Below are 72089 nucleotides of genomic sequence, written 5' to 3'. Positions count from 1 at the left end.
AGTGGAGCCAGCCTCCCCAAAAATATGAAAATGATGCCTTATATAGGATTTACAAAATGGAAATGAAAATGAAATTAAAAACAAATTACAATTAAATGAAATTCTTATTTTATCTATTTCTTGTGCCTTTGAGTGATGATCATTTGGGCCCTTGCTCTTGATGGAATTGGGTTGATAAAGGCCTTGGTTGATTGCTCTTGGAGTTTGAAGAGGAACCGAATTGAACCGGATTGAGTTTGCAAAAGTTGGACCAAAAGTTGGAGCTAAAGTTAGGGGTCTAACTTTGGCTCCAACTTTTCATAGCAGCCCACAAAACTTGCTGGTATGAACGTTGGTGCCAACGTTAGGGGTCTAACTTTGACCCTAACGTTGGCCTCCCTTATGCACATTTATGGCGCCAAATTTGTCCTCTTGTCATGTTGCCAATTTTATGCCCAATATAGACTATCATATATGGTTGGAAAGCTCTGAAGGTCAGCTTTCTAACCCACTTGGAATCACTTCAATTGGACATCTACAACTCAAGTTATGATCATTTGAAGAGGGCATGGTCGCTGGCTTTGGTGTGCAGCGTTTGAGGTAACGTTTGCCTCAAACGTTGGCGAAAACGCCAGTTCTGGAGGCTCAAACGTATTGTCCACCCCATACTATTATACATTGTTGGAAAGCTCTGGATGTCTACTTTCCAATGCCGTTGGGAGCACATTATTTGGAGCTCTACAGCTCGAGTTATACTCCGTTGAAGGTGCAGAGGTCAGTTGGCCTCACTGCAGGTTGCCACCATGTTCGTTTATGCACATTGCGGGGCAGTTTTCTCCCTCAATTTTAGTGTCCACCATGCAGTGCCATATATGCTTGGAAAGCTCTTGATTCTTACTTTCCAATGCTTCTTGAATCACCTCATTTGGAGCTCTGTAGCTCAAGTTATTCTTGTTGGAAGTATACCCCTTCAAGCTGTTGTGGTGTGTGGCGCCAACGTTAGCCTCAAAGTTAGGGGGCTAACGTTGGCGCAAACTTTTGCTCCTCCCCTTGTGAATTTCATGTGCCAACGTTAGCCACCAAGTTAGGGGGCTAACGTTGGCGCAAACTTTTGGTGCCCAGGGAGGTTCTCTTCATGCCAACGTTAGCCTCAAAGTTAGGGGGCTAATGTTGGCGCAAACTTTTGGTGCCCAGGGGTGAATTTCATGTGCCAACGTTAGCCTCCAAGTTAGGGGTCTAACTTTGAGGCTAACTTTTCACCCAAAAGTTTTTGCTTCCTGGTTCAACTTATTCCATTGTCCTCTCTTTACTCCTAGCCATTCCTTCTTGCTTCACCCTTTCTCCAAGCCTTCTTCACCTATCATTAATCAACCAAACACATCAAAGCTATGCTCAAAATCATGAGATATTCATTCTTTCATAATATGTGACAATTTTAGCATAAAACCTCATGAAATAGCATGAATTCATATATGGTTGATTAAATCAAAGGAAGTATGAAAATCTACCCACTTGGCTTGCTTATGGCTCAAGAAAGTGCATAAAACCTATTGAAAACAAAGGAAAAAGGCATAGAAAAACATGACATGATGACATGTCATCACAACACCAAACTTAAACCTTGCTTGTCCCCAAGCAAGAAAAGAATCATGCACTAAAGATTGACAATCCAAGGTAAGATGAATAGCAACTCAATGTTCATGGTAAGCTAGTTTTCTAAGCATGCTACAATCACAAAAGAAATGTAAATGATTGATGCTTCCATCTAGCTCAATTTATGAAATCTTTCTTTTATATTTCTTCCTTGAAACAAGCTTTTGAATTTTTTTTTTTTTTAGCTTCTCCTTTTGGGTGCTTTGCCCCATGAGTTGATAACAAAGCTACGACTTCTAAATGCTTTGTTTTCAAGTATTACCACTTGATACATAAGCACCACAAGCATTTGATTAGAGGACTTCATTAAGCTCATTTTTCTTTTCTTTTCTTAACTCTCTAATCATTGATGCTCAGAGCCTTGAGCTTTGAGGGAGTGCTTTTGCACTTTGAGCCTAGCCTTGACTTCTAAGTGTTTTGTTTTCAAGCATTTGGCTTGATACATAAACACCACAAGTACTTAGCAAATAAATTGCCATTGGTACTCAGAGCCTTCAGCTTTCTCACTCTTTCCCTTTTTCTTTTCTTGCTTTATTTTTGCATTTGCTTTCAAGGTTTTAATGATTTTCAAAAGATTTCACAAAATGTCCTAGATGAAAACTTCAATTAAGTAAAATCCAATGCAATTAAGCAACAATCAAACATACTAGCTTCCCAATACTTTTATGCACATGCTAAAATCTTCTTTAATGCCTTGTTTGTTTATGATCATGATACTTTGTTGCTTTTGAATTCACAAAACTCAAGTTGGTAATCATAATGACATAGCACCATGTTGCAATTTAGAAATCAAACTATGCCTTTTCATACACACATGCATACAGAGAAGGTACAGACAATCATGCAGTTTATGGTGCTTGAAACAAATGAGAGGAAAAGGAACTTTACAACCTTGTAGTTCATCTTCTCTATTGTTGTCATTTTCCTCCCATTCTCTTCCTTCCCATACCAAACTCAGAATGCTTGCTTATCCTCAAGCAACTATTAGAACCGTGGCTATGGGGCTAAGATGGATCATGAATGTCTTACACAAGGAATGTTAGTAGTACAGGTATTTCAAGCAAGCAAAATTAAAGATAATAATCAAGGCACAAGATACAGAGACATTGTGATTGCATACTTAAGAAGGTGAGCATAATACTTTGCATAGAAGATAAGTGGCACACCAAACTTAGTGTGACACTTTCACTTGGAATTAATGCAAGTATCTTGTAAGAATTGGAACTAAATTTTGTTGCATAGCAACACCAAACTTAGAATGCAACCATATGTCAATTTATTTGAACTAAAACTAAACAAAAGAAACTGTTATATGTTAATACAATCACCAATGAAGAGTCTGTTATGAATAAGGATGTCTTGGTGATGTATTAACAAAAACAGTTAATGAAGGAAAGCATTAAAAACAAGTAAATAAATGAAACAAAGAGAAAACAAAAATTATCCAACTAAGAAGAAAAATAACACTGTAAAAGGCAATATGATTATGCAGACAAGTGATGTTGCTGGATTGATTTGCATAGAAAAATAGGTGACACACCAAACTTAGAATCTTGGTGTGTCACTTTCATGTAAAATTGATGCAATCATCCATGAAGATGGAAAACAGTTTGTTGCAGGGCAACACCAAACTTAGAATGTAACCATATGCTAATTTATTGAAATTTAAACAAAGCAAGGAAAAGAAATGTACCTACTGTCTACCTGTTCTTTACTTTCTTCCTCTTCTTCCAATTTGTTAAGAGAAATGACTTCAAAGGAGGAGAAGATTCAGCTATTACCCCTTGTCTTGGTCTCTCCTCAGCAAGCTTTCTTTTGTACATGGCTTGATTGAGCTTGCTTGCTATTGGTCCAGGGGTTGGATTGCTTGTGGTTGACCTCCTCTTGAATGTTGTCCTTGGTAGTTTGGTCACAATCCTCTTCTTGGTGCTTTTGTTAATTGCCTTCACTTCTTTGAATCCATGTTTTGGTGGTTGTGTGATGTTGGAGTTTTGTCTTCATCAAGAGTCTCTTGCAATGGTGGTTCTGTGAATTCTTCCTTCATGTACTTCTTTGCCTCACTTGAGTTTGGAATGACTTCTTCACTTTCTTGCTCCTCCACTTCCTCTTTTACACCCAACATTTGTTTTAATAGCTCTATCATGGGGGAGGTTTGTTTATCTTCCCAACATTTCTTCATCTCCTCGTCATACCTTTCAATCATGGATTCAGATGTTGAGGCATTTTGGTCCAGGGAGGTTTGTGAGAGTTGTGAGTTTTCATGTTCTCTTGTCATCTCAAGTGAAGTTTCAGGTTCAACCACCTCATTCTTCATTGAAAGTTCACTTGATGCAGTGGCCTCCTTATCTTGCTCTTCCACTTTCTCCTTCATATCCATCAATTGGCCTTCATTTTTCTTGCTCAGTGGTTCTAAGTGTTTCCTTATTTTCTCTAAATCTTCATTCATATTTTTTAAGAGACTTTCTTCCCTTTTCCAGGCTTGTTGTTGTTCCTTCATGAATTGTTCTTGTCTTTTCAACAATTCTCTGGATTTTTGAAGTGGATCTTCATTTTGCTCTTCCACCTCCTCTTTTTTTGCAATTTCACTTAACACAGGGACCTTGCATTCTTGTTTTTCCATTTTCTCCTTCCTTGCATTCAACAATTGGCCTGCCATCACTTCCATGTTTTTGAATGAATTCTCTTGCTCGTTCCAAGATCTTTGCACCTCCCTCTCATATTTTTCAAACATGATCTCTAGCTTTGAGAGGCCTAGGTTCGTGGAAGTTTGTGTTGAGGCATATTTAGGTGATGAAGAATTTTCAAATGTAGAAGTGGGCGGTGAGGTTGGACAATCTCTCATGTGAGTTGACTGCTCAGAATTTGCAGTTTCTTGGTAATACTCCCAGCCACCAGTGGAATAATGACTTGAATCATTTTGTGGTGGAGGGAAATGTCCAATATGATTTTCTTTCTCATCTTGTGGTTCTGAAGCATAGCTCCATGAATTGGAGTGCCCAGAATTTGAAATTTCTTGGTGATATCCCCAGCCATCATTAGAGATTGGTGATGGTGGGTGATATCCCATAGAATTTGTTTGATCATAAGATGAGTTGAACTCCATTTGAGTTTTGTAAAATACACAACCAAGGAAAATTGAAATTACTCATATCAGAGATGAGAATTTCTTAGTGAGGCAAAAACTCAAACACCTTGGTTTCACTTTGAAACAGAAAACAAAAATAAAGAAAATGCTTGATCTAGACTTCTCACCCACTTAATCATTGTTGATCTAATCAATCCCCGGCAACGGCGCCAAAAACTTGATGAGTATTTTGGAGGAAAAATGAATTTCTCCCAAAACACACAAATCTAACCGGCAAGTGCACCGGGTCGCATCAAGTAATAATAACTCACGGGAGTGAGGTCGATCCCACAGGGATTGATGGATCAAGCAATTTTAGTGGTGATTAGTTTAGTCAAGCTAACATAGAGTGAATTGTGTGAAATGTAGCCAACAGAAAGTAAATTGCAATGAATCTTAAAGATGCAGAAAGTAAAAATTGCAAGTAAGTTAAAGAACAAGAAAGTAAAATAGCTGAAACTTAAATTGCAAGAAAAGTAAATTGCATGAAAAGTAAAGGGGCTGGGGTGTTAGAAATTAAAAAGAGCAATAGATCACGCAACTGGAAATTTAAATTGCAGGAAGAATAAAGGAAATTGGATGCTGGGAATCAAAACAGAATTGAAATTTTGAAGTGCAGTGAATTAAAAGCAGCAAGAAAAACAAAGAGAAATCTCAGAGGGAGAATGAAACAGAACACCTTCAATTCTCCACCCAAGATTCAAAACAAAGAAAATTAAAGAGAGAGCTCTCAAATTCTAGTGCTCCCTAGTGGAGCCAGCCTCCCCACAAATATGAAAATGATGCCTTATATAGGCTTTACAAAATGGAAATGAAAATGAAATTAAAAACAAATTACAATTAAATAAAATTCCTATTTTATCTATTTCTTGTACCTTTGAGTGATGATCATTTGGGCCCTTGCTCTTGATGGAATTGGGTTGATAAAGGCTTTGGTTGATTGCTCTTGGAGTTTGAAGAAGAACCGAATTGAACCGGGTTGAGTTTGCAAAAGTTGGACCAAAAGTTGGAGCTAAAGTTAGGGGTCTAACTTTGGCTCCAACTTTTCATAGCAGCCCACAAAACTTGCTGGTATGAACGTTGGTGCCAACGTTAGGGGTCTAACTTTGACCCTAACGTTGGCCTCCCTTATGCACATTTATGGCGCCAACTTTGTCCTCTTGTCATGTTGCCAATTTTATGCCCAATATAAACTATCATATATGGTTGGAAAGCTCTGAATGTCAGCTTTCTAACCCACTTGGAATCACTTCAATTGGACATCTACAACTCAAGTTATGATCATTTGAAGAGGGCATGATCGCTGGCTTTGGTGTGCAGCGTTTGAGGTAACGTTTGCCTCAAACGTTGGCGAAAACGCCAGTTCTGGAGGCTCAAACGTATTGTCTACCCCATAATATTATATATTGTTGGAAAGCCCTGGATGTCTACTTTCCAATGCCGTTGGGAGCACATTATTTGGAGCTCTACAGCTCGATTTATACTCCGTTGAAGGTGCAGAGGTCAGTTGGCCTCACTGCAGGTTGCCACCATGTTCGTTTATGCACATTGCGGGGCAGTTTTCTCCCTCAATTTTAGTGTCCACCATGCAGTGCCATATATGCTTGGAAAGCTCTTGATTCCTACTTTCCAATGCTTCTTGAATCACCTCATTTGGAGCTCTGTAGCTCAAGTTATTCTTGTTGGAAGTATACCCCTTCAAGCTGTTGTGGTGTGTGGCGCCAACGTTAGCCTCAAAGTTAGGGGGCTAACGTTGGCACAAACTTTTGCTCCTCCCCTTGTGAATTTCATGTGCCAACGTTAGCCACCAAGTTAGGGGGCTAACGTTGGCGCAAATTTTTGGTGCCCAGGGAGGTTCTCTTCATGCCAACGTTAGCCTCAAAGTTAGGGGGCTAACGTTGGCGCAAACTTTTGGTGCCCAGGGGTGAATTTCATGTGCCAACGTTAGCCTCCAAGTTAGGGGTCTAACTTTGAGGCTAACTTTTCACCCAAAAGTTTTTTCTTCCTGGTTCAACTTATTCCATTGTCCTCTCTTTACTCCTAGCCATTCCTTCTTGCTTCACCCTTTCTCCAAGCCTTCTTCACCTATCATTAATCAACCAAACACATCAAAGCTATGCTCAAAATCATGAGATATTCATTCTTTCATAATATGTGACAATTTTAGCATAAAACCTCATGAAATAGCATGAATTCATACATGGTTGATTAAATCAAAGGAAGCATGAAAATCTACCCACTTGGCTTGCTTATGGCTCAAGAAAGTGCATAAAACCTATTGAAAACAAAGGAAAAAGGCATAGAAAAACATGACATGATGACATGTCATCAGAAACCTGCATGGCCAAGGAACGAACGGACTTCCCTCACAGAAGAGGGGTAAGGTAAACTAGAAATAACATTCACCTTTGCTGGGTGTACAGAAATGCCATTATTAGATACCACATGTCCTAATACAATCCCTTGTTTTACCATAAAGTGGCATTTTTCGAAATTCAATACAAGGTTTGTATTAACACATCTATCTAATACTCTAGATAATCCATCTAAGCAAAGGCTAAAAGAATCACCATAAACGCTAAAATCGTCCATAAAAACTTCCATACAGTCCTCAATAAGATCAGAGAAAAGACTCATCATGCACCTTTGGAAGGTAGCTGGTGCATTGCACAAGCCAAAGGGCATTCTCTTATAAGCATAGGTCCCAAAAGGACATGTAAAAGTAGTCTTTTTCTGATCCTCAGGAGCTATATGAATCTGGAAATAACCTGTGTAACCATCTAAAAAGCAATAATGTGATTTACCTGACAGGCAATTCAGCATTTGATCAATGAATGGAAGTGGGTAGTGATCCTTACGGGTAGCTTGGTTGAGACGCCTGTAATCAATGCAGACTCTCCAAGCATTCTGAACTCTAGTTGCTATGAGCTCTCCATGCTCATTCTTCACTGTAGTGACTCCAGACTTCTTGGGCACCACTTGTACTGGGCTCACCCATTCGCTGTCTGAGATGGGATATATGATACCTGCTTCCAATAGTCTGGTCACTTCCTTTTTAACAACTTCCAAGATGGTGGGATTCAATCTTCTTTGGGGTTGACGGACAGGTCTTGCTCCCTCTTCTAAAAATATTCTGTGCTCGCATACTTGAGGGTTGATTCCAACTATGTCTGCCAAACTCCACCCAATTGCTTTCTTATGCCTCCTCAGTACATCAAGTAACTGCTCTTCTTGTTGAGAAGTCAGTTCCCTTGCAATAATGACCGGAAGCTTCTGCTCATCCTCAAGATAAGCATATTTGAGATGTGGAGGGAGAGGTTTCAATTCTAACTTTTGATCATGGGCGGGCTCTGGATTATCTGGGGCTTGTGAAAATGGCGAAGTGCTCCCATTGTCAGTTAAGAGGGTCCCCACACTTGGACCTTGTCCGGTGTGCCTCTCTTCAAACTCTTCCTTTTGAACTTCAGCCACACTTTCATCTATGACATCACACTGGAAGATGGAACGATCTTCTGGGGGGTTGTCAATGACTCCATTCAGATTGAAGATTACTATGCGGCCATCTATTTCAAAGGAGTATGTTCCTGAAAAAGCATCCAATTTGAATTTTGATGTCTTCAGGAATGGTCTTCCAAGTAGGATTGATGATGGCTTATCTGAATCATTGTGGGGCATCTCCAAGATATAAAAATCAGTGGGAAGTGTGAGCCCTTTAATGTTCACCAAAACATCTTCAACAACTCCAGCCACTGTAATAATACTTTTATCTGCTAACACAAAACGAGCCGCCGACCTTTTTAAGGGAGGGAGCCTCAAAATATCATATATAGACAACGGCATTATACTGACACATGCTCCTAAATCACACATGCAATCATAAATTACTACACCACCAATATTACAACTAACTATGCAAGGTCCTGGATCACTACATTTTTCAGGTAATCCTCCCATTAAAGCAGATATAGAACTACCTAAAGAAATAGTTTCTAATTCATTAATTTTGTCTTTATGGATACATAAGTCTTTTAGAAACTTTGCATATTTAGGTACCTGCTGAATAACATCAAAAAGGGGAACAGTTACCTCAACCTTTTTGAATATCTCTACCATTTTAGGATCGGGGTCCAGCTGCTTCCTGGGCTTCCTTGCAAGTTGTGGAAATGGAATAGGAGTAGTGTTGTCTGTGGTGTCTGCGCCTTTTGGTGCTTCCTTCTGTGGTTGAGTTATCTCTTCTTCAGCTATGTTCTGTATATCCTCTTCCTCTTCAACATCTTCGATTTCTACCACCTCTTCAGCTGAGGCATATTCTGGTGAGCTTGGTTCCTCTTGATTCCTCTCCTGCAGTGCGGTTCCGGACCTCAGGGTGATAGCATTAATGCCTTCCTTTGGATTGGGTAATGGTTGAGAGGGGATTCCAGTGGTGCTTGAAGGTTGGTTACTGGAATTTTGTGCTGATCCAAGCTGTGTCATAAAAGCTTGCAGAGTAGAGGTGAGACCATTCAGACTGGCGTTAATACTATTCATGATGTTACTTTCCATGGTCTGTTGTCTTTTCTCAAAAGATTGTAGTAGATCTTCATTAGAAGATAAAGAAGAATGAGTAAATTGAGAGGTTTGCTGCTGATTGTTCTGTGGTCCTTGGTTTTGCCTTAGGTGAGGTGCTCTGTAAGGTTGATTTTGCTGCCTGTTGTTGTTATTATTCCACCTCTGATTTTCCTGATTATCTCTGCCTCCCCTGTTATTGTTGTCCCTCCAATTCTGGTTTGAATTGTCCTGCTATCCATGGTTATTATTTCCACCTTGATTGTACCCTTGGTTGGGGCGGTCATAGAAGTTGTGAGTGGATGCCACCATGTTGTCTTCTTGTTGGAGCTGCGGGCATTCATCGGTGTAATGGCTATAATCAGCACAGATTCCGCAAATTCTTTGTGGGACTAGTTGTTGGTTTTGCTGTGGTGGAGGAGGTTGAGCTTGCTGAGCTTGTTGATTCAACTGCATTTGCTTCAGCAAGTTGGTCATTTCACAGATGCTTTGAGTTAGAGCAGCAGTCTCTCTGCTAGAAGATACTTCTGCAACAGCTTTTGAACGGCCTTGCTTCTGTCTGTGGTTCCTAGTAGATTCAGCTAAATCACTGATCAATTGCCAAGCTTCATCAGTGGTCTTGTACTTCTTCATAGACCCGTTGCTGGCACTTTCCAATGTGGTATTATCTTGGGGCCTCATACCCTGTGTGATATAGCTGAGTAACACGATCTTGTTAATCATGTGGTGGGGGCATGCTTCCAGAAGATTATTGAAGCGCTCCCAGTATTCAAAGAGAGTCTCATTGTCATCCTGAACAATTGTAGAGATATCCTTCCTCAGTTTATCAGTAACTTCAGATGGAAAGAATTTCTCCAGAAACTCCTTTCTGAGTGTATCCCAGTTGGATACATTTGCTAGAGACTGAGTGTAGTACCACTCTCTTGCTTTTCCCTCAAGAGAAAATGGGAAAGCTTTCAGCAGAATTAAAGTTTCATCAGTGCCATCACGCCTGATAGTAGAACAGGCTGCCTGGAAATCTCTCAAGTGCTTGATAGGCTCTTGAGCAGGTAGGCCATGAAACTTGGGCATCAAATTTAGCAGTGTGGTCTTTATTTCAAAATCTGTAGCTACCGCTGGATGATGCGCTTGAAACGGTTACATTGTAAAATCAGGAGCTCCTTCCTCCTGGATGGAAACTCTCCTAGCTGCCATATTTTCTGCACGTAAAACAACTGAATCAGTAGAACGGGGGCTGGTTTCTTCCTCAGATTCACTTTCAGATCCGCCCTCAGAGCGGGCTAACCGACGCTGTTCTCGCCTTATTCGTGAAATTGTCCTTTCAATTTCAGGATCGAATATTAGCAAGCGCAGATCAGGAAGTGAACGCGTCATTTGACGGAAGAAACATGCAGCTCATAGTAGCAAAATAAAATAAAATGCAAATAAATAAATTCCAATTAATAAATTTAGCACTCTATTGCAACTCCCCGGCAACGGCGCCAAAAATTGATGAGATGCAGAAGCTGGTGAATTAAAAATTATTAAATTGGTTACGTTGCAAGTATAGTTCTTAACTCACCGAAAATCTGCCTATCAATTTAGAAATATGTCACAGAGAGTTAAATTAAAAATTACTGGGAGTTTTAAGTCCCAGGTCGTCTCCCAACGAGTTGCAGAAAAGTGTGCTATCTTATTAATCAGATGTTCCAAGAAGTTGAGCTAAGTAAATTGGAATGTAAATTGAGGAAATTTAAATAATATGAATAAAATCCTTGACTGGGAGTTGATTGGTTAGAATTTCTACTATTGATGGAGTGATTGTAAGATTAATTTATAATTAATGGTTGTTCTGTTTGGTTATCCTTTACTAGGTAAGGGAAAGTCAAACAAGTTGGAATGCCAAATCTGTTCACAAGTTGCAACCCACTTACTAGGATCGAGTTGTTACCCCTTTCGAAACATTACCAATGACGTTGTCTAGAGGATGATCCTTTGAAGTACGCCAGTCCTTTGGAAGTGCATTTATTTGTGCTTGTGATGGTGCAATTTCTTCAACTTGAACATTATCCTTTGTTGTAGAGGCTTTATTTAAATCTTTTTCTTTGTCTTCACCATTCAAATTTAGTGAATCAAAGTTTTCTACATTTTCATCAAAATCTTTTCTAGCATAACAACGGTTAGTTTCATCAAAAGCGATATGAATACTTTCTTCCATAGTCATGATGCGTTTATTATATACTCTAAAAGCTTTGCTAGTTAAAGAGTAGCCTAAGAAGATTCCTTCATCAGCCTTAGCATCAAATTTGCCTAAGTTATCTTTTCCATTATTTAGAATAAAGCATTTACAGCCAAAGACGTGAAGGTGGGAAATATTTGGCTTTCTTCCTTTGTACAATTCGTACGGTGTTTTCTTAAGAATAGGTCGAATGATAATCCTATTCATAACATAACACGCGGTACTAACCGCATCCGCCCAAAAGTACTTAGGAATATTAGCCTCATTGAGCATAGTTCTCGCCATTTCTTCTAAATGACGATTTTTCCTTTCAACCACACCATTTTGTTGTGGTGTTCTAGGAGAGGAAAAATTATGCTCAATGCCATTTTCTTCACAAAAAGTTTCAAAAAGATTGTTTTCAAATTCTCCACCATGATCACTTCTAATAGATGATATATGCAAATTCTTTTCATTTTGAATAACTTTGGCTAATCTTTTGAATGCTCGAAATGCATCACTCTTGTTTGCTAGAAACAAGGTCCATGTAAATCGAGAGTAATCATCAACAATAACTAAAGCATAGTAATTGCCACCAAAGCTCATAGTCCTGGAAGGACCAAATAAATCCATGTGCAAAAGTTGTAATGGCCTTGTTGTCGAAACAATGTTTTTAGATTTAAAAGAGGCCTTTACTTGTTTTCCCTTTTGACATGCGTCGCAAAGGATGTCTTTTTCAAAACGTAGCTTTGGTAAGCCAATTACTAACTCTTTAGAGACCAACTTGCTAAGATGGTCCATGTTAGCATGAGCTACTCTACGATGCCATAACCAAGTTTCATCATTTTTACTAACAAGGCATTTCACATCATTTGAGGAAACTTCATCTAGATTAATCATGTATACATTGTCAACACGGTGTCCAATTAGCACAATTTCATTAGTGTCTTGCCTTTTTATCAAACAACATTTTGAATCAAAGGTGACTAAGTTTCCTTTGTCACAAAGTTGGCTAACACTAATGAGATTATGTTTGAGACCTTTGACAAGTATAACATTATCTATGGAGGTAGAAGAATTTTTACCAACTTTTCCAACGCCGATTACTTTGCCGGTGTTGTTGTCTCCATAGATCACGTTTCCTCCGTTTGTAGGCTCTATTGCGGTGAACTTTGATTCATCGCCGGTCATGTGTTTGGAGCATCCACTATCAACATACCAATTTGTATCCTTAGCTCCAATACGTACCTACAAAACAATTAAAATTGAGATTTAGGTACCCAAGTGAATTTGGGTCCTTGATGGTTAGTATGAGCATAATGCCCATAAGGTGCCCATCTCGTATCTTGACTACGAAAGTTTATATGTTTAATTCTAGTAAAGCATACGGGTGCTATATGACCTACTTTATTGCAATAATGACATATGACATTTGGATTATGCATCCTATGCATGTTTCTAAATGGTTGCCTAGGTTGTTTCCTAAATGCAACATCTTTTGATCTATATGCATTGTGATTATAATTTCTAAATGAAGCATGTTGAGGAGGATGTTTAAAGGCTTCATTCCTTTTAGGCATGCTTGCCTTTTGGGCTTGCGGTTGCCTAATAGGAGTTTTAGTATTTTTAAATTTTCCTTTTTCAAAACCTAAACCTTCCTTATTATGAACATGCTTTTGATTTTTCAACATTTTATCTAAGTTCTTTGAAGATTCATTGAACTTAGCTAAAGTGTTCTTAAGATTTGTAATTTCATTTTCATGCATTTTACAAGATTTGTATGGATCACTACTTGTGCTACACTTATCTTTTCCAAGATTGATATTCTCATTTTTCAACATCTCATTTTGTTTTAAAAGATCCATATTCTTTTTCTTTAAGAGAGAATAATCTTGGGTAAGTTTTGTGTACACCTCAAGTAAGGCATCATATTCATCTTGTAAATTAAAAGAAGTGGAGTTGTCATTACTAACCTTTTCTTCGCTTGCCATTAAGCAAAGATTTGCAACCTCGTCGTCATCGGAGTCGGATTCATCCTCGTTCTCCCATGATATGTATGCTTTCTCCTTCTTCTTAAATTTCTTGTTTTTGTCCTCCTTTTGAAGTTTTGGACAATTGGGTTTAATGTGTCCAACTTCTCCACACTCATAGCATTTTGGTACCTTTGTTTTGCTCTTGAAGTTTTTCTTCATTGCAAACTTATTGAATCTTTTTAATAAGAGTGCAAATTCTTCATCTCCTTCTTCCTCATTATCATCACTCTCTTCTTGTAGTGATGTTGTTTTAAGGGCGAGACTTTTCTTCTTGCTTTCTTCACCTTTTTGTCTATTTAGCATAGTCATTTCATAGGTGAGAAGATTACCTCGTAGTTGATCAAATGTAAGTTGATCATAGAGCCTTCCTTCCACAATGGCGTTCACTTTGGAGTTCCATTTTGGTGTAAGGCTTGTAAGCACCTTGGTCACAATTTGTTTATCATTGTATTTTGTGCCAAGCATGCTTAGGTTGTTGAAGATCTTGGAGAGTCTTTCAAGAGCTTCTTCAATGCTCTCTTCATCTTTCATTTTAAAATTTTCCCATTCATGAACCAACATAAATACCTTTGATTCTTTAACGTGGTCGGTTCCTTCGTAAGTGATTTGGAGTTTATCCCAAATCTCTTTAGCGGTTTCACATGTAGAGATCTTCATATAATCATGCTCGTTAAGTGCACAATGAATGAAGTTGATGGCTTTATCATTCATTGCCACTTTCTTCCAATCATCGTCACTATATTCATTTTCTCCTTTCGGTACTTGCTTTAAGACGGAGACTTCTCCTTCTTTAGCGCTTGTTGTCTTTGTTGGAATGTGATTTCCATTCTCAATCACTTTCCAAATTCTCACATCTTGAGAACGGATCCAAATTCTCATCTTATTTTTCCAATAAGAGTAATTTGTTCCGCTAAAAAGAGGAGGTCTAGCGGTTGAGTTACCTTCACTAGTGTTGTTGTTGTTAAAGCTTGTGCTTGCCATGATCTTTTCCCTTAAACGGTTAAGTCTTTCAAAGGGTTAAGCTCTGATACCACTTGTAGAACCTATGCACAATTACTCAAGAGGGGGGGTGAATTGAGTATTGCAACAACAATGAATCTTTTTGCGAAAGTTAAAGACAATATATAAAAGTGTTATTGTACTAGTATTTTTCCAAGAGCTTAACTCAATTGCTAAGCATTTATAAGGAGCTTTTACTTTCCAATAGACACCAACTCAAATAAATTGATCAAGCTTTTCACCAATCGGACTTAAGCTATTCCTTAAGTACTTACGAAGCTACTTTTCGATCACAATTTATTTGCTCAAAGGTAAAAGACAATAATATAGAAGAGATGAGTTTGGAGAGATGCAAACGCTATTTAGAGTGGTTCGGCACAATCCTTGTCCTACGTCCACTTTCTTTCTCAATCGCTATTGAGAAGTTCCACTATTGCCAAGCTTCAAGGTGCTCGCGCAAAACCTTTTACAATCCGAGTCCTTAGTTTCTAACACCTCACGGTATATGATCACCACTCGTATACTAACCCACTCCACTTAGAGACTCCTTCTCTAAGATTTGCCTTGAGTACTTAGTATACTTCTTTGGTATCCTCACCGACTATAGTGTTTATAACTCTTGACTCAACCTTGGAGATCACACTCCAATTTACAAAGTGTTACAAGAAAACAATTCTCAAAGAATTGTTGAGATGAAATGAGTACTCTCTAGAAGAGTGTATGATTACAAGTTTAGCACTATTGAACCAATTGATATTGCTCTCTCAAATTGTGTATTATAACACCTTAAAAATGTGTAGAATGAAAGAATATGAACAAGATAGTTTGCAAATACTCACTTGTATGAAATAAGGCTTTAATCCATCTATTTATAGACTTCCCAAACCTTAGAAACGTTTGGGAGTTAATGGGATGAAGCCGTTTTGATAAAACTAGCCGTTTTTTATGTTTTTGAATCATTTGCATCGATGCATAACACTTTGCATCGATGCAAATGTGTCTTTGAAGCTGAAATTTGAATTTTCAGCTAGGTTGCATCGATGCAAATATCTTTGCATCGATGCAACAAGTCGTTGCATGCTTTGCATCGATGCAAGATGAGTGTGCATCGATGCAAACCTTAAAGAATGGCTTAAAATCACTTCAAACTACTTAGGATTGATCTCAAACTTGTTGGAGTCAATTCCTATGCTTTTGTACCTTTGAAAACAAGTTTTTAAACCATTTGGCTAGCATCGAATTGCAAGATGTGCATCAAAACATTTTGTGAGTGTGTGTTGAGAGATTTAGCAATTGGTTCTTTAACAAGAAGTTACCTAAGTCCTAAGACACTATACTTGTCTTCAAATGTTGTGGACTTGAGTTTCTTGTTGTTGTTGTGTTGCTTTCAACTCTTCATTCCTCAACGTTGAATGTTGGTTGATCTTTCAATATGCTTGTTCATTCAAGTTGTTTGTTGGTTTGTCTTTCATGTCGTTTGTTGGTTTGTCATTCATCAAAACCTATGAATACAAACTTCGCATACAAGCAACATGATTTACAATTTCCCCCTTTTTGATAATGACAAACCAATTTTGAGGATATGCATTTATAGATGATTTTGAAAGCAACAATAATGCACTTTGTTTTATAGAAAGCTTTGGAGAAGACTTCACAAAAAAATTTTGCAGGAGTTCCCCCTAAATATGTGCATTTGTTCCCTTAATGGGCGTTTATCAAAGAAAACAATTTAGATATCAAAGTTTTTGCTTAGCGGAAGTCTTTTTGAAAACATTGTTTCGCAAACTTATTTCTTCTTTTCAAATCCTTAAACTTCTTCTTTTTCAAAAGTTTAAAATTTCAAATATCCTCAAACTTCTCTTCCCCCTTTTGACATTATCAAAAAGAAAGGAGTTTGAAATGTGTCATAGAAGCATGCATAAAACAATGAATTTTTTTTTTAAGTTCAATTTCTCTATTAATTTCAAGGATGAGATATTCCCCCTTTCAAAAAGAATTTAATTTCCTCTTTTTATATATATATAAAAAGCATGCATAATTCCCCCTAAATAAGTGAAATATATTAAAGCATGCACATTAACTTAAAATAGGGGTACCAAGCCTATTTTGAGTTATTCACCAAATAAGCATACAAGCATTAATCATTAAACAAAATTATGAAGAAAATATTAAAGTATTTAAACCATAAAAGAAATCCTTAGCTTACTAGGAGTTAGTTTAACAATTCATATAATCAAATAAACTTTAATTTGTTGATTCTCCATTGTTTATAATCTTCAAATTCTTCAATCTACCTCAAGATTAATCACTCATTCATCAACTCATAAACCTACAAAACAATGGCTAATTGGATATCTCCAATGCTTAAGTTAGTAAGAGATACAAAAATAGCAATATAAATACAATGAATTCAAACACATCATATTAGATTAGAATCCAAGATACCAAGTTCATTTCGGATGTTAAAAAAACTTTCTTTACATAAAGGTTTAGTGAAGATGTCCGCTAGTTGTTTACTAGTTTCGACAAATTCAATAACCACATCACCCTTTTCAACATGGTCTCTTATGAAGTGATGTCTAATCTCAATATGCTTGGTTCTTGAATGTTGAACCGGATTCTTGGTTAAATTTATTGCACTAGTATTATCACATTTGATAGGAATGTGATCAAGCATGAGTCCATAGTCCACAAGTTGTTGTTTCATCCATAAAATTTGGGCGCAACAACTACCGGCGGCTACATACTCGGCTTCGGCGGTAGATAAGGCTACACTTACTTGTTTCTTGCTATGCCATGAAACAAGAGAGTTTCCTAGCAAGTGACAAGTGCAGCTAGTGCTTTTCCTATCCAATTTGCAACCGGCAAAATCGGAATCGGAATAACCAATCAAATCACAAGTGGATCCTTTCGGATACCACAATCCAACATTTAATGTTCCTAGGAGATACTTCATAATCCTTTTCACCGCACTTAAGTGATATTCCTTAGGATTAGTTTGGTATCTCGCACACATGCATACACTAAACATGATATCTGGCCTACTTGCCGTTAGATAAAGCAATGATCCTATCATGCCTCTATACTTCTTTACATCTATGTTTTTACCTTGTTCATCTTTGTCAAGGTAGCAAGTAGTGCTCATTGGTGTGTCCATTGCCTTAGCATTGTCCATTCCAAATCTTTTGAGCAATTCCTTGCAATATTTGGTTTGGCCAACGAAAGTTTCTTCTTTTCCTTGTTTGATTTGAAGACCAAGGAAGAAGTTGAGTTCGCCCATCATGGACATTTCAAATTCACTTTGCATGAGGTTTGAGAAAAACTTGCAAAGTGATTCGTTAGTTGAACCAAATATTATGTCATCGACGTAAACTTGTACCAAAAGGATATTTTTGTTTTCAATCATGATAAATAAAGTCGTATCAACCTTCCCTCTTCTAAAACCCTTTTCTATTAAAAACTTGCTCAAACGTTCATACCAAGCTCTTGGAGCTTGTTTAAGACCATAAAGAGCTTTCTTGAGTTTAAAAACATGATTAGGATTTTCATAATCCTCAAAACCGGGAGGTTGTTCAACATATACTTCTTCTTGAATGAAACCATTAAGAAAGGCACTCTTAACATCCATTTGATAAAGTTTGAAGTTATAAGAGGATGCAAAAGCAAGTAACATCCTAATAGCTTCTAATCTAGCTACGGGAGCATAAGTTTCGTCATAATCAATGCCTTCCTCTTGATTATAACCTTTAGCTACTAATCTAGCTTTGTTTCTAACAATTGTACCATTTTCATCGAGTTTATTTCTAAAAACCCATTTTGTTCCGACAATTGTTTGATTACTTGGTTTAGGCACCAATTCCCAAACGTCATTTCGTTTGAATTGGTTAAGCTCCTCTTGCATTGCCATAACCCAATGTTCATCATCAATTGCGGACTCAATGGTAGATGGTTCAATTTGAGAAACAAAAGCACTATATGTAAATAAATTTCTAAAAGAGGATCGAGTTGTTACCCCTTTCGAAACATTACCAATGACGTTGTCTAGAGGATGATCCTTTGAAGTACGCCAGTCCTTTGGAAGTGCATTTATTTGTGCTTGTGATGGTGCAATTTCTTCAACTTGAACATTATCCTTTGTTGTAGAGGCTTTATTTAAATCTTTTTCTTTGTCTTCACCATTCAAATTTAGTGAATCAAAGTTTTCTACATTTTCATCAAAATCTTTTCTAGCATAACAACGGTTAGTTTCATCAAAAGCGACATGAATACTTTCTTCCATAGTCATGATGCGTTTATTATATACTCTAAAAGCTTTGCTAGTTAAAGAGTAGCCTAAGAAGATTCCTTCATCAGCCTTAGCATCAAATTTGCCTAAGTTATCTTTTCCATTATTTAGAATAAAGCATTTACAGCCAAAGACGTGAAGGTGGGAAATATTTGGCTTTCTTCCTTTGTACAATTCGTACGGTGTTTTCTTAAGAATAGGTCGAATGATAATCCTATTCATAACATAACACGCGGTACTAACCGCATCCGCCCAAAAGTACTTAGGAATATTAGCCTCATTGAGCATAGTTCTCGCCATTTCTTCTAAATGACGATTTTTCCTTTCAACCACACCATTTTGTTGTGGTGTTCTAGGAGAGGAAAAATTATGCTCAATGCCATTTTCTTCACAAAAAGTTTCAAAAAGATTGTTTTCAAATTCTCCACCATGATCACTTCTAATAGATGATATATGCAAATTCTTTTCATTTTGAATAACTTTGGCTAATCTTTTGAATGCTCGAAATGCATCACTCTTGTTTGCTAGAAACAAGGTCCATGTAAATCGAGAGTAATCATCAACAATAACTAAAGCATAGTAATTGCCACCAAAGCTCATAGTCCTGGAAGGACCAAATAAATCCATGTGCAAAAGTTGTAATGGCCTTGTTGTCGAAACAATGTTTTTAGATTTAAAAGAGGCCTTTACTTGTTTTCCCTTTTGACATGCGTCGCAAAGGATGTCTTTTTCAAAACGTAGCTTTGGTAAGCCAATTACTAACTCTTTAGAGACCAACTTGCTAAGATGGTCCATGTTAGCATGAGCTACTCTACGATGCCATAACCAAGTTTCATCATTTTTACTAACAAGGCATTTCACATCATTTGAGGAAACTTCATCTAGATTAATCATGTATACATTGTCAACACGGTGTCCAATTAGCACAATTTCATTAGTGTCTTGCCTTTTTATCAAACAACATTTTGAATCAAAGGTGACTAAGTTTCCTTTGTCACAAAGTTGGCTAACACTAATGAGATTATGTTTGAGACCTTTGACAAGTATAACATTATCTATGGAGGTAGAAGAATTTTTACCAACTTTTCCAACGCCGATTACTTTGCCGGTGTTGTTGTCTCCATAGATCACGTTTCCTCCGTTTGTAGGCTCTATTGCGGTGAACTTTGATTCATCGCCGGTCATGTGTTTGGAGCATCCACTATCAACATACCAATTTGTATCCTTAGCTCCAATACGTACCTACAAAACAATTAAAATTGAGATTTAGGTACCCAAGTGAATTTGGGTCCTTGATGGTTAGTATGAGCATAATGCCCATAAGGTGCCCATCTCGTATCTTGACTACGAAAGTTTATATGTTTAATTCTAGTAAAGCATACGGGTGCTATATGACCTACTTTATTGCAATAATGACATATGACATTTGGATTATGCATCCTATGCATGTTTCTAAATGGTTGCCTAGGTTGTTTCCTAAATGCAACATCTTTTGATCTATATGCATTGTGATTATAATTTCTAAATGAAGCATGTTGAGGAGGATGTTTAAAGGCTTCATTCCTTTTAGGCATGCTTGCCTTTTGGGCTTGCGGTTGCCTAATAGGAGTTTTAGTATTTTTAAATTTTCCTTTTTCAAAACCTAAACCTTCCTTATTATGAACATGCTTTTGATTTTTCAACATTTTATCTAAGTTCTTTGAAGATTCATTGAACTTAGCTAAAGTGTTCTTAAGATTTGTAATTTCATTTTCATGCATTTTACAAGATTTGTATGGATCACTACTTGTGCTACACTTATCTTTTCCAAGATTGATATTCTCATTTTTCAACATCTCATTTTGTTTTAAAAGATCCATATTCTTTTTCTTTAAGAGAGAATAATCTTGGGTAAGTTTTGTGTACACCTCAAGTAAGGCATCATATTCATCTTGTAAATTAAAAGAAGTGGAGTTGTCATTACTAACCTTTTCTTCGCTTGCCATTAAGCAAAGATTTGCAACCTCGTCGTCATCGGAGTCGGATTCATCCTCGTTCTCCCATGATATGTATGCTTTCTCCTTCTTCTTAAATTTCTTGTTTTTGTCCTCCTTTTGAAGTTTTGGACAATTGGGTTTAATGTGTCCAACTTCTCCACACTCATAGCATTTTGGTACCTTTGTTTTGCTCTTGAAGTTTTTCTTCATTGCAAACTTATTGAATCTTTTTAATAAGAGTGCAAATTCTTCATCTCCTTCTTCCTCATTATCATCACTCTCTTCTTGTAGTGATGTTGTTTTAAGGGCGAGACTTTTCTTCTTGCTTTCTTCACCTTTTTGTCTATTTAGCATAGTCATTTCATAGGTGAGAAGATTACCTCGTAGTTGATCAAATGTAAGTTGATCATAGAGCCTTCCTTCCACAATGGCGTTCACTTTGGAGTTCCATTTTGGTGTAAGGCTTGTAAGCACCTTGGTCACAATTTGTTTATCATTGTATTTTGTGCCAAGCATGCTTAGGTTGTTGAAGATCTTGGAGAGTCTTTCAAGAGCTTCTTCAATGCTCTCTTCATCTTTCATTTTAAAATTTTCCCATTCATGAACCAACATAAATACCTTTGATTCTTTAACGTGGTCGGTTCCTTCGTAAGTGATTTGGAGTTTATCCCAAATCTCTTTAGCGGTTTCACATGTAGAGATCTTCATATAATCATGCTCGTTAAGTGCACAATGAATGAAGTTGATGGCTTTATCATTCATTGCCACTTTCTTCCAATCATCGTCACTATATTCATTTTCTCCTTTCGGTACTTGCTTTAAGACGGAGACTTCTCCTTCTTTAGCGCTTGTTGTCTTTGTTGGAATGTGATTTCCATTCTCAATCACTTTCCAAATTCTCACATCTTGAGAACGGATCCAAATTCTCATCTTATTTTTCCAATAAGAGTAATTTGTTCCGCTAAAAAGAGGAGGTCTAGCGGTTGAGTTACCTTCACTAGTGTTGTTGTTGTTAAAGCTTGTGCTTGCCATGATCTTTTCCCTTAAACGGTTAAGTCTTTCAAAGGGTTAAGCTCTGATACCACTTGTAGAACCTATGCACAATTACTCAAGAGGGGGGGTGAATTGAGTATTGCAACAACAATGAATCTTTTTGCGAAAGTTAAAGACAATATATAAAAGTGTTATTGTACTAGTATTTTTCCAAGAGCTTAACTCAATTGCTAAGCATTTATAAGGAGCTTTTACTTTCCAATAGACACCAACTCAAATAAATTGATCAAGCTTTTCACCAATCGGACTTAAGCTATTCCTTAAGTACTTACGAAGCTACTTTTCGATCACAATTTATTTGCTCAAAGGTAAAAGACAATAATATAGAAGAGATGAGTTTGGAGAGATGCAAACGCTATTTAGAGTGGTTCGGCACAATCCTTGTCCTACGTCCACTTTCTTTCTCAATCGCTATTGAGAAGTTCCACTATTGCCAAGCTTCAAGGTGCTCGCGCAAAACCTTTTACAATCCGAGTCCTTAGTTTCTAACACCTCACGGTATATGATCACCACTCGTATACTAACCCACTCCACTTAGAGACTCCTTCTCTAAGATTTGCCTTGAGTACTTAGTATACTTCTTTGGTATCCTCACCGACTATAGTGTTTATAACTCTTGACTCAACCTTGGAGATCACACTCCAATTTACAAAGTGTTACAAGAAAACAATTCTCAAAGAATTGTTGAGATGAAATGAGTACTCTCTAGAAGAGTGTATGATTACAAGTTTAGCACTATTGAACCAATTGATATTGCTCTCTCAAATTGTGTATTATAACACCTTAAAAATGTGTAGAATGAAAGAATATGAACAAGATAGTTTGCAAATACTCACTTGTATGAAATAAGGCTTTAATCCATCTATTTATAGACTTCCCAAACCTTAGAAACGTTTGGGAGTTAATGGGATGAAGCCGTTTTGATAAAACTAGCCGTTTTTTATGTTTTTGAATCATTTGCATCGATGCATAACACTTTGCATCGATGCAAATGTGTCTTTGAAGCTGAAATTTGAATTTTCAGCTAGGTTGCATCGATGCAAATATCTTTGCATCGATGCAACAAGTCGTTGCATGCTTTGCATCGATGCAAGATGAGTGTGCATCGATGCAAACCTTAAAGAATGGCTTAAAATCACTTCAAACTACTTAGGATTGATCTCAAACTTGTTGGAGTCAATTCCTATGCTTTTGTACCTTTGAAAACAAGTTTTTAAACCATTTGGCTAGCATCGAATTGCAAGATGTGCATCAAAACATTTTGTGAGTGTGTGTTGAGAGATTTAGCAATTGGTTCTTTAACAAGAAGTTACCTAAGTCCTAAGACACTATACTTGTCTTCAAATGTTGTGGACTTGAGTTTCTTGTTGTTGTTGTGTTGCTTTCAACTCTTCATTCCTCAACGTTGAATGTTGGTTGATCTTTCAATATGCTTGTTCATTCAAGTTGTTTGTTGGTTTGTCTTTCATGTCGTTTGTTGGTTTGTCATTCATCAAAACCTATGAATACAAACTTCGCATACAAGCAACATGATTTACATTTGCAAGCTTCTTCAATATCAACCTCTTCCTCTTGGTAGCTTTCTTCCAATTCAATCTCTTCTTCATTGTTCACCAAGGGCATGGGAGGTTGTGCTTCTTCTTCTTTAATTTTCATGTCAAGTCCAATGGGAGAGGATTCAATTATAGATAAGAATTCATCAATGATTGAATCCATCTCTTGATCAACCTCTTCAAAGTCTTCAACCATGATATGCATTGGAGGTTGTACACCCTCCTCAACATCAATTTCAATCGTCCTTGAAGGAGGCTCTATAACTTGACTTTCCCCTGGAGGTTTAGCATCTCCTAAGTCTTCGACCACTTCTTCCTCTTCAATGATTACGGCTTCCTCCAATTGTTCCAATACAAAGTCATGCTCCTTACTGTCCACCGGAGTTTCTAGTGTCTCTTTCATGCTACGTTCTTCATTAGATTGTCCACATGAAGCCATGGGGGTTCCTTGAGTGTCCGAACGTCGAGAAGGTAATCGATTTATCGCTTGATTCAATTGGTGAAGGGTTGCATGAAATTTTTCCACTGTTTCCTTGAGACGCTCCCTTGATTCTTGGGGTGATGGATATGGACATGACGCATAGGAAAATGGTGGTTCTTGGGAGTAATTGGATTGGAATTGGTGTGGATACGTGTTAGGGTCATACGGAGGTGAATGGTGGTAGTTGGCTTGTGAGTGTGGTGGTTCAAAGCTGTGTTGAGGAGGTGGTTCATAGGCATATGATGGGGGTCCACCATATCTATCATCTTGGTATACACCTCGGAATGGCTCTTGACTATAGTAATTTGGTGGGTGTTGGTTGTCACGGAAGGGTCCACCAGTACTATTGTTTTGGCATGCATTCTGGAATGGTCGTCCTCCATGGTACTTTGGAAGGTGTTGTTGCCTAAAGGGTTGATCAGATCCTCGTGGCTCCGTCCAACTCTGATTGTTTTGATCTTGATGCATGTTCCTGTTATAATTTCCGTTCCTTGCACCAGCATTGGAACCAAACTCAAAGCGATGGGGATGAGAACTCATAGTAACTAATAAAAATTAAAAACAAAAATAAATAAACAAGCAAAGGAAAATAAAATAAATAAGAGAGAAGGTTTGAAAAGGATTTGATTTTAAGATTAGAAAAGATAAGATAAGTTAGGTAAGAGAAGATAAGTTTTTAATTTAAAAGATTTTGAAATTTAAATTTTTGAATTTGAAAATAAAATTTGAATTTTAAATTTTGAAATTTGAAGTTTAAAGTTTGCAATTTGAAATTTGAAATTTGAATTTTAAATTTGAAATTTGAATTTTTGAAAAAGTCAACAATATAAGATAAAGATTTGAAAAAGATTTAAATTTTGAAAAGGTTTGATTTTTAAAATTTTAAATTTAAATTTTGAATTTTGGAATTTAAATATTGAAATTTGAAATTTGATTTTTAAAATAAGATAAGATAAGATTTTGAAAAAGATATGATTTTTGAAAAAGATTTGAATTTTGAAATTTAAAACTAAGATAAGATAAGATAGTATTTTTTTAAAATAAAAATCTGAAATATATTTTTTTTTTGTAATTTTCGAACAAACAATTAAAATAAAGAGAAAAGATATTTTTGAATTTAATGAGGAAAGAGAAAAACAATAAAATGACACCAAACTAAAAATTTTTAGATCAAAACGAAGAAAACAACCAAGAACAACTTGAAGGTCAAGATGAACACGAATAACAACTTGAAGATCAAGAAAGAACACCAAGAACAAATTTTTGAAAAACTTTTAATAACTAAATAAAAACCAATAACCTCTTAATTTACGAAAAAGCAAAAATAAAAACAAAAATAAAAACAAATAAACAAGCAAAAAGCAAATATTTAAAATAACCAATAATAAGGTACACGTTTGCAATTCCCCAACAACGGAGCCATTTTGAACGATCGGATTTTCTAATGGTAAAAAAATTTTATAAAAATATAATCACGTTGTAAGTATAGTTTCTAAATCAACAGAGAATCCTTTCGTACAAAAGTTTTGGTTGTCACTTAAGCAAACCCAATAAAATTTATAACCGAAGTATTCAAACCTCGGGTCGTCTTCTCAAGGAATTGTGGGGAGGTATGATTTATTATTGGTTATGTAAAACAATATATTTTTGGGTTTTTGAAATAGGGAACAAGTAATTTAAATAACAAGAAAAATAAATTAATAATTAATAAAATCTCTTGGCAAGGTATGAGAAATTGAAGTCCTATCCTAGTTATCCTTATCAATTGTGATGAGAATTGGATTTTACTCCCACTTTAATTAACTTCAAACTATGAAGGTAAGTTAAGTGGATGAATCAATTTGATTCCTCAGGTCCTAGTCAATTCCTAAGAAAAGACTAGAGTTATTGGAATTCAAATCAATCAGTAAAGAATTCCAATTTTCAATCAACAAGGAGTTTGATAACTCAAGTGTCTCCAATTTATCAATTCATCAATTAAAACCAAGAATATAAAAAGCTAAATAAAAATCATAAATCTGAAATACCTCAAATTGCATTAAATAAAGAAATCAACTCTAACATGAAGTTCATAAGCCAAATTGAAAAGATAAATAACAATTAAAGTAATAGAATAAATAAAAGTAGAAAATAAATTAACGGAACATTGAACCTGTGATTGAAAAGAAGTAGCCTAAACATAATAGAAATCCTAAATCCTAATCCTAAGAGAGAGGAGAGAACCTCTCTCTCTAAAACTACATCTAATCCTAAAATTGTATATTATTAAAGCTTCATTGATGAATGAATGGATTTCCCCACTTTATAGCCTCTAATATGTGTTTTTTGGGCCAAAAACTGGGCCAGAAACAGCCCAGAAATCGCTGGAGGCGAAATCTGCCATGCTGATTTTCGTCACTGCGATGCGTCCGCGTGGAGCACGCGTTCGCGTCGCTTATATGTACGGACACTATAACAAATTATATATCAAATCGAAGCCCCGGACGTTAGCTTTCCAAAGCAACTAAAACCGCATCATTTGAATCTCTGTAGCTCAAGTTATGATTGATTTAGTGCGAGAGGGTCAGGCTGACAGCTTTGCAGTTCCTTCAATTTCTTTTATTCCTTCCTTTTTTGCATGCTTCCTTTCCCTTCTCTGAGTCATTCCTACCCTGTAATCTCTGAAATCACTTAACGCACATATCAAGACATCAAATGGTAATAAGAGAAGATTAATATTAGCAAATATAAGGCCAAAGAAGTATGTTTTCAATCATAGCACAAAATCAGGAAGGAAATTGTAAAGCCATGCATTTTGTATGAATAAGTGTATGAAAGATTGATAAAATCCACTCAATTGAGCACAAGATAAACTATGAAATAGTGGTTTATCAGTCATTCCCCATTCTAGCTCCATTCTGCAGCCTCTAATCTTCATTTTCGGGCTTGAAATTGGGCCAAAAACAGCCCAAAAATTGCCCCCAGCAAATTCTGATATCTGCAGCACGTGACGCTTTGTCATGCGTACGCATCGCTGGACTATGCGCAAGGTCACGTGTACACATCATGTCACACGTACGCGTTGCTTGAAGTATGGTGCAATCACGCGCACGCGTCGTCTACGCGTGCGCGTCGGCATCAGCTTTCCAAATCTTCATTTTCTTGTGTTCCTTCCACTTTTGCATGCTTTCTTTCCATCCTCTAAGCCATTCCTGCCCTATAAAACCTGAAAATACTTAACACATAGATCACGGTGTCAAATGGTAATAAGAGAAGATTAAAAATTAGTAATTTAAGGCCAAAGAAGCATGTTTTCAATCATTGCAAAAATTAGGAAGGAAAATATAAAACATGCAATTTATATGCATAAGTGTGAGAATAATGGATAAAATCCACTCAATTCAATACAAAATAAACCGTAAAATAGTAGTTTATCAATCTCCCCACACTTAAACATTAGCATGTCCTCATGCTAAGCTCAAGAGAAGCTATAAGAGAGTGAAGAGGGATGGTAGAATTTATGAAATGCAACCTATCTATATGAATGCAATTACATGAAAAATGCTTTTTCCTACTTGGTTAAAAGTAAATAAATCTTTCAAGAACAAATATGAACTGGATTCCACTAATTCAAATCATAAAATAGAAGTACAAATAGACTTGCAAGAAGAAAGTAGCTCATGAAAGGCGGGAACAAAGAATCGAGCATCGAACTCTCGCCGGAAGTGTATACACTCTAATCACTCAAGTGTTTAAGGTTCGATTCTCTCAATTCTCTACTAACCTTGCTTTCTAAGGCTTGCTCTTCTTCTACCAATCAAAAAAATTTTAATGCACAAATACACATATCAAGAGGTATTTTAAGGGTTGTAATGGGGTTAAGGTCAAGGTAGGATTGTATTTGGTCAAGTGGACTAAAATCTGAATCCTTAATTAACCTAAACTTCCCACCTAACTTAAGACAGTCCATGTAATCAACATACAAAATCTAACCGCCCATTAACTATGTTTACCACATATTCATGCATCCGAATTTGAGTACAACTCATATGAATTGCTACTACCACTTATTTTGGGGGCATTTTGTCCCCTTTTATTATTTTTTTTTCTTTTTTTTCTTTTTATTTTTTTTTCTTTTGTTTTTCTCAATGCATATGATTAATGTATTGAATGTATGAACATATCCTCAACATTTTTTTTCACATTTTAACGAAATAGTCTAACATACTCAATTTCCAAACCAAATATCTCGAAACCCAACTTTCCCATACTTAAATCATGAGAACTCTCACTAGTCTAAACTAACCAAGGATTCAAATGAAGGACATTATTGTTTTCTGCTTAGAGTTAATGATGAGTTAAAGTAAAGAATAAATGGGGTTAAAAAGGCTCAAAATTAGTTTGCAAAGGATAATAAAAAAGGAAAAGACCATATGGGTATGTAAGTTCAGTGAAACAAAGGTCTCAATCATATAAGTGCATGCATACATCAAACAATGGAAATATAGAATTAAGCAAGGCAACGATCACAATTTTAGAGAGAACAACACACACTAAAATAAAATATTGGTTGAGAAAATGCAACCAATCAAATAGGCTCAAAATCTCACTGGTTTTGTGTGTTCGAGCTCTAAACCATGTTCCAAAATAAATTTCTTCAAGCAAGTTCAACAAAAATTTTAATTTAAATTAGTGAAATGCTATAAAATAGTGTCTTGAAAAAGGATTTATTACTTCAACCAAGTAAGGCATAAATGCACAAAATCTAACAAACATGCAATCAATCATGCAAATGCAACAATGAACTAACAAAGAAAATTAAACATTGGTGTTGAGAAGAAAATAACTAACCCACGGAAGTCGGTATCGACCTCCCCACACTTAAAGATTGTACCGTCTTCGGTGCATGCAAAGATACGCAAGTAGACGGGTGGCTATAACTGATACTTTTCTCCAAAGATTGTGCAGATGGACTTGTCTGTTGCCCCATTTAGAAGTCTTCCGTTTTCCTTCTTGGTGGCCATCCTGAAAAAAGAGAAAAAGGAAAGAAAAGTAACCCATAAACAAAGATAAGAAAATAAATAAAATATGGGTGAGTTGATGCCGAATAATGAGGGTCTCAACTACATGGTAGCTACAACATGTGAGTGAGAAAATAATATAGGCGAATGACATATCAATAGTGCAAAAATTGCAACAATGGGGGAGAGAGAGTGGGTAACGAAAGACAATATAAATTCATATCAATGCAAAAGAAATACAATTGTCATAAAAGATTAGCATTTACTTATAAATAACATCACCCAACAATGTAAAACAAGTCACTAAGCATCAGAATATTAGAAAAAAAATCAAAAAATAGTCCACAGTGGGGTAGAAAATACAACACCAATGGAAAAATAGTGAATTTAGAAAAGAAAATAAAAAAATGTACAAAGTTAAGATGCAATAAATGAAAGTATATAAATGCAAGAAGTAAAAGAGAATGAAAGAGAATAAGGATGAGAAGTTAAAGAAATGAAGAGAAGAAAGTAAGAAGGGAAGAAGAAAAGGGGAAAGAAAGGAAAGAGGAAAGAATAAGAAAGGAGAGAAGAAAGAAGTAAAATGGAAAACGGGACGCGATGCGCGCGCATGCATCACGCGTACGCGTGAAAACAGAAACATCAATGCGACGCATAAGCGTTGTCCACGCGTACGCGTGGATTCCTGAAAATGAACAGTGACGCGTGAGCATCAGTCACGTGTACACGTGACTACTCGTGTGCTAAACGCACGATTCCAGCACAGTGGCAGCCCAACTCTCTGTCCAATTACCCAATGACGCCGATGTTCATACCACGCGTACGCGTCGCTGACGCTTACGTGTGGATTGGCAAAATTGCAGGTGACGCGTACCCGTGGGTCACGCGTACGCGTGGGGTGGCTTGTGCGCCAGGCACCCCTCCCGCACACCTCTAGCATAACTCTCTGTTCATTTTTTAATAAAGAGTGAACTTCCATATGACGCGGGCGCATCATTGACGCTTACGCGTCAGGTGCACTTTTTTTTATATCAACTCTAGAAATTATTAAACAACTAAACCATAAATTAAACGAAATAAACATAACTAAAAAATAAAATTTTAACTTATTACTAATATAAACAAAAGGAAAATTGGAAAGAATTTACCATGGTGGGGTGTCTCCCACCTAGAACTTTTAGTTAAAGTCCTTAAGTTGGACATTTGGTGAGCTCCTTGTCATGGTGGCTTGTACTTGAACTCATCTTGAAACTTCCACCAATGCTTGGACTTCCAATAAGCTCCAACATTCCCAAATAAATTTACCAAGCCTTGATGAAGTTCTTTACTAGCTTCGATCTCCCAAATTGATCCTCTTGTATGCCGGGATCCCAAATCTTGTTTCTACACCCGTCTTCAAGTTGATCATCATGATTCCATCCGGGTGGTTTAGCCTTGGAGTTCTCATTTAAGCACCCAAACATCCTCCTAGACCCATTCACTTTAGTTCTACAGCAACCATTGTTATCAAACTTTAAGCTTGCAACCATCATGAACCTAGAGTGATGCTTCCAACCACTATACAATTCTCCCTTACTCTTCAATCCGCAAAGAGGTCTAAGTTGACCATCCGTTTTAAGCAACCCATACTCAAGTGGAATTAGAAAGCCTAGAGATAAGAGATTTACCCACTTGAATGGTATAAAGGGTGATGGTGACTTAGGAAGGGGGACCTCCCCACACTTTGACAATGCAAGGTCCACTCCCTTGTGCTCCTCTTTAAATTCCTCACCACTTGACAAGTATTTTCAACTTCAACTCCTTGTTCATGATAAACCCCATTTGGAGGGTTTATCTTGTGTTGAATTTAAAGGATTTTATAACCTTTTAACCCACGTTTATCCAATGAAATAGCATGGTTTTATAACTTCTCCTTTAATTGTGTTTAAGTGTGAAAACATGCTTTTAGGTCTTAAAGTAGCTAAATTCAATTCACCTTGATTCCATTAGATGCCTTGATATGTTTGTTAAGTGATTCCAGATTTAGGAGGCAAAGATTGGATCAAGGGAATGAAGAAAAAGCATGTATAAATGGAGAACTCATGAAGAAATGAAGGAATCGCAAAAGCTGTCAAGCCGACCTCTTCGCACTTAAACGACCATAACTTGAGCTACAGAGGTCCAAATGATGCGGTTTCAGTTGCATTGGAAATCTAACATCCAGGGATTCGAAATGATATGAGATTTGCCATGGTTTCATTTCGCATAAGGACGCGCATGCGCACGGTATGTGTACGCATCGATGGATGCACACAATTCACTTAATGCAACTTATGGCCAGCGAATTCTAAAGCCTTGTGGGCCCAATCCAACTCATTTCTGATGCTATTTAAGCCAAGGATTGAAGGAGAATTAACATACTTTCACACATTAGTTAGTTTAATTTAATTTTTGGAGAGAAAGTTAGTTTTAGAGAGAGAAGCTCTCACTTCTCTCTAGGATTAGGAATTAGGATTAGGATTAGTTCTTAGATCTAGGTTTTCATTCATGCTTCCCTCTACTTTTGCTTCTTAATTCTTTGTTGTTGCAATTATCTTCTTCTATTCCTTTGTTGTAATTTCCTTTATGTTGCTTCTATATCTTGTTGTAGATCTACTTTTGTTCCTTCTCTTCTCTTTCAATTCAATTAGAGGTAATTCATAATAATTGTGTTCCTTTTGATTGTTGTTATTGATTTCTTACAATAATTGTTGTTAGATTTTATTGTTGTTATCTATTTACTATGCTTTTCTTTAGTTCCTTCCAAGTGTTTGATGAAATACTTGGTTGGATTTTAGTGTAGATTTTGTTCCTCTTGGCCTAGGTGGAGTAATTAGTGACGCTTGAGTTATCTAATTCCTTTATTGATTGATAATTAGAAGTTGCTAATTGATTTGGATACCACTAAAGCTAGTTTTTCCCTTGGGAGTTGGCTAGGACTTGTGGAATCAAGGTGATTCATCCACTTGACTTTCCTCATGATTAGAGGTTAACTAAGTGGTAGCAATGAACAATTTATGATCACAATTGAGGAGGATAACTAGGATAGGACTTCTAGTTCTCATATCTTGCCAAGAGCTTTGTTAGTTGTTAGTTTATTTTCATTGCCATTTACATTTCATGCATCTTATCCCAAAAAACCCCAAACATGACTCATAACCAATAATAAGACATTTTGTTGCAATTCCTAGGGAGAACGACCCGAGGTTCAATACTTCGGTTTATAGATTTTAGGGGTTTGTACTAGTGACAAACAAAATTTTTGTATGAAAGGACTATTGTTGGTTTATAAACTATACTTGCAACGAGACTTCGATTGTGAATTCTAGACCACAGAAAAGTCCAATCATCAGTTCACCAACTTCTTCTTTGGCTATTTCACATCCAATGGGAGTGGATTCAATTGTAGATAAGAATTCATCAATGATTGAATCCATCTCTTGATCAACCTCTTCAAGGTTTCCAACTATAATATGCTTTGGAGGTTGTACACCCTCCTCAACGTTAATTTCAAGCTCCTTGGAGGGAGGTTCTATGACTTGAGATTCCCATGGAGGTTCCACATCTCCTAAGTCTTCAACCACTTCCTCTTTTTTAATAATTTCGGCTTTCTCCACTTGCTCTAGTACAAAATCCAGCTCCTCCTTAATGTCTTCCACCTCGTGTTCAACCTCCCCTAATTTTTCAACTATTCTTTCATCTTCAAGGGTCTCTCCTACCTCCACCTTTTGGACTCCCTCTTGCTTCTCTTGAAGTATAGATGCGTGAATCCGATCCATTAAGTCCCTAAGACGATCCCTTCTCTCTTGTTCCATGTCTCTAGCATAATAGGGATCGTGTTGCTCTTGGATTGATGAATATGGGCGGAAAGGAAGTGTACTAGAGCTATAAGAGCTTGGAGAGTAGAGGTGAGACCGGTGAGAGTATTGTAAGTGTGGTATGAAGCTCTCTTTGCCCTTGGTGAATAGCACTAAAGGTATCATCTATAGGAGCTTGGAGTGGATATGAGAGTTCATTTGTTGGGAGAAAGGGCTCATAATGGGAAGGTGGTTCTTCTTGATACGGGTATGGAGATGGTGCATATTGAGGTGGTGGTTCTTGGGAGTAATTGTGTTGGAATTGAGGTGGTTCTATGTATGGTTCGTATGGTCCATATGGTGGTTGCTGTGGTGGATATGAGTTAGGGTCATATGAAATTATTTGGTAGGATAAGGCTTGTGAGTATGGTGGTTCAAAACTATGTTGAGGAGGGGGTTCAGAGGCATATGGTGGGGCTTGTTGGTAACTACAAGGGGATCTACCATGGCTATTGGATCGACATGCATCTTGGAATGGCTCTTGTTCATAGAATGTTAGTGGAGGTTGTTGCCAAGAGGGTTGATCAAATCCTTGTGGCTCCTCCCATCTTTGATTGTCTCATCCTTGATGCAAACCTTCACTGTAATATCCACTTCCTACAACACAATTTGAACCAAACTCATAGCCAAAGGGGTGAGAATTCGTAGAAGCAAGAGAAAATAAAAATAAAAACTAATAAGAAATAATGAAAATAAACTCCTAAAATTAGAAACAACTAACAAAGAAACGAGAAAGCAAATTTATTCACAATATTCACAATAACCAATAATAAGGCACACATTTGCAATTCCCCGGCAACGGCGCCAAAAATTTGACGGAGGAAAAATGTCGGTAAAGAATTTCTCAATGAAATCTCGTTGCAAGTTTAGTTCTAAACCAACAACGATCCTGAATCAAAATTTAATTCGTTTATCACAGGTACAAACCCCAATAAAAATAAACCGAAGTATTTAAACCTCGAGTCGTCTCTCAAGGAATTGCAGGGAAGTGTAGTTATTATTGGTTATGGGAAAGTATATTTTTGGTTTTGGAGTTTAATAAGCAAGGAATGTAAATAACAAGAAAATAATTAACAACTAAGAAAAGTCCTAGCAAGGATCGAGAATCGGAATTCCTATCCTCATTATCAATATCAACTGTGATGGTAATTGCAAATTGCACTCACTTAGTTAACCTCTAACAATTGAAGGAAAGTCAAGTGAGTAAATCAACTTGAGTTCACAAGTCCTAATCAAAGACTAGAGTTAGTGAAGCTCAAGCCAACTAGCAACCTTCAAACACCAATCAACAAAAGACTTTTGATAATTCAAGAGTCTCCAAATTACTCAATCCAAGCTAAGAATACAAAAAGCTAATTTAAAATCCAACCAAACATTTTATCAAATACTTGGAAGATGGAAAATAAAAGCATAGAAAATTAATAAGGGATAATAAAATCTAAACAACCAATTGCAAGGAATCAATAAAAACAAATGAAGAAAGAAACAATAAACATGAAATACTTCAAATTGTATTAAAAGAGAAATTGAATCTAACATGAAGAGTTCATAAACTAAATTGGAGAATAAATAAATCAACAAGAGAAGATAAAGTCAAGTACTAGAATAAATAAGAGTAGAAGAAAATTAAATTAAAACAAGATAGAATTCTGAAATTAAGAGGAACTAAGACTAAGACACCTAAAACCTAGAGAGAGGAGAGAGCCTCCCTCTCTAGAAAACTACATCTACACCTAATAATTGTGAATGAAAGTGTGAATGAGTCATTCCCCCTTCCAGCTCCACTCTGTAGCCTCTAATCTTCATTTTCGGGCTTGAAACTGGGCAAAAAACAGCCCAGAAATCACCCCCAGCGAATTCTGATATCTGCAGCACGTGACGCTTTGTCACGCGTACGCGTCGTCTACGCGTACGCGTCGCTGGACTATGCGCAAGGTCACGCGTACGCGTCATGTCACATGTACGCGTCGTTTGAAGTATGGCGCGATCACGGGCACGCGTCGTCCACACGTGCGCGTCTGCATCAGCTTCCCAAATCTTCATTTTCTTGTGTTCCTTCCACTTTTGCATGCTTCCTTTCCATCCTCTAAGCCATTCCTGCCCTATAAAACCTGAAAATACTTAACACACAGATCACGGCATCGAATGGTAATAAGAGAAGATTAAAAATTAGAAATTTAAGACCAAAGAAGCATGTTTTCAATCATTGCACAAAATTAGGAAGGAAAATGTCAAACATGTAATTTATATGCATAAGTGTGAGAATAATGGATAAAATCCACTCAATTCAATACAAAATAAACCGTAAAATAGCGGTTTATCAGGAGCGCTCTCAACAGGTATGGAAATCTGACTTCTAGAGATTTCCAGCAATATATAATAGTCCATACTTTGCTTCGGATTAGAAGGCCCAAAACTGGTGTCCAACGCCAGCTTCCTGCCCCCTTCCTGGTGTCCAGCGCCCAAGAGTAGAGACCGGCGTCCAAACGCCCAATGAGGACCCCTAGCCAGTGTTTCACGCCCAAGGAGCCTCATAGCATGTGGATCTCATCAAAGCTCAGTCCAAACACTCACCAAATGGGCCCCAGAAGTGGATTTTAGCACTAAATAGACTGTTTTACCCTTATTAGTCATCTGTTTAGTATTTAAAGTGTATTTTACATAATCTACAGACATCACGCATATTATTCAGCCCTATTTTCGTTTTTGCTTTGTATTTTTACTTCAATATGAGTTTCTAAACCTTCTAGGTTGAGGGGAGGAGCCCTGCTGAGTTATATGAATTAATAAAAGTATTACTATTTCTTCTTCGATCTGTGTTTGATTGATTCTAAGATGTATATTCGTTCTTCATCAATATGAATGCGTTGAACTGACATAAGGTTATCACGTTCTACATCGGTTCAGAGTGCGTCTTTCATCAGACAATAATGAACCACCAGCTTGAATATACGTCTCTCAGACGGCTAATCCACGATTTTGTTAGGACTTCGTGCTACCATTTATTCTTTATATTTATTCTTTTTTTCATTTGATCTTTGATATTTGTCTATTTTATTTTACATTTGAGTCTTATATTGTACTTATACGGGACTATGTGCTTATTTGGGTGAGTTTTTAAGAAAAGATTTTTTTCGAATTATCTTTTTTTTAAAAATCTTATGAAAAAGTAAAAATAATTTTATATTTGGATATTTCATACAAAAAGATATTTTTATTTATCATTTATATTTGGGTTTAACAATATAAAAGTATTTTTTTATTTATTTATTACACAAAAAACATCTTTTTTTAAGAAAAAAAGATCTTTTAAAAAAAATATAAATTATAGCTTCTCAAAAAAGATGTTTTTTTAATTTTTCTAGTACTTTTATTTTTACTACTAAAAGTTTGCCAAACATACTAAAAAATAAAAAAAAAATTTTTCATTAAAAAAAATTATTTTTTTATCAAAATAATGGTGTCCAAACAAGCACAATATAATTTTGATTGATATCGTACTTTTAATTTATATATTTTAAAATATACATTAGAATATATTATATTTTTGTATGTTAATTTTATAATTTTATATATTATTTTATAAGAATTTAGTTATTTTGATTGAATTACGTTTTAATCTGTTGAATCTCTAAACTAATGAATTAGTAACTAAAATAATTCGGTAATCAATTTTAATTTTTAGAATCTTGATAAAAAAAATTAAACTCTTTTACACAATAATAAATTAAATAAGTCAACAAAATTCTTGTATACAAAATAATAACTAAAAAGCTTATCACTTGAATTTTGTTGTGGTCTACAAAACCTTAGTCTCTTTGACCAATAAAAATTTTTGTCTCTGCAATTTTTTTTTATAAAATTCATCTCTTAATTTTATAAATCTATTTTATCATAATCCATAATACCAAGATTAAGTAGATGTAATTTTGTAAAATTTAATTATTCTGTAATGAAAAAAAATACTAATTACCTATAATCCAATAATCTAATATCAAAAGAAAAAATAAGTATACTTGACCGGATCAATTTTACTAGTTTGATTTTGATGAATATGATTTTAACTTTTTCAGGTCGCTTGTATGAATGCATGGGCGTATGATTTATCATGTTCAAATTGGCAACCAAAAGGAAGACCAAATAAAACCCAAAATACAAAAAAGTATTACACAAAAATACAAAAGCTTACCGAAACATAACGTCAATGATTATGTGATGCCATTCGCCGAGAAGTTTCTGTTAAGCAACGAGTTCTCTTTTGTTCAATTGCAAAATCCTCGTATATTCTTCTGTACTCCAAAGACATTGACACAGTCTCCTCAACATTGTTATTCGCCAGCCCATGAAAAGTTACATGAAAAAAAAAAGTATTGACAATAAATTTCATTATTATATTATTTTTTAAAAAAATGCAATGGCATAAAAAGAGGGAGTTCATCTTTATCCTTAAACATTTTTAATTAAATAAAAAATAGTACATTCAGTATTAATTAAATCGATTTTAACTCTGTTTTATTTATATTAATTAAGATTTAAAAAGATAGCTAATTAGATTAATTTTTAATTATTTTAAAAATAAAAAATAAGAGTATAAATATGCTAATTTATCTTTTACTTCTAACAAAAAAAATTATCTTTTAAAAAATATTACACTTCTTATTTTTTACCCTTTTTTTATCAACAATATTAGAAAAGAGGACAAAGGATTCTTGGAAATAAAAAGTAAAAATTTAAAAACCATACAATATGCAATAGAAAGTTAAAAACACATTGAAATCCAAAAACACTAAAATATTGGTACAAGTTACGCGGTATGTGGTGTTTACATCGTTGTTACTTTAAATGGCCACAAAATCCAAAAGGAAAATCATATGGTTATCGACCCCAAATATATTTAGAACCAAAAAAATAATCATTGCAAGATGATTATAACAAATAGTAATATAATATTACAAAGATTAAAAATATGGATGATTATGAAATTTGTTGAGAAATATAAAATAGTCCCATTGGATTTATTAACTTTTAAGAGGAATTATAGGGAGGTGGTTCAATTCAAAACATAAGGAAAAGATCCAACCAACGTAACGAAGCAATTTACTTTCACCCAATAAATGAATACAGTTGGACTGTCTCCATATTAAGCTCAAATTAATTCTCTGACTTCAAAATAAAAAAAAAAAAATTAACTCTCACTTTCCCCCTTTTTTTTTTTTTTTTTTCATTCAATTTTCTCCTTTCTCTCCTTAGTTCTTTCTTCTTCCTTCTTATTAAACTCTTCTCTCTCTCTCGGTCTCTCTCTTTACTTCCTCTCTCTACAGTGTTTTTTTTCCTTCTTTTTTATTTTTTCTCAAATTCTCCGGCGACGTTTTTGGAGCTTCTGAGGCTTTGACTTTTCTCGCCGATCACCGCCATGGGCCATTGCTGCAGCAAGAGCATCGCTGTCGACAACGAGGGCGCCGCCGCCAATCACCACGTCAAACCGCCGCATGTCTCGCCGGCGCCGGTAGCAGTAGGGAACAACTCCGTGTCTGGCGTCAGCGATGCTTCGACGGCCACTCCCGGGAGGAGTACTCCGGCGAACTCTTTCTCGACAAGCCCCTTCACAAGTCCGCTTCCGCCGGGGGTGGCGTCGTCGCCGGCGGCGAAGACGCCAGGGCGAAAATTCCGTTGGCCGCTGCCTCCCCCGTCACCGGCGAAGCCGATTATGGCGGCACTGCTGCGGAGGCAGGGGAAGACGAAGCCAAAAGACGGTCCCATACCGGAGGAGCAAGGTGAAGGGGGTGGTGGCGGTGCCGGCGCAGAAGGTGGAGAGCGGTCCCTTGATAAGAGCTTTGGTTATTTTAAGAACTTTGGTGCGAAGTTCGAGCTAGGAAAGGAAGTGGGTCGAGGGCATTTTGGTCATACTTGCTGGGCTAAAGGGAAGAAGGGTGACCTTAAGGGTCAATCAGTTGCCGTTAAAATCATATCCAAAGCTAAGGTAAGAAGATTCTTGTTGGTGATTTCTTATGTATGTTGATCAGGTATAAATTGGGCTTTTGTCTTTGCTACTATGTTGAACTGTGAATTGTGAAGATCATTTGATACGGTTTTTCTTGGTGCTGGTTTCGTTGACTATTGGTCAATTTTTTATTAGCTCTTGAATTTTGTGACCCTTTTTTGCACTGTAATTAGGTGTTAGTAGTGTAGTGAAGATTTAGCGAAATTAGTGGTTACTTGTTCGTGAAATTTTGGAATTAAATTTTGCATTCAAGTTCTCTACTTGGAAAAATGATGTATGCCCCCTTATGGAATCTGCTGGTGTGTTTGTGTACTAAAGTTCGAAGTTTGCTTTTGGTTGTGGATGTAAACTAATAGCTGTTTTTGGCAGTTTCTAAGTCAGTGCTAGTACCACCAGAAGAGTATACAAAACTCAGAAGTATGAAATCTAAACAGTGCAGGATTTTATAATTTAATAATGCTAGCTAGCACTTTGGTTAGTTCTGGGGTAAAGCGACTGAACAACTTTGCCTTCAACTACTTACTTCTTGTTGGTTTCTTAGAGCATTACAACAAAGTGATTTGGAATATGTGACTGGGATTGTTAGAAGTTGTTGGAGAAGCAAGGAGAAGATGAAGTTGTAACCTCTAAAGTGGAAGTTGTCGAAAGATGTGGCTTTTGCTGAAGATATTTATGTGGGAGCTATGATTCATCAAAAACATATTTTGCAATTGTCTTTATCAGTGGCCAATTGGTTTTGGCTCAAATGGTTAAATCTTGGTAGTGATATTGCCTTCTTGCCAAAGAATGGGGATAGAGAGCTGGGAGTTTGTAAGAAGCAATGAAGCAAAGTGGTGCTTAGCTGTAGATTTAAGAAGCTTATGTCATGCCTTGTTTTTCATTCTCCATTAGAACTTAGGAGATAAATTGGAGGATTAGTTTATAAGATAGATGGCTCACAATGATGCTGGCACTTAACAATTGTTACCTATTGACGAATGCTTTAACGAGCCCTTTTGTTGCAAACCTATGGGCATCAAATAAGATAACTCAGTTACTTGGCCTCTACTGGTTGATTTTTCTGCAAAAAGTATGTGCAGCTTAAAAGATGACTCTATTCTATTCTATTCTATTCTACTAGTCAATCAATTACTTGGGAGAATTGTTGTGCTCTTGCGGTCATAGATATTTTATTTTATTTTCATGACATATGTCAGCATTCATTGAACTTTGATTTTGTTAAGTTACGATTGATTTTAAATTTGGCTTGGTTAATGGTTATTGTAATAAACTGATTTTTATATGGCAGATGACTTCAGCAATAGCAATTGAAGATGTTAGGAGGGAGGTGAAAATGTTGAAGGCCTTATCTGGTCATAAAAATTTGGTCAAGTTTCATGATGCATTTGAGGATGTCAATAATGTCTACATAGTAATGGAGTATGTGAACAATCCTTTCTGAAAATTGCTTTCATTCCTTTTAGATTTTATTATATTAAAGGTTGGAAGGGTCGTTTCTATCCAGATATATTTTATGATTATTCGGTATAAGGAATTTGTCGTTGGTTTGTGGTTCCAAGAATATTAATGACGTGGCAAGTTTCGTATCTGGGAAATATTAGTACAAACATACAATAATTGAAAGAGAAATTTATTATATTTTTGTTCTTATCAGGTTGTGTGAGGGTGGAGAACTACTTGACAGAATTCTAGATAGGTAAATTCGAAGTGCTATTTTCCATTTGTTCTTGGCACTCTGTATTTTTTTCTTACAGAAGTTTGGTTTTGAATTACATGATTATAATTCTATTTTGGTATTATATTATTTGATACAGAGGGGGAAGATACACAGAAGATGATGCGAAAGTTATTCTTTTACAAATTTTAGATGTAGTTGCCTTTTGCCATCTCCAAGGAGTTGTACATCGTGATCTAAAACCGGAGGTATGAAGCTTTTAACAACAGCTTTTCTCATGTCTATGAATGAATGATTTTCCCCCTCCTTTAGTATAATTACCTCTCTAGTATACAGCTTCACGATGTATATTTTGCATGCTTTGCAGAATTTCCTTTTTCTCTCAAAACAAGAGGATGCTTTGATGAAAGCCATTGATTTTGGTCTATCTGATTTTGTTAGACCAGGTATTTATGACTGATTAACTTAATATAGTCATTATCACACAGTATAATACAGCACATGCAATTTGATAGGTTTATTGTGTGTAGTATCTTCTCATGTTAATTTTCTATAGTCCAACACCCAAACTTCATAGTGCAGTGCTAGAGGCACATTATAAACCCAGGGAGAATTTTGGTTCGATCCCTAGTGAGGAGACTAGTTGGGAGGAGGGAGAATGCATACCCCCAAAAAGAGGGTGTGGTGCAACGGAGTAGTAATATTGTACCATGCCCCATTTTGTTGGCCTTCAATGTAGTGTAGACATCTAAAATTAAATTGTATTCATAGTAGTTAAGAACTCAACTACTTTTTATAATATTTTCGATTTGCTTGATATATCTGATACATATCTTAACTAGAGATACTTGACGTGCTTGTGCTAAACAAAAAGAGCATTTTTTTTTTATGATAATGCATGTGATTAGATTTGTTCTCCAAATTTATTAACACGTTCTGTATGAAGCTAGCTTTCACCTTAACTTTTGTGATTTTTATGTTTAATATTCTTTATCTTTGCTTAAATATTTCCGGTTGAATTATTAACTGTTTTGTAACTTTGTTGAACACTGCAAATTCCCGTATATGACTTTGTTATGTTTGATTACTATCTACTTCCCCTTCCTTTTCCCATTATATATTTTACTATGATGCTTACGCTAGGTTCTCATTTGTTATTTTTCACTTAGTGAAGGCTTTCCACAGGCAATAAATGCATAAAAGTCCAATATTAAAGGGTCCATACCAACCTCATAAAAGAATAGAAGTCAAATATTCGATATACTATTTATATACATAAAAGAATAAATGCCTAATAGTAAATATACTATGTTAAGATGATCAAATATTGATTATGGGTGAAGAAAGGAGATTGTACAGAACTCTATTGGATATGCATTTTTCTAGCGTTTGTATTCTCTATCCTTTTGGCATCTTCTACTTGGTGGTTGGCCAAAACATTGTCTTTGATATGCTATGCTATGCTATTTTCATCTCAGCTGAATTAAGAATGTAGATGTAACTCAAGTTTTAAGTGTGGTAGCGTATAACCCATTGCTTAGTAGAAGATAGGTGATATAAAACTGAAGAATGAAAATGAGCGAAGCTGTTATGCTGTGTCTAATACCTTGTCAGCTTTCATTCCAGCATTTACCTTCCAATTTTCAGTCCCTATTTTCACTCCTCCCAACCTTACTGCTCCTTTGTGTTGGGTACATATCCTAACATGTGTAAACGGTCTTACTGTAAACATGATATATAACAGGGCATAATGGCATCGTTTGATCCATGTAGTCGACTCTATTTAATGGGATAAGGCTTTGTTGTTGATTGTTGTTGTATATCCTTAGCACTCTTTTCAATATCAATTTGTGACTCACTTCGTACCTCTGCCAGACTCTAGGTGACATTTAGCAATGAGGGTGGGAGAGCATTTATTTGAAAATTTCCCTAATATCTTTATCACTAATTAAGTAATGCCATTATATACTGTGGTTTAAATTGAGACATGTTAACAAAATGCTTAATTCTCTTCGATCCCGCTTACCAATTTCCTGTTGACACTTAATTATTATGCAGATCAACGCCTCAATGATATTGTTGGCAGTGCCTACTATGTCGCACCTGAAGTGCTGCATAGATCTTACAGTGTTGAGGCAGACCTATGGAGTATTGGAGTTATATCGTACATATTGTTATGTGGAAGTAGACCATTTTGGGCACGCACTGAATCAGGAATATTCCGGTCTGTGTTACGAGCAAATCCTAACTTTGACGATACACCTTGGCCATCAATATCACCAGAAGCTAAAGACTTTGTTAAGAGACTATTGAACAAGGACCACAGGAAAAGGATGACTGCTGCCCAAGCTCTAAGTATGCCTCAGAATGTCTCGCTCAAAAAGTGTTTACAAACAATTGATTGCTCATATTTGAAATTACTCACACATACACTAATACACTAGTAACCTCATTGCATGATTCTTTCTGATAAAGAATTACCTTGGTATTTGCAGCTCATCCGTGGTTGAGGAATGAAAACGTTCCCATTCCTTTAGATATTTTGATTTACAAGTTAGTCAAGTCATATGTGCGTGCCTCACCTTTGAAGCGTGCAGCATTGAAGGTAGTAATCTCTTTGCTCCCATTAAAACTAACCCATCTTTTATCATTCCCACTTCCCTCTTTGGGTGCTCGTTGGGAATTATGGAACAGGAATAATGTTGCGTTTTGCTTTCATTTACATAATGCAGGCTCTCTCAAAAGCATTGACAGAAGACGAACTTATCTACCTTAGAGCGCAGTTTAGCCTATTGGAACCAAAAGACGGCTATGTTTCACTCGATAATTTTAGAGGGGTATGTTCATGGTCTTTGTGATCCCTCTATTATGTTAAGATACGTTCTTAAAACTAAAAATATGATATTATTAGCTGTTAAACTTATATAACATCCTTATGTCATGACTGTCATCTGCTAGCTCCAGCAAACTAATTTGCCTTAGTTTGTCTTCTGTTGTTCATGTATTGTGGGTGAATTTATTTTCTATTCTTTACTCAATCTATTAACCGGAATTCATATAAAATTGCAGGCTCTTATGAAAAATTCAACTGATGCCATGAAGGAATCAAGGGTCCCTGAGATTTTACATTTGGTGAGTTATCTGCGATATGTAATTTAGACACATATAGTATCTTGATTGTTTCTAATTTAACATGCTGAAAATTATTGCTCCACATAACCTTGTTAAGACGAATCAAATGCTAAATTTTCTTTGTACAAGCATTAGAATACGTGGAAGAAAGGACCTATTATTTGACTCTAGTGAAAATATGAGGATGTTATAGTTGACAAATGAAAAATCTTGCTTAACCCTGGGGATCGGCAATAACAGTTAATCCAATATTTTGTTTGATTGCATTGCAATACTGAAAATCTGCTTTGCATATTTTCTTGAAATAAGATGGAGGCACTCTCATATAAAAATATGGACTTCGAAGAGTTCTGCGCCGCTGCAATCAGTGTATACCAGCTGGAGGTTCATCCGGATTGGGACAACATGGCTACCACAGCGTTTGAGCATTTTGAAGAGGCGGGGAACCGAGTTATTTCAGTAGAGGAGTTGGCACAGGTTTGCAAATCCTTTTCATAACCATCCAAATAGTTATGAACTTTGTGCAAAAGTTATTAAACTAGTCTCATTTTTCATATAATGCTTCAGGAGATGAGTTTGGGACCTTCAGCTTATGCTCTAATGGGTGATTGGATCCGAAAATCCGATGGAAAACTCAGCTTCGTCGGATTCACAAAGTTTTTGCACGGCGTGACGCTTCGCAGTTCAAACACGAGACATCACAGACCGGTAGTATAGCCAAAGTGAAGTGTTATTATTGTAATTCTTGTTGAAATTAGTTCGTGTCTTCTTTTCTTAATTTTTTTATTTTGTTAATTTGAAAAGAAAATAGTACAGAGGGGTCTTCGTCTTTTTTTCTTTTTTTTTTTTTCCTTTCTCTTTCTTTTTGTGGGTTTGGGAATATTACTGGATCACGGAGAACAAAAGAGAGCTAACATATTGTTTTGTTGGTCATGTGATTTGCGGTGCAAAGTAAAAATTCTCCTATTTTACTTGTGAGCACAAGATGCAACTTGTTTTGTTGTAAGGTTTCTTGTGAAGAATTAAAGACGAATATGCTTTGGTCAACTTCATCATATGGTAGAGAAATGCGACGGAGAACTTGGGTCAAGTCAAGTTCTTATGCCGTAATTTCATATTCCTCTCTACTTTGTTCTAAATCCTTATTCAAAACAATACAAGATCTAATTTCTCGTAAGAACTATACGGGATCATGTTTACAAATTTGTTAGCTATTTGTTTTAAAATTAGCATTGTTGTGAGAACTGGATCTAATTGACTGGTTTGACCGGGTTGATCAAAAATTGATTATCAAATCAGTTTGACTTAGAATAAAAACGAATTAATAGTGAATTAGTAAAAAAAGTTAAAAAATAAAAACGAATTAATAGTGAATTAGTAAAAAAAGTAAAAAAAATGGTTAAAGATTAAACAATCGATTTAAATTAATAAAATACAAAAAAATTAAAAGGTTATATATTTTATACATAAATATATTATTTTATTATATTTATCTTAATTTCGGTAAAACTTAAAGGAATCTTTAAATTTTTTACTCTACCAGTTCAATCACCCGTTAGAAACTTCAAAATTAGTTGAATCACATTGCGGTTCCAAGTTGCTGATTTGCCTAGGATGTTAAACTTTGAAGAATAACAGGATCATTCAAAAACAATGCATCTTTTACTTTAATGCGAAACATAAACTTGAAATCAAAGTGAATAAAAAAAATAAAATAAATAAAAAATAAAGTGGGAAAGAAAAATGCCATAAACTTGGAAATTAAGCAGTTTATCATAAATAAATATTTTTCCCCCGACATAAATATTGATGTATTATTACTTTATTCCCATTCTAATATTTTTTTCAGCCATTCAATGACGCGTTCTGGATTCATTCTGAGGACAGGAATCTCACAAGTGTCATTTTCTGTTTCGCTGCCGTTAAATTTCTTAATTTTTTGCACTGAGTATTCTATCTTAAGTAAAGATGGTACTATTAAATTAAATATTTTATTTGTTCATATCTTAAAGATATTAATTCTAGGATGTCCATGTAACGCCAACAAATTTGATGGGTTTATATCTTTTGATTAAGCATATACTTTTTGGATATTCTTACGCATATTTTATAACTATGTTAAATGTATAAAAAAAATTAATTATTAATTAGTTATTTTTATAGAATATATAAATATAAGATAAATATTAAAAATAAATTAAATCATACATATATCTATATATAAATACAAAAAAATTATTTGTGATTAATTTTTAATATGAAATATAGACATAATACTTTTTATTTAATAGCGAGTGGATTAGTTTGGATAGTTGGATCACAAATTATATATGACTTTGGCCCGATCTGATAACTTTTTAAAAAGTAATATATTAAAATTAGATTTTAAAATATAATTTTTTAAAAAATAATAGTAGTATGTTTGCTAAATTCAAAATATTTTTTACAAACAAAAACTACAATAATTATGATAAAATTGCTTTTTGAATTTAAAATGACTATAATAAATATAAATTTTATAAAGAATAAGAATAAATATAGATATTATTGATATATAAAATTATATTAAATTTTTTAATTTTAATAAGTACAAATTATTTTAAAATATATTTTTTTATATATTTTCAAAAATAATTCTAACTTTTAAAAGTCACAAAGTATAAAATATAATCCTTTTTGATACTCCTATGTGTACAAGCATTATTTGTACAACATATGTGTGAATCATTTTCTTCTTCTTTAAATAATATGTTCATACCCTGACCCAATGCTATGGTCTAGACTCAAGTAAGCCAAAAAGGCTCAACCCAAAGGTTGGCCTTCACCCTATACCTGACCTCTATGAAAGAGGTCGGACTCGACATAAGCCCCTCCGCAAAGAGGTCGGGGTCGACATGAGCTGGCAGATAACACTTATTCAAATAAGTAACTGCCTCCTAAGATCTCTCATCCACTTCCAGAAGCAATATCCCAACAACCCTAAGATAAAGGGACGGTTATCCATCTTCAGAAGTGGAACTACTCCAACGGTGGTTATTGGATCATCACCTATAAATACACTGACACACTCAGGTAAAACCAAGTTCCAATACTCTAAAAGCCTGCTTATCCCCTTGCTAACTTAGGCATCAGAGTGTCTTTGTAAGTACCACCCCCCATTCTTCAAACACACAACTCGGACGGCGGCTCCCGATCGTGAACGAGTCAGAGACCACCTTCCATTGTCATTTGGGCCAATCTTACAAGCCCAATCCACCTATCTCAGGTTACCTACGTAACATTGGCGCCGTTACCGGGAACTTGGGAGATCAACGCATGATAGTGGAAGACCTGAACGAGGACGGACACACTGCATCCGAATCTGAGCAAGAACATCAAGATATAGTTAATAACGACAGAGCCATAATAACTCTGCAAGGAGAGGATAACCAGTACCAAGAAGGCCCCTCAGGGGTGAAAGACCCAAAGGGAATCCCCTCTGAAGTGCACGAACCAGAGAAAGGGGGGCAACCTCACGCTGCCGATCTCATGGGTCTGCTTCATGGCCACCAAGGACGGTTAGAACAGCTGAAACAAGAACTAGAGCGACAAAGGGAAGTGGAGAGAAACCTAAGGAGAGAGGTTGAGCAACGAAAAGAGCTTGAAGAAAAGCTCTTAATATTGGAATCCAATCTTCGAGGTAGGGGCTCTCGCGCTGACCGAGAAGATACCCCATTGGGGGGAGAAGATTCGTTCAATGAAGACATAATGAGGGCAAAAGTTCCAAGGAACTTCAAAAGCCTTGACATGGATCTGTACGACGAGACTACTGACCCAAAGCATCACCTGAGCAACTTCAAAAGTCGGATGTACCTAGCTGACGCCTCTGATGCTACTCGCTGCAAAGCCTTCCCAACGACTTTGACAAAGGCGGCGATGAAATGGTTCAATAGCCTCCCCCCAAGGTCGGTCACCAGTTTTGACGACCTCTCGCATAAGTTTCTTATGCGATTTTCAATTCAGAAGGATAAAGTCAAGCACGCGCCCAGTCTCTTGGGGGTAAAGTAAGAGGCCGGTGAACCCCTAAGAGACTACATATAAAGGTTCAACAAGGAATGCTTGGAAATTCAAGATCTGCGTACAGAAGCAGTAATCATGGGCCTAGTAAATGGACTCCGAGAAGGTCCCTTCTCTCAGTCCATCTCGAAACGGCATCCGACTTCTTTGAGTGATGTACAAGAAAGAGCTGAAAAGTACATCAACATGGAGGAAAACGCTAGGCTACGAGAACCAAGCTGGCGACCTGGGCACTCTCACCCATCAAAGGAGAAGGAGAGAGAGCCCAAGAAAAAAGAAGAAGTCGGGCCTGAAAGGCCCAGGAGATATCACTCTTATACTTCTGTGCGAGTTTCCCTAGTCAACATCTACAGGGAAATTTGTCACACTGAAAAGCTACTTCCTCCTCGGCCTATCAAGAATAAAAAAGGGGGGGGGAGTCGTAGCGAGTATTGTGAATATCACAAGTTATATGGGCACTCAATAAATGATTGTTACGACCTAAAAAATGTGATAGAAAAGCTGGCCAGGGAAGGTCGGCTTGACAAATATCTCATGGAAAGGTCGGACAACCATGGAAAGAGAAAACGAGATGAGGAAGATCAGAGAGACCCACCACCACAGACCCCGGAACGACACATACACATGATCTCGAGAGGGTTCGCTGGAGGAGGATTCACAAAATCATCTCGTAAGAGGCATTTAAAGGAAGTTTATCAGGTCGAAAGTGAACTACCCAACCTCCCCACCATTTGTTTTACAAAAGAAGACGGGCAGGGTATTGCCCCCGTACATGACGATCCAGTGGTAATCACTATGATTCTTGCTAACGCTCATCTACATAGAACCCTGGTAGATCAGGGGAGCTCGGCAGACATCCTGTTCAAACCAGCTTTTGATAAGTTGAGATTGGACGAGAAGGAGTTAAGGGCGTATCCTGACACCCTCTTCGGATTGGGGGATACACCCATAAAACCCCTAGGATTCATACCCCTACAACCTTTAGAAAGGGGATGAAATCCAAAACTCTAAGCATTGACTTCATAGTCGTTAATGTGGGCTCGGCCTATAATGCCTTAATAGGTAGAATGACTCTAAATCGGCTTGAAGCAGTGGTATCCACCCTCCACCTTTGCATGAAATTTCCAACACCAGAAGGAATAGCAACCATCATGGGTGATCAGAAATTGGCGAAAAAGTGCTACAACGAAAGCCTAAACCTGAGGGGTAAAGGCAAGGAAGTAAATACAATTGAGCTCGGAGGCATCCGATCTAAAGAAGAGTTGCAACCACAGCCCAGAGGGAAGACCGAAGAAGTCTAGATCGGGCAAGAGGACGGAAAAAATACCAACATAGGAGCCAACTTGAAAGAAGACTTGAAGCAGAAGCTGACAAGGCTCCTACAAGAGAATTCCGATCTCTTCGCCTGGGAAGCCTCCGACATGCCCGGGATAAATTCCGAGCTCATGGCACACAAATTGTCAGTGCACCCAAGATCCCGATCTGTACAGCAGAGGAGACGGAAGCTCGGTCCTAAACGAGCTTGATGAATCCATATTTTACAATATATTTTGGTTTGATTTGAGTGGATTCTATCACATAAACCCACATTTATTCACCTAAATAGCATGCTTTTGAGATTTCTTCCTAAATTGTGCTTGAAAGTGAAAACATGCTCTTTTGCGCTTAACTTCGTCAATTTTATTCACTTAATCCCATTTGGTGCCTTGATATATTTGTTAAGTGATTTTCAGGTTTCAAGGCAAGTATGGGTTGAAGAAGTGAGGAAAAGAGCATGCAAAAGGGAAGAATTCAAGAAATGAAGGATTTGGAAAGCTGCCAGCCCTGACCTCTCTGTACTAAATTGGTCATAACTTTAGCTACAGAGGTCCAAATGAGGCGGTTCCAGCGGCATTGGAAAGCTAATGTCCGGGACTTCAAAATGATATGCAATCTGCTATAGTGAACATAAGTCTAAGTGTGTGTACACACAGGTACTTGTGCGTACACACAAGTCAGAATTCAGCATGTGTGCGGACGCAGACATCTGTGCGTCCACACAGGTCCCTACATGTGACCTCATTAATTGCAACTCACTGGCAGCAATTTCTGGGCCCCCAAAATCCAATCCAACTCATTTCTGAAGCTATTTCAACCCCAATTCAAGTGGAAACAAGGGGGGCAATTAGGGTTTGCTTTTATGATGTTTTCTCTTAGTTTCTAGAGAGAGAAGGTTTCCCCTCTCTCTAGAATTAGGTTAGGTTTAGTTAATTTCTCTTTAATTTCGGTCTTTAATTATTGTTTTAATGTAATTTCATTTATGTTTCTTTACTTTATTATCTTACTTCTCTTAGTTCTTCTTCTTAATTTCTCTTTTATGTCATTTTCCATTTTATGAACACTCTTGTATTTCTTTAATTTCAATTAATGCAATTTATGTTTTATGTTCATTTATTGCTTTCTTTAGTTGTTATCTCTACTTTTCTTGCTTTTGGTAGTTAGACTTTATTTTTAATGCATTTTAAGATTATTTTATTTTCATGCACACCAAGTGTTTGATAAAATGCTTGGCTTAGTTTTTACTTAGTTTTTCTCCACTCTTGGCTTGAATTTGATGACTTTGGTGATCCTTGAGTCATTGATGTCCATTATTGTTTGATATATTAGAGTGAGTTAGTTGATTTGGTTTCCCTTGACTCTATGTGACCCCTTAGTGTTGACATAAGACTTAAGGATTGAAATTAACTATGCCTATTTGACTTATCTTCGATGTAAGGTTGACTAAGTAGGATTAACTCTTCATAATCGTCATATGTTTGTGGTCAATGACTAGGATAGGTAGCCTTAGCCTTCAATTACTTGCCAAGAGGTTTCTTGCATTTTATGTTTCCTTTACTTGAATTTAATTGCTTTGACTTTTATTGCGTTGACTTTTATTTGCTTTGATATTTAATTTCTTGCATGTTTAGTTTTCGTACTCTTGGTTGAGAAATTGGATGTTTGGGTGGAATTGAGTTGTGGATGTCCATTCTGTATTGTGTGAGAATAGTTAATTGGTTTGGTTTCCATTGACGCTAGTCTTTCACTAAGTAATTAGTGAGTTGACTAGGACTTATGGATTGAAATCAATTATGGCTTATTGACTAATTCTCAAGGAGGATTGATTGATTTGGAGTGATTCCACACAATTGCCATGCTTGTGGTCCATAACTAGGATAGGAATCCTAAAATCCCCAATTCTTATCAAGAGTCCTTTAATTGCTTTCCTTTAATTTCTTGCATGATCATTTACTTCCTTGCCATTTACATTTCTTGCCTTTCTTGCTTTCCATCTACTTTCTTGCTATTTACATTGCTTGCTCTCTTGCTTTCATTTCCAATCCCCTATGCTCTCTTCTCTCATAGCCAATAATTATACACTTCATTGTAACTCCTAGGAAAGACGACCCAGGAGCTAAATACTCTCGGTTATTTTGTATTGACTTTATTATTTGATTGATGGCCAATTTGTTGGGTTAGGACTATACTTACAACGCCAATTTCATTTTGATAATCAAATTCCTAACCTATGCAAATTGGGCGTCGGCAAATTTGGCGCCTTTGCCGGGGAGTTGCAATGGTGTAAAGTTAGTGGCTATTGTATATATGTTAATATGTAAATAGCTCGCTTTTTGGTTGTCTTTGTTGATGGTTAGGATTGGGATCCCAAAGGATATTGGACATTCAAGCATTTGGTGGGAAGATCAAGCACAAACCACCATAGCAAGGGCTCTCCCAATTGTCTAACTTAAAGACATTAAATAAAAATGCTTGGTAACTTTGTTCTAACTCTTCTCTTTTGTACATATTTTTAATTATTTGCTTTTTGTTATGCTTGGTTAGCTTAGAATTAGTTTAATTTTGAGTTGGTTATGTTAATTTTGGTTTGGATCATAAATTTATGGGTTCTTGCATGTTTTGGTGTTTGGTTTTGATTGAACTAAGGCTTGGTACCTTAGAATTTTGAATAAAAATTTTTGCAAAACAGGGCATCTGTGCGTACGCACGTACTTGTGCATGCGCACAAAACAGCTATTTTCTGCTTTCTGTGCGTACGCACTGACCTGTGCGCACGCACACACACGATTTTGTCCTCTGTTCGCAGCGCCAGCACACCTTGTGCGTGCGCGTTCCCCTGCTTTCTGCGACCTATGCGTGCGCATCCACTCGTGCGTACGCACACATACCCTTTTTGGCACTTTTGTGCGGACGCACAAACGTGTGCGTCCGCCCGCCAACTTGCAACCACTCTGGTGGGAGCGTTGGCACAGCGTGTGCACGTGAATCCCTGCCCCTTATGCTTTTGTGCGCGCGCACGGACCTGTGTGCGCGCGCACACATGATCCAACCCTTCGGAAAAAAACTTCTTCTGTGCGTGCGCACAGCCTTGTGCGCACGCACACTTCTTACCCCCTCTTCTGCCAGGAGCGCTCGCATAGTGGGTGCGCTCGTACACCTTCCCCTTTCCTCATAATGTGCGCACGCACACACCCCTGTGCGTGCACACGCCCCTGTTTTCTCACTATGCCTCTTTTCTTCTCTTCTTCTCTTCTCTCCTCTCTTCTTCTTCCCTTTCACCCTATTTTCTACTTGTTCTTGTTCATTTTGTTTGCTTTTCATTTTTATTTTGGTAATTATATTAGCTTTAGTTTAGTTGTTTGCCAAATAAATAAGTTACAAGTGTTTATTTAATATTGATTGGGTTGCTTCTTGCTTGAATTTGGTTTCAAGTTTGATAAATATGTGCACTGAGCATTAAAAGCCCTGTTTAAATGCCTAGATAAATTGTGAGTTTGGTTCATATGTTGTAGCTACCATATGCATTAAACTTTATTCTTGTTTGGCATCTTGAATTGTGCACTTTTACTTTAGTGAACTGAGTTGAGCTACTTATTCATCATGGTTCTTAAGTGAATATAATCACATAACAAGGTATTTGTTCCTTGTTAATGCCTTGCATTTTTTTTGAGTTGACTTGACTTGATTCTTATCAAGACTTGTCACCTTTTGTAACAAGCACCTTATACATGTGATTATTTCATTATTCCTAAGAATGAATAAGTAGTCTCTTTTCATCATGGAATTGGTTATTATTGATTTTGCCATTTTCTATTCACTTTGCGCTTTCACTTGCACAATCTCACTATCCAATATATTTTATACTCAATTCACTTTAGTTGTGGTTACCTAGGTTGTTTGTGCCTTAAGTTTTGCTTATTTATTACTTGCAACCTAGGACTACTTGATTGAGGAACATGCTATTTCTTTTTCTTTTGTGGTTCTTGTTTTACCCGATCAATGTATTGTGTTCTAAATTGTGCGCGCATTTAGAATACACGCATTGCATTTTATCATACCACACATCTTACTTTTCCTCAATTGTTGTTTATTTGTATACAAAGCAACCCAGAGCCCCCGGAGCCCACCCGCTGAAGGTGGAGCCTCAAAGCCCTTCATCCCTCGGATTGTGTGCATGCACGGAGGACCGTCCATTATTTAAGTGTGGGAGAGGATCGCTAACTTCAAGGGGGATAAAATTTCTTTTCTTAGACACTTTGCAATGCTCTTTTTGTCCTTTTTCTTCAATTTTTGCAATTTTTATTCTTGTTTGCATTTTGTTTGGTTTGTTTGTATATATCTCTTTAATCTTATTATTATAGGATAGTAAATACTTGTATGTTACATGTTAGATTGAATAAGTTTGGTAAAACAACAAAGAATTTTTAAGAAATCACTTTTTGGGCATTCCATTGATTAGATTTAAAAATTATTTTTGAACTTGCTTGAAGTATTTTTAAGGAACATAGAAAAGAGCTTGAACAAATTACCAAGTGAGATTTGAGCTTAAATTGTGTGGTTATACATATGCATCTATTGGTTAAAACATATGCATCTCTTTTTGTTGATGATAAGAAAAGAAAAGAAAAAAAAAAGAAAAAAAAGAGAAAAAGAGAAAAAAAAAAGAAAGAGAAATGATAATAATAATGTAAATAAGAGATACATATGTAGTTGAATTGGAAAGAGTATGGATGAGTGAATGTGAGAAAGAGAATAAATGGGTAGTTAGGTTGTTTTGTTATGGGATGATATAGCACTACAAGAAAAAGCAATATTTGTAACAAAAAAATTGTTACAAAAAATCAAAATTTTGAAACAAAAGAATTTTAAAACAAAAAAAAGGGGCCGTTGCAGTATGTCCCGTTACAAAAAGTTTTTGTAACAAAAAATGGAACTGTTACAATTCAAAGTGGTATTTTGTAACAAATCTTTCTGATACAAAAAACTAGAAATCGTTACAAAAGTGGTAACAAATTTTGATCTTCAAGGTATTTTTTGTGACAATCTATTTTTTCCTATCATAAAATTTTGTTACAAAATGTAACTTGATTTTGTAACATTTTTTTCTTTAGTTACAAAATATTATTTATTTTGTAATAATTTTTTAATACAAATTACACACATAATTTATCAAATTATATTATTTTTTTAATTAATCAATATATTAACTAATTTACTCAACAAGTCAACATTTATATAATATATAATAACATAGATAGTTCAAATATCTTTCATTAACTAATATTGTTTTATGAATCTTCAACATATAAACTTTAAAGTACAAACTAACAAGACACATTGAAGAATCCTAATCAACTAGATAGATACATAGGACAAGAAAAATAAGGAATTATAAATCTCCAAAATGTAAACTACAAATTACAAACTCTATCATGTTCATACAGCTCATTTCTCATTTCTCATGGAGAAGTTCTAATAAGTGCCACACACCTGAAAAGACCACCAACCAAAATACACTAGCTTAAGAAACAAGATTTGTTTTTCCTTTAAAAATGCACAGGAAAAAACAAAAAACTATACTCGTATTATTCAACAATGAATACAAACTCTAAAATTCTTACCATGAATAACCTTTGGAGAGAAGTATAATAAAATAGGACATGTTGATACAATAATCATGACTCAGATCTAAACACGCATTTTAGTTTAAGAAATTTATTAAATATCATAAAAGTATAAAACAATGGAACAATAATCAAGACGTTTAGGAACATCTTTGCTTTTTGCCTTTATTTATTACCTTATAGAAGTTAGTGAAGCCAGTGAAGCCAGGACTACCAGTAAAGTAACACATAGGAGTAGTATTCTAGCAAACTATCAAGTAGTTCGATGCTCGATTCCTTATTCCTGGCTTTCATGAGCTATCTCCTTCTTGCAAGTCTATTTGTACTTCATTTTTATGATTCAAATTAGTGAAATCCAGTTTATATTTGTTCTTGAAAGATTTATTTACTTTGACCTAGTAGGTAGAAACATTTTGTATGTAGTTGCATTCACATAGATAGGTTGCATTTCATACTCTCTACCATTCCTCTTCACTCTTTTAGTTCTCTTGAGCTTAGCATAAGGACATGCTAATGTTTAAGTGTGGGGAGGTTAATAAACCCCATTTTTAGGGCTTATCCTGTGCTTAATCTAGTGGATTTTATCCATTATTCTCACACTTATTCATACAATTCGCATGTTTTACGTTTTCCTTCCTGATTTTGTGCTATGATTGAAAACATGCTTCTTTGGCCTTATATTTGCTAATATTAATCCTCTCTTATTACCATTCGATGCCGTGATATGTGCGTTAAGTGATTTCAGAGATTATAGGGTAGGAATAGCTTGGAGGATGGAAAGGAAGTATGCAAAAGTGGAAGGAATACAAGAAGTTGAAGGAGTTGCTAAGCTGTCCAAGCTGACCTTCTGGTACTAAATCGACCATAACTTGAGCTACAGAGGTCCAAATGAGGCAGTTCTAGTTGCATTGGAAAGCTAACATCTGGGGCTTCGCAACGATATATAATTTGCCATAGCTGCCTCGAAGATAGGCAACGCGCACGCGTGACCTGGAGAAAATTTAATCCACGCATACGCATGGACGACGCGTACGTGTGACTTTGCCGCGTACTGGACGTATCAAAAATTGCTGGGGGCAATTTCTGAGCTATTTCTGACCCAGGTTTTGGCCCAAAAAACACAGATTAGAGGCTATAAAGTGGGGGAATCGATCCATTCATTCATTTTGGATAATTTTAGGTTTTAGATGTAGTTTTCTAGGGAGAGAGGCTCTCTCCTCTCTCTTAGGTTTTAGGATTACAATTTCTTCATTTTCTCAATTCCAGGTTCAATGTTCCTTTAGGTTATGTTCTCTTCTACTTTCAATTATTCTATTACTTTAGTTTGTTTATTTTCCCAATTTGGTTTATGAATCCCTATGTTGAATTTGATTTTCTATTTAATACAATTTGAGGTATTTCAGATTTATGATTATTTCTTCAATTTATGTTATTGATGCTTTTAATTTAATTTAGAATTTTTTTCCTTTGCTTTGGTTGAGTAATTGGTGACACTTGAGTTATCAAACTCAGCTGTTGATTGAAAATTGGAATTTGCTGATTAATTTGGATCCCTCTAAAGCTAGTCTTTTCATAGGAGTTGACTAGGACTTGAGGAATCAAATTAATTAGTCCACTTGACTTTCCTTTATTTAGTAAGGGTTAACTAAGTGGGAGCAATAAACAATTCTCATCACACTTGATACGGATAATTAGGATGGGATTTCCAATTCTTATACCTTGTTATGGTTTTCATGATAATTAATTTACTTTCTTGTCAATTTATTTTCCTGTTCCTTATTTCAAAAACTAAAAAATATACCTTTTTCCATAACCAATAATAAATCATACTTCCCTGCAATTCCTTGAGAGACGACCCGAGATTTAAATACTTCGGTTATAAATTTTATTGGGTTTGCTTTAGTGACAACCAAAATTTTTTTACGAAAGGATTCTCTGTTGGTTTAGAAACTATACTTACAACGTGATTATTCTGATGAAATTCTTTACTAGCAGAAAATCCGTTCGTCACCCTTCCGACTTGCTTATGGCATAGAAACCATGATACCAATTGAAGTCAATGAGCAAAGCCCAAGGGTGAGGTTTTATGATGAAGACGGTAACATTCAAGCACACAAAGAAGAACTTGAACTACTCCTTGAAGTCCGAGAACAAGCCCAGATAAGGGAAGCAGCGCTGAAGCAAAGGATGACAAACAGATACAACAAAAAGGTCTTTCGAAGAAGCTTTGCCTTAGATGACTTGGTCCTGATCAGGAATGATATCGGCGCCAACAAATTGGGTGAGGGAAAACTTGCTGCTAATTGGAAAGGGCCATATAAAATAAGTGAAGTCCTCGAAAAGGGGTACTACAAGGTATCCGACTTGAGTGGAGCCGAGCTCCCAAGATCGTGGCATGCTTACAACATGAGGAGGTATTATAGCTAGAAGCGAACTCCACTCCCTGATGTACTCTTTTTTCCGACTTCATAGTTTTATCCCAAAGAGGGTTTTCCTGAAAGGGGTTTTAACGAGGCATCAAAGTGGGGACTAGGGATTAATAGTCTTAAAATCTCTTAGTAGCTAAGTTAACTTTTATAAAAGTTACCTCCATAAATAAAGATTTTATTCTATCTCTTTATAATTCCATTATTATCATTATTCTATGAAAGACACTAATTTAAGCTCGAAAAAGTGTGAAAATCCCATGACCGACCTAAGTGGTCAGCAGGATAAAACGACGAGGTACAAGTCGGTGTAAAGAGGTTACAAAGATGATCATGATAACTTGGGAACAATACCATTAAACGACTTCCTAGTCAGAAAACCCGAGAAAAATCGAAATGCATCGCAAAAATAACCTAAGTTGCGAAAAGAATTCAATATACAAAAATTGAATATGTAAGGAATACAAAAGAGATAAGAAAACCCCTCAAAGATAGAAGCGAAGGCTGTCTCAAGTCTTTGAAAGAGTTTTTATAGTAACTTAGACAAAAAATAGCCCACCTAACAAAAAGATTTTTCAAAATCGAAGGGTTTCTTAAAAGCCTCATAAAGCATCAAAACGACTGCAAGCATGCACGAACAAAATATTTTTTTAAACCCTTATCCAAAAAAGGGCCAACCAAGCAAACAACCTTTTTGGTTAATGACCATAAAAAAAGGTCAGAATGTCAGAAATCAACACCACACAAACACATAAAATAAATTGTTCAAAAAAGAGCCCACAAGCCGAGCCCTAAACGCTGTAATCGCTGAAAAGGAAGATTGGAGTCATCAAGGGGAATAGAGCTCGAGTCTACTGGAGAAGTCGGAGGGGTCGGAGCGATCTCTTTGGCGGCGGAAGTTGGAGCTTTAGAAGAACTCGGCAGGAATCCCTCCTGTTGCTCCTCATGAGGAGGACACTCAATAATCCGTTGCTCACGAGTCTTCAGCTTGGAGTCTGTCTCAGGGCAAGGAAGAGAAACAATCACCCCATCACTGACTACCTTATTAGGATGGAGAGTTGAAAGGTCCAAATCAGGAGCAATGACTCCGACCTGTTCCTTAAACACCCTCCAAGCCTCCTCTGAGCTCTCAACAATTGAGTCCTCTAGCTCCTGATAGGCCTCCCGATTCGACTCCAGCTGCCTTTGAATATCAATATTTTCAGAAAAAACTCTAACATAATTTTGCTCTGCCTTCTCCTTCAAATCCTCCGTCATGGCACACTAGCCCATTAGCTTTTTCTCCCTCTCCTAAAGTTGGGCCAGCTCCTCCTTCAGCCAGGCATTCTCCCCCTGAAGTCTCTTCTCTTCTTCTTGATACAGGACAATCTTGCCCTGAAGGTCCTCCATAGTTTTTTTGGAAAGAGCTCAAAGAACTTAAGGGAGTTTTGTCCAAGATGTCAAGAAGAGCAGTGCAAACCCCAGCAGCCTGAACCCCCCCCCCCTCGGAACCAAAATCTGAAGATGATTTCGAAGGGAAGAATCATCGATAGCAATTTGGCTATGAGAAAAGATGTGCTTCTAAACGAACTTTGGACCATCAAAGTTGGCCTTCCCAGAAGGGGAAGAACCCGTCTCCGAGGTCTTACGTTTCTTTTTCTCAGGTTTGGAAGGAGGTCGGACTGGGGGGACAGGGGCAGGAGGAGGAAGAGGAGAAGTAGAGGCAGAGGTTACCAAAATTGGGCGAAAGGAGGTCCCCAAGTCATGAAGAGGAGGAGGAACGCTAGTAGCTCCGACCTTCGCAGCATCAGCTCAGGCACGAGCCTTCCTCTTGGCCTTCTGGACCTTTTGATAGCCAGCACTAGACCCACTTTTTACCATTTCTAAAAATATACAAAAAGGCAATCAACTTACAAATCAAAGAAAAATACGTTGGAAATCAGAACTTGTAAAAAATGGCTACAAAGAAAATCAAAACTACCTAGATCGGATTGGATGAAACTCGGAGAACTAAGAAGGAATTTTTTAGTGTCCAGATTCGGAGCTCTCCCCCAGGCCTCTCAAAAAAAAAAAAAAAAACCCAACAATGGCCTCCTCCACCTCATCCAAATCATCCAAGCTATATTTTTCAACAGGGGAGGCCTCCGACCAGTATAAAGAAAATCGGGGCTGGCTATTCTAATCTAAGAAAAAAGGATGGTGGCCATCTACAGCTTGGACCTTGAAGAAAAAGTTTTTAAAGTCGTGGAAGGATTCGTCAAAAATAGAAAATACCTTCTGACCCTGAATAGCTCGGAAAGATACCCGTTGCTATGTGTTTTGCTTACTGAAAGGACGGGTAAGGTGGAAGAGATAGAAAAAGATCTTTAGAGAAGTCAGAAATTCAAGCTCTTGGCTGACAAGTTGCTATATCCTCATGAAACCCCAAGAATTGGGATGAAGCTGGGTAGGGGCAACTCGGCAATGGGACAAAATGTCTATTTCAAAATCAAAAAAGAGAAAAGAAACTCCCAAACGGGTGAAAAGGCAGTCATACATAAAGAAAAAGTGAGAGTCAGAATCAGCAACCCTCCCACAACAAATCCGGTGCTCAAGATTTGGGACTACTAATTTATACTTAGGCTCATCGGCCTCAAAGCTACAAATCATATGATGGGTGCGAAGCTCGGTGATGAAGTCAGTATCTACTAAAGGTCTCCGAATAAGCACAGAATCATCAACCCATTTCAAAAGGGTCTCAGGAATATGGGAAGACATTTTTTCGGCAATAAGGAAGTATGTATAAAAGCAAAAAGACCTACAAAAAAAATAAAGTCATCAAAAAACAAGGCTCCCAAAGACAAGGCAGTTTTTTTCCGAAAGCATGTAAGAAAAGGAATCACCAAGTGGCAACAATGATTTCTAAAGAAACATTCCTAAAATCCAAAAGCCATAGCACCAAAGCAGAAATACCGAAAACACTACACAAATGAAAAGAGAAGGTAAAGAACTAACCTTTTTTTTGTAAAGTCAAAAGAGAAGCAGTTGCAGTGACAGAAAGCAGCGAACAGAAGGCCAAAGGGAGTTTTTAGTGAAAGAGCGAAAGAGCAGGGAAAATTTTCGAAGAGAAGATGAAAGAAAACAAAGAAAGATGAGGAAAAGTATTTATAATGGACCAGGGGCACAACAATAAAACGACGCATTCATTAAAGCAACGCACCGTTACCAATGTAACTGCCTCCATGTATAAAGGTGAAATTCCCAAACAGACGCGACGTTTGATTAGACGTGACGATTGGAAAATTCAAAATCACGTCGGTTTCAAAAAACCACGTCGATTTCTGACTTGAATGGGCCCGAGTTCAACTAATACTCAAATCCAACTCACGGCTAAGAGATCGGACTCGAGTAGGTGCACTGTTCATACCCTGACCCAATGCTATGGTCCTGGCCCAAGTAAGCCAAAAAGGCTCAACCCAAAGTTTGGCCTTCACCCCATACCCGACCTCTATAAAAGAGGTCGGACTCGACATAAGCCCCTCTGCAAAGAGGTTGGGGTCGACATGAGTTGGCAGATAACACTTATTTAAATAAGTAATTGCCTCCAAAGATCTCTCATCCACTTCCAGAAGCAATATCCCAACAATCCTAAGATAAAGGGACGGTTATCCACCTTCAGAAGTGGAACTACTCTAACGGTGGTTATTGGATCATTACCTATAAATACACTGACACACCCAGGTAAAACCAAGTTCCAATACTCTAAAAGCCTGCTTACCTCCTTGCTAACTTAGGCATCGGAGTGTCTTTGCAGGTACCACCCCCATTCTTCAAACACACAATTCGGATAGCGGCTCCCAATCGTGAACGAGTCGGAGACCACCTTCCATTGTCGTTTGGGCCAATCTTACAAGCCTAATCTACCTATCTCAGGTTATCTATGTAACATAATACAAAAAAATTTTAACCGTGATACAAAAATTTTTTTAACGATAACAAAAAAATTTAACAAATTAAAAGTTATAAAAAATAAAGCACAGAAATTTTTTAAATGTGTCAGAATGAAGAAAATAAATTTTTATATTCTCTTATTATACACTCCTTAGATGAAATACAAAAATAAATGTGAGATAATATATTGGATAAAAGATAACACTTGACACTGTAAATTGAAAGAAATATGAGTTATTGAGCTCATTTTCATTAAAAAAAATTAGTTAAATGTTTATCACTTATCAAATGTAAAAAAAATACGTAAGTTTCTTAAAATGACACAGAAATTCTAGTAAGATGACACAGAATATAAAAGTAAATCTTTAATTGTCAAAATTTATAAATAATATAAAAATTTTTCCATGACAACACAATATCTATAACAAAATATATATATGTTCTTTTCTCTTGGTTTACATATTTATCTTTTATTCTATTAAATCTGAATTGATAGTGGATAATGTTCATAATAAAAATTTGAATATTGCTTTATTATTTTTTCTCCTTTTATTATTTTTTTTGAGAGAAAAAGAGGACAAAAATAAAAAATAAAAACAGAACAAAGAAAAAGAAGATGCATGGCGATAATGCCAAAAAAAAAAGAAAGAAAAAGAGGAGAAGACGCAAAAGAATGAAAAGGAAGAAAACAAAGACAAGAAAAAAAAATTAAAGATGATGTAGATGAAAGTCTCATATAAAGAAAAAGAGCGTGCATGTATATGTAAACGTACAACTTAGTCAAATTTAATTAGTTTAAAACATGTTTAATCTCATGTCATTTTTGAATTTTTTTATTCATTAAATATAAAAATATTTTTCCAAAAAACTTTATTAAATTGGATTTTTGAATTGTCTACATTTAAAACAATTTTCTTTTTATCGAAATTTCAAAGTAATTTTTCCTCTACTATCTAATTTATAGATTAAAATTTACCGATTAAATATACCAATCAGACAAAGTAAATGGATGGGCTAGTTTGTCAATTTTATTTTAATTTTATGGTCTTTTAAGAATTTTTATTATATATCATTTTTATAATAACTAAAGAAGACCTCTTTAGATTCAAATAAAAATCTCACTCCTTTCATCGTCAATTAAACTTGAACTGACAGAATCTTTTGTAGGGACAAACTCTTCCTTCAAACTTCTATTTAGATTTGCAAGACGACTAATGAGTGAAAAGTTAAGTTTACGGATACCGACAAGTGTATCGGATCATTCAAGTAATACCACGGTGAGTGAATATCGTTTCCACAAGGATGAAATGATTGAGTACGCAAATATCGAATTAAATCACTAATTAGATCAATAAAATCTGGAGTTTGTAATTGTTGAAAACACTAGAATGCTTGAATGATGAATGCTTTGAGACAGTGATTGTTAAATTGAAAAAAATTAATGGTAATGAGTGTCTAGAATTTCGGAGATGCTCATGTTCTCATGAGAATTTAACTTTGTTAACCTAATTCTAATTAAAGCATGCAAATATCTGTTCATGAGGAATTTTAAGTAACCAATTTTCGATGTCTCGGCTCCTCGATTTCTTCTCAATTAGCTAACCGCCAATGTCTCGATTAATTGAAAATGTTAAGTACAAAATCCGATTTAGTTCCTCATAAGATTCAAAAGTAGTCCTTAGGTCGGGTTATATGTCATATATCCAAACTAGTCCTGTCCAATTGAATCTTATGAGAAAACACAATTTCAAGAATTGTCCTAATCCGAATTATATGTCACGTATTTAAAACTAGGGTAATTAAAAATTATGTATTGTGTCGCACACTTAGAAAATCACTATCTCTAGTCTGAAGGTTCTTGATGGCCTAGAGAAGGGGGATTGAATCTATGGCATTTTTTAAACTTGATTAATAAAGCCTCAAACCAAAACTTTTAACTTAGCTTGTGTTTGGTCTGCATATTGGATTATACAGAAGACAATTTTATTTTGTCTCATGAATCGTGAAAATCATAATCAGAGCAAAGAAGAAGAAGATAACACAGCCATGTATCCTGGTTCAGTTGCCATGTGCAATGCAACCTACATCCAGTCTCCACCATAATATTGGTGAAATTTTCACTATCTTTTCAATTATTACATACACCAATTTCCAAGGATTTAACATAATCCTATCAGGGACACACCTAGCTTCAATATAAACTAGACTTGGCTATGTAACTACCTAACTCAGCACACTAAGTGCTTACCTAACTTAGCAAGAGATACCTCTCAGGTACATGACACAAAATAGAAATACATCCAAAAAAAATCTGAAATTACTCTTGGCTTTTCTCTCTAAGTATTTTTCTCAGTCTTTTCTCTCAATGACTTTTTCTCATTGCCTCACTTTTTTGCCTTTTACCACTAAATGAACACAAAGAAAGATACAACATTGAAATAAAATATTAAACAATAAACCATGAAGGAGATAATGATTCACAGCCTTGACTCTATGTGCGGAACCCAACTTCTAAACTCAAAACGTTGTTCTTCATCTTGGCAGAGTGTTCTTTTTAGTGTATGTGCAATACTTCCAAGACTGAACTCTATTTGTGAGGTTTTCACTTTGCTCTCTTTTTAGGGTTCTTTCTCCTTGTCTTCAAATGAGAATCATTTTCCTTTTTGTATCATTCTTGAGCCACGGCTAGGGTTTCCTCTCCAAGGTCAACTTCTTGGTCCTTGAACTAGCTATAACCCTTTTTTTTCTTTTCTTCATTCAGACCCTAAAATTAGGGATTTAAAATCTGATTTAGGCTTAACTAAGGAGATGGGTGCAGTGACAACTTGCTTGCTTAGTGAGGTTCCGAAATCTAAACCCTTAAATTCGTGCTTTGGCTCTAAGAAATAATTTCAACCATTGATTCACAGTAGAAAAACATAGCCACTACTTTCTTCATTTTGTCTAAAATGGTGGTGCAGAGAGAAAGGTGATTCACAAGGCAATTTGACTTGCATGTTAAAAGAAACAAATTATCTTTTTCTTCTCTGAACTTACTTAGCTTGCCTTTGCTAACTTGATTTAACATTAGCTTTCTTGATTAGCTTTCCCTTTCTTCTACTTTGGTGTTTGAACAGAAAAGTAAAACTCCCTTTCTTTTTCGATCTTTACCCGAAGTGAACTTACCTGAAGCTTAGGGTTTCTTTCCATTTGACTTGATTGGCATTGGGCTTAGTTGATGATTCAATTTCCATTCAGCAGCCTTGAAATCACTTTGCTTTTATATTTGGCCTGCATGTATTCATATTAGGCAGCACTAATGATTTTGACTTGGGCCTGCACACTAAACAACATCATCAAACCCACTTGAGTTATTAACCAAATTCAACATGTTTGTCATCATCATTTTTATTATTTATTTACTAAACTCAACAATCTCTCCCATGATGACAAACATAATATTTAAAGTGATAATAAAAGGAATTTACGTAGACAAGTTTCAAAAACTTTCCATTGATGATACGTTGTAATTTTGATGTGTTCTCCTTTTCTTTCATAATGATTGCTCCTCCTTAATGTATGCTTTTCTACAATTTTCTACTTGCACACATAGAGAACGTAACTATACAAGACAAGCAAATGTTGCATAGAATTATCTTGTATGGCGACATTGTCAGCAGATCAAGCAAATGTGATTCAGCATATTCAAAACTAATTTATCAGCACAAAATATTATCAACAACAAAAAGAAAACAAGTGTATGACAAGCACAAGTTCAGAACTAAAGCAACACAAGTTCAAAAGCTAAAAAAAAAACAAGTTCAGACCGCATATCATTTACACATTCATCTATCCGATATTCATACTACTCCCCCTTTTGTCATCAAGGGAGAAAATAGAATCTAGTTCAGGCCTGCATAAAAGATGTTAGTCCTTAAAGTTCACACAATCAAAACTAAAATAAGTACAAAGTTAAGTTATACAGTCATCTAGAGGACACTAAAACAGTATCTAAAACTAAATTGTTTCATGAAACAAAGAACAACAGAATTAAAAGTCTTCATCATGAGACATCCCTAGGCATCCGAGCCATCCTCTTCAGAGTCCAGTGGTTCTTCTTGATCTGTGGCCATGGTGTCATCCTCATGTATATTTTCTACATATTTTTATGAGAATTGCTACTCTATCTCTTGATTTTCTCAAGGCATTTTCATTCCTTACCGCAAGCTTTCTTTCTTGTTGGCTTGTGGAAATGAGATGGTTGGACAAATTCACAAAATCCTGCAAAATATTTTTAACAATTCCATAAAGGAGTGATTTGTGACCAGTAGAGGCAAAAGTTTCAGAAGTTGAATGAGGAGGAATGTCATCAAGTTCATCTTCATCATCATCAATAACCACTTTTTCAGTTCTTGTCGGTCTTTTCTTTTGCTATTTCACTGCACCACCCCTTTTTAGGTAAGAGTTTCTATTTTCAAAGGTCTCATTGGCTAGGTCAACACCAAATAATTCAAAAATACAAGTTAAAAATATGTCGTAAGAAAGAGACACATTCTTGTCACTCCTTATGTAATCATGCATATCCCTCATCATTAAATAAGCAAATAAAATCTCACTTTTTGTAATGATAGCATACAACACTAATGTGTCACAAAAGAAAACTATTTGATAAGAACTGCTTTGGGTATGATGATGTGATTTACAACGCGGTGAAGTTGAGCACCAAGAGGACTTAGAGCCTTATGATTTGGAGTGAGACCATCAATCAAAGATATATTTTCAAAAACATAAGCCAAAGCATCTTGGTACGAAATACCCAAACCTTCATCCTATTTTGCTGAGGTATAAGCACTTACGCCCACATCCGTATATCCTAGGACATCACTGATGGTTTCATTGTTCATGTTCTATCTCGCCCTTTGACATAGGAATGAATGTTTTCCTCATGATAGGTCATATTTGCATAAAACTCACGAACAAGATCAGAATACACAGGCTTTTTAATTTTGAAAAGATGGTTCCAGTCAAGAAACCGTAGATTTTTCACAAAAACAAACCTTTTCTTTTTCAAAGCAGGTAAATCAACCAAAAAAAATAGGGCACAAAGGACAGTGAGCAACAACATCTCTGTAAAACTCATAGTTCGTAGAAAAAGAAAAGCAAAGAGCGTTGTAATGAGAGTGAGAGTTCATGAAGTGAGATTTATGAGAAAAAAGGGTCAACATTTTGAGGTTCTTTTACTAAACGAAGAGGGATTCATGGATTATCTCTTTGTGATCGTTGAGGAACAGACCTTGGTTTGGGCCTTGACAGTTCCGGAGGAACTTCTTCAGTGGCTGGACGTTTCCCTTTTGAAGCACTAGGGCGAGAAGGTTGTTGGATAGTGTCACTACCTGAGATGAAGATGGATACCTTGGAGTCGTCTTCGTGCGATCCATGGGTTCAGTGCAAGGAGGAGAAAGTGAAGGTGTGGGTGAAGGAGTGAAGGTTGGATTTTGAGAGTGCGATCGTTCTCGAGAACCCTCAGGGATTCTGGAAAGTTGCTGAGTAATCGTGCCTCTTCGAGTGGCGGTTTTCTTTCTCATCTCAATGACATACTGGTAATGCAGTTTTAAAAAAATGGGAGTGGAAAAATTGAAGAGTCATGTAATGGAATATGAAGGGGTTTGGTTGTGTAACTGCAACACGCAAGAGGTTTCTTGAAAACATGCAAGTTCAAAACCTATGACAATTTTGAAAAGACATGACAAAAGGTTGAAAAGATTTTTAATGAAAAAAATTGACTTTTAGAAAAGACAAAAAATTTTAAAAATAGTTTTTAATATAAGACAAAACTAATGAGGCCTTTTTTTTATATAAACCAACTCTTATTGGGCCCAAAAATGATTGTGTTTAAGGAAACACAAAGGACCACATGAAATTTGAAAAAGAAAGGCTGGCCCACTTGAATTTGAATTTAGAACCAATTATCAAATACTACGTTTCAAGAAGAAGGCTCTTCACTTGCCCAGAATTGTCTCATCCCGACCTAAGAGACAAAAATCTCAAACGGCACATCAACAAAGTTTAAAACAAAGAATCATAACTAAGAGTGCCTAAACTAGTTCTCAATTTGCAAAACCTGTCCTCAGCCAAAAGTTTGGTGAAAATATCAGCTAATTGTTCCTCTGATTTAACAAACTGAATATTAATATTACCCTTTTGAACATGTTTTCTTATTCAATGAAATCTCACATCAATATGTTTAGTTCTTGAGTATAAAACTAGATTTTTGAAAATATTAATGGCACTCAAGTTATCACAAAACCAAGAAATATTATCAGTATTTAATTTATAATCAGCCAGCTGAGTTTTCAACCATAACAATTGTGAACAACAAGATGAAGCAGCAATGTATTCGCCTTCAGCAGTGGAAAGAGCCACTGTAGACTATTTCTTACTTGACCATACATTCAGAGATCTGCTCAGAAAATAGCAAATATTAGAAGTAATCCTTCTATCAACTCTATCTCTGGCAAAATTTGCATTATAATAACCAACTACAAAAAATTCATCAGACTTAGGATACCATAAACAAAGTTGGATGTGCCATGAACATATCTAACGATTCTTTTAATTGTAGAAATATGTGACTCTTTTGGTTGTGATTAGAATCTTGAACAAATTCTAACACTTTACACAATGTTAGGTTTAGAGGATGTTAAGTACATGAGAAATCCTATCATACCTTTATACCTAGTCTCATCAACATCTTTCTCAGTTTCACCCTTTTCTAACTTTGAGTTAGGGTGCATGGGAGTTCCCATGGGTTTGGAATTTTTCATACCAAACCTCTTAATTAGATCCTTGGTATACTTCTCTTGGTAAATGAAAGTTCCATTTTGAGTTTGTTTAATTTGAAGTCCAAGGAAGAAATTAAGTTCACCCATTGATAAACCACTATTTCATGGTTTATCTTGTGCTCAATTGAGTGGTTTTTATCAACTCTTTACCCATTTATTCATACTAATCGCATGCTTTATGTCTTCCTTCTAGATTTTGTGCTTTGATTGAAAACATGCTTCTTTGGCCTTAAGTTCCCTATGTTTAATCCTCTCTTATTACCATTAGATGCCTTGATATGTGTGTTAAGTGATTTTAGAGATTACAGGACAGGAATGGCTAAGAGGATAGAAAGGAAGCATGCAAAAGTGGAAGGAATACAAGAAGTTGGAGAAACTGCTAAGCTGTCCAGCTTGACCTCTTTTCACTCAAATGGCTATAACTTTAGCTAAAGAGGTCTAAACGACACGGTTCCAGTTGCGTTGGAAAGCTAACGTCCGGGACTTCGATTTGATATATAATTTGTCATAGCTGCCACGAAGTTAGGCGACGCGAACACGTGCATGACGCGCCCACGTCGCATCTGCGAACTTCAATCCGCGCGGACACACGGACGACGCCTCCGCGTCACTTGCCCGCAACCTGAACGTAACAGAAATTGCAGGGAGCGATTTCTTAGCTGCTTTTGACCCAGTTTTTAGCCCAGAACACACAGATTAGAGGCTATAAAGTGGGAAAATGCATCCATTCAAAAACAAGCTCACAATTCACAATCTTAGGATTAGATGTAGTTTTTAGAGAGAGAGGTTCTCTCCTCTCTCTTAGGATTTAGAATTAGGATTCTTTTCACTTTATGATTATTTCATCTTTTGCGATCACAGATTCAATATTCCTTTTATTTATTCTTCTAATTTAATTTATGAACTCCATGTTAGAATTGATTTCTTTATTTAATATAATTTGAGGTATTTCAGAATTATGATTACTTTCTTTTATTTATATAAATAATTTAGATTTTTTCCCTTTTAGCTTTGGTTGAGTCATTGGAGACACTTGAGTTATCAAACTCATTGTTGATTAAAAATTGGAATTCTTCAAGAATTAATTCGGGTTCCAATAACTTTAACTTTTCCCAAGGAAAGACTAGGACCTGAGGAATCAAAATTAATTCATCCACTTAACTTACCTTCATAGTTAAAGGTTAACAAAGTGGGAGAAAAATCTAATTCTCATTACAATTGATAAGGATAGCCAGGATAGGACTTCCAGTTTTCATACCTTGCCAAGAGTCTATTTTATAGTTATTTATTTTATTCTTATTATCATTCAACATACTGCTTCCTTACTTTCAAAACCCCCAATTTACAAGACTCATAACCAATAATAAGAACATACCTCCCTGCAATTCCTTGAGAAGACGACCCAAGGTTTAAATACTCGGTTATCAATTTTAAAGGGGTTTGTTACTTGTGACAACCAAAACTTTTGTAAGAAAGGTTGATTGCTTGGTTTAGTAACTATACTTGCAATGAGAGTTTACTATAACTTCTAAACCATCATCTTCAATTCTTTCAAAATGGCACTGTTGCCGGATAATTGCAAACGTGTGCCTTATTATTGGTTATTGTAAATATTTGCTTTTTACTTGTTTATTTGTTTTTATTTTTATTTTTATTTTTTCTTTTTCGTAAATTAAGAGGTTATTGGTTTTTATTTAGTTATTAAAAATTTTTCAAAAATTTGTTCTGTGTTCATCTTGACCTTCAAGTTGTTCTTCGTGTTCATCTTGACCTTCAAGTTGTTCTTAGTTATTTTCTTCATTTTGATCTAAAAATTTTTTTAGTTTGGTGTCATTTTATTGTTTTTCTCTTTCCTCATTAAATTCAAAAATATTTTTTCTCTTTATTTAATTAAATTTTCGAAATTTGCATTCAAAAAAAAAATTTCAGATTTTTATTTTAAAATTTTTATCTTATCTTATCTTATTTCAAAAATCAAATTTCAAAATGCAATATTTAAATTTCAAATTTAAATTTCAACAACCTTTTAATTTAAATTTGTTTTTATTTTCGTTTTTAATTTTTATTAGCTACCATGAATTCTCACCCCTCTCGCTTTGAGTTTGGTTCTAAACCTGTTGAAAGGAGTGGAAGCTATAACAAGAATATGCATCAAGGTCTAAGCAATCAAAGATGGATGGAGCCAAGAGGATCTGATCAACCCTTTAGGCAACAACACCCTCCAAGATATCATGGGCAAGGACCACTCTACAATGCATACCAAGCTGATAGATATGGTGGACCCCCTTGTAATTACCAACAAGCCCCACCCTGTGCTTATGAACCACCTCCCCAACATACCTTTGAACCACCAAACTCACAAGCCCCTTTACACCATTTACCTCCATATGACCCTAACCCACATCCACCATACCAACCACCCCATGAACCGAATGAGCCATACATAGATCTACCCCAACCTCTATTGGATAACAATACACTCATCTCTAACATCATTGGTCTCACCTCTACACTCCAAAATCTTATATCCCGCATGAACCAATCCTCTACCTTCAACAATCAACCCTCAAGCTCTAGTGTACTTCTTTTTTAACCACAGAATGATCTCTCCATCCCATTACCACCATCCATGGAAGAGCACCCACATCCATCAATCCAAGAGCAACATGATCCCAATGATGCTATTGACATGGAACAAGAGAGAAGGGATCATCTTCGCAAATCCATACTTCATAAGGAGTTAGAGGAGGCCCTAAAGGTGAAGGTAGTAAAGACCCTTGAAGATGAAAGAATAGTTGAAAGGAGTTTTCATGGAAAGAAAATCATCAAGGATGAGTATGATTTTATATTAAAACTACTGGACAAAGCAGTAATTATTGAAGAGAAAAAAGTGGTTGAAGACTTGCGAGATGCTGAACCTCCATGGGAAAGTCAAGACAAAGAGCCTCCTTCCAAGGCGGTTGCATTTGATGTTGAGGAGGGTGTACAAACTAAAAGGCATATCATAGTTGAAGACTTGGAAGAGGTTGGTCAAGAGATGGAGATTAAAGAAGAAGAAGCACAGCCTCCTATGCCCTTGGTGAGCAATGAAGAAGAGATTGAATTGGAAGAAAGCTACCAAGAAGAAGAGGTTGATATTGAAGAAACTTACAAAGAGGTGGAAGTTGTCAGAGAAGAGCACAAGGGAGTGGAGCTTGCAAATTCGTTAACAATACCTCCCCCTAAGTTGCCATCATCCTTCACAACATTCAAGTGGGTAAAATTCGTATCCCTTAGCTTTCTAATTCCACTTAAATATGGGCTACTGGAGACGGATGGTCAACTTAGAGCTCTTTGTGGTATTAAGAGTAAGAGGAAGATGGCCAGTGGTAAGAATTGTCCTGCAAGGTTCATTATGGTTGGAAGCTTTAAGTTTAAACGCAAAGGTTGGTGTAAAGCTCAACTGAATGGGTCTAGGAAGTCGGTTGGCCGCTTTAGTGAGAATTCAGATTGCTTGCCACCCGGAAGGAATTATGATGATCAACACAAAGACGGGTGTAAAAGCAAAGTTTGGGATCCTGAAGTCTGTTCTGACATTCAGCACACTGGAAGCCTGAGAACTTGTTTAAAACTGCTCAAGGGCTTTACGTGCTTTGTTTGGGATCCCGAAGGCCATTGGATTTACAAACATTGGTGGAGATTCTTGGATGAGTTCAAGCACAAGCCACCATAACAAAGGTCTCACCAAATGTCCAACTTAAGGACTTTAACTAAAAGTGCTAGGTGGGAGACAACCCACCATGGTATGCTCGTTCCTTTTTTAGTTTTAATTCTAGTCTGTTTTGTTTGTTTTTAAGTTTTATTTTATTTCATTGGACCTGGAATCATGCATAACATTCATATTAGCATTGCATTCTGCATACTGCATTATTAAAAAAAAAAAAGAAGCACGCACGCGACGCGGCAGCGTCATTGACGCGTCCGCGTCGCCAGTGCATTGGGAAGAAAAAAAAATTGAACAGAGAGTCACGCGATAGCGTGGCTGGAGGCGTGCCTTTGGCACAAATTGATCCACGTGACCGCGTCACTGACGCGTCCGCGTCATGTGGGAACTTTGGCCTCCCACGCGACCGCGTCACCCACGCGGCCACGTGACATGAAAATCGACGTGAAAAGGGTGCATAGCCGAAAGTTATGCTGGAGTGGTGCTGGACTGGTGCTGAACGCCCAGCCTTACCACACGGACGCATGGCTCATGCGTCCGCGTCACATTCCTGTCATGACCACTCACGCGATCGCATCGACCACGCGACCGCGTCACCCTGATATTTGGCAATAATGCATTTTGAACAGAGAGTTGTGCGAGCACGAGGCTGCCCTCGCGCCAGTAGCACAA

The 72089-nt window shown here is 36.3% G+C and overlaps 1 protein-coding gene and 1 non-coding gene across 2 annotated transcripts; both read left to right on the top strand.

Annotated features, from left to right (window-relative positions):
• The first annotated feature begins 10018 nt into the window (after nt 1-10018).
• On the top strand, nt 10019-10126 carry LOC148581008 (small nucleolar RNA R71). Its single transcript, XR_015896631.1, has one exon. It is a non-coding gene; the product is annotated as a small nucleolar RNA R71 (small nucleolar RNA).
• A 27721-nt stretch (nt 10127-37847) lies between these two features.
• Nucleotides 37848-44608, top strand: LOC107623412 (CDPK-related kinase 6). Its single transcript, XM_016325660.3, has 11 exons — nt 37848-38733; nt 40043-40173; nt 40409-40450; nt 40569-40677; nt 40797-40875; nt 42488-42784; nt 42925-43034; nt 43162-43266; nt 43499-43561; nt 43871-44038; nt 44129-44608. Exons 1-11 carry the CDS (start codon nt 38167-38169, stop codon nt 44276-44278), a joined length of 1821 nt encoding a protein of 606 aa, XP_016181146.1. The 5' UTR covers nt 37848-38166; the 3' UTR covers nt 44279-44608.
• Nucleotides 44609-72089: the final 27481 nt, after the last annotated feature.

Source organism: Arachis ipaensis, chromosome B10 (assembly GCF_059453495.1).
Source record: "Arachis ipaensis isolate K30076 ecotype BB chromosome B10, ASM5945349v1, whole genome shotgun sequence".
NCBI classification, from domain to species: Eukaryota; Viridiplantae; Streptophyta; class Magnoliopsida; order Fabales; family Fabaceae; genus Arachis; species Arachis ipaensis.
This window is presented reverse-complemented; position numbering and strand designations above follow the sequence as displayed.

What these genes read in the sequence shown, in the direction of transcription:
- LOC107623412 (XM_016325660.3), top strand. Translation starts at nt 38,167, where the DNA reads ATGGGCCATTGCTGCAGCAAGAGCATCGCTGTCGACAACGAGGGCGCC. An exon ending in CTTGACAGAATTCTAGATAG is followed by an intron (nt 40,451 to 40,568) that starts GTAAATTCGAAG and finishes TATTTGATACAG; the next exon opens with AGGGGGAAGATACACAGAAG. An exon ending in GACTGCTGCCCAAGCTCTAA is followed by an intron (nt 42,785 to 42,924) that starts GTATGCCTCAGA and finishes TGGTATTTGCAG; the next exon opens with CTCATCCGTGGTTGAGGAAT.